The sequence below is a fragment of the Corvus kubaryi genome, unplaced genomic scaffold, assembly GCF_017639235.1.
Source record: "Corvus kubaryi isolate FWS band 111438036 unplaced genomic scaffold, C.kubaryi_AGA036_p1.0 split1-131, whole genome shotgun sequence".
NCBI classification, from domain to species: domain Eukaryota; kingdom Metazoa; phylum Chordata; class Aves; order Passeriformes; family Corvidae; genus Corvus; species Corvus kubaryi.
Genome location: NW_024582073.1, coordinates 27,724,838 through 27,796,926, shown reverse-complemented (window position 1 = coordinate 27,796,926; position 72,089 = coordinate 27,724,838). Strand labels below are relative to the sequence as shown.

General features: G+C 38.0%; 1 long non-coding RNA gene across 1 annotated transcript; it reads right to left on the bottom strand.

The window, feature by feature from the left end:
- Nucleotides 1-14,130: 14,130 nt before the first annotated feature.
- LOC121676844 lies at nt 14,131-53,846 on the bottom strand. The gene is made up of 5 exons (XR_006020627.1): nt 53,724-53,846; nt 49,744-49,873; nt 46,512-46,585; nt 18,426-18,477; nt 14,131-15,966 (listed from the first exon to the last, which is right to left on the bottom strand). It is a non-coding gene; the product is annotated as an uncharacterized LOC121676844 (long non-coding RNA).
- Between the last annotated feature and the right edge of the window lie 18,243 nt (nt 53,847-72,089).

Sequence of the window (72,089 nt, the reverse complement as noted above, 5' to 3'; positions counted from 1 at the left end):
AATTATATAGAATATAATATCAGAGTTAGGCTACTTTTATATCACCTCAAGGACATGTGTGAACTTTATATGTATCACAAAGAATTAATCGGGATCCTGAAGGCTGAAGAAAAGTTATTTCATATCCTTAAGAATCAGGTGTTCTTTTTACATTTTACATCTAACAGAATGTGTGCCAATTTTTCTGGTTAGAAAAATGGAGCAGAGCTCAGCACAGTCCTGTGCAAAATTGACTCTGTGTGTTGTTCATAACCCACCAAAGGAGCAGCAGCCAGTGAAGGGGAGGGACTTGACAGAATTTTGTTACTGGCTACAGAGCAAAGAATTGGTCCTGCTGCAACAGGGAGCCAGAAAAGACAACAAGACAGAAAAATATAAAGAAAATTAAAGGACTGCTATCTATCAACATATGATTTTCCTTTGTTTCTAACTGGAAATACACATCCATGTGGAGCCCAAGCATCTGGTGGCTTTCTTATCAGCCTTTTCCCCATGAACAAATTTTTGTGGGCCACTGTTTTGCTACAGTTTTCTCCCTTCATAGAACTTACTGAACTATTCCACCCAAAGCACTTTGGCCTGTGGAATACTGAAGAGTTTCAACAGAAGAAGGCAGGTTTCATTTTGTGAAATGTCCCTGGCAAATACTATTACAGTGCCACTAATTTTATCTGAAAGATGGAGTAGTCAATTCTTGGTGAAACAACATAATGTCCTAAATTACCTATTTCTGTTAATTAACTAGTTGGCCTAGGATGGATGGCTCAGCAGGATATGTCTGTGACGTAAATGTCAGCACTCAAAATTCTTGAAAATATCTATGCTTGACCCATGACTCATCTGTCTGCCATGTGTCACAAATTAAATCTTCCCTTCTAATTGTGGGGCCAGTATGTACAGTATTTTTCTGAATTAATAATTTTCCAGGAAAATAATAACAATAAATTAAGAAAACCACAATGTATTCCTTTTATTACAAGCAGAACCATGTAATTCTTGAATATGTCAGATATTAACATCTTTAAATATTTGTTAAATAAATTATTTCCTTTTATCATGAAGAAAGAAAGCTCATTTTTCCAAAGTGAAATGTTAATCTCCTACTTATATATTTTGCCATTATTTCTTATAAATATTTAAAGCAATTGCTAAAATATTATTTTCAGTTAGCAAAATGTGTTTTATTTTGAAGATGTTGAAAAAAAGGTTTTCATACTTCTCTTTCTCCTGTTTTTGTTTCATCTGTGAGGATGGATGAGAATTTACAAAATGTTTCCATCAAATTAAAAAAGAACCAATACTAAACAAAATTAAAATAGAGGTAATTTCTTAAAGAGGGCTTGGAAATACCCAGGTCTCTCCACTCCCTGCTCCATGCCAAGATCCCTGAAGAAACCCACATTCCCTGTTCTAACTTAGGCCACCTTTTTATTCTGCAGTTTTGTTCTACCCCAAAGCTTATGAGACTCCAAGTGAGGCACTTAGGGGCCTAAGACACAACTTCTCTTTGATTCAATTAAAGGTTGCATGTGTGTCACTGATGATGACTTTGCACCTGCATCAATGTCTTGATGGAAAGTCAATGTCTTCAGGAAGTCAGTCAAACTTAAACTGCAAGGTCACAGTCCAAGAGGTTGCCAATCCCATGGAATTTAGCGGAAAACCTTTAGCAGAGACCTCTTTGGAAACGCTCATTAAACAGAGGTGTGCATTGCAAAGCTGGATGGATGAACTTAGACATTCCTTAGACACTGTGTTAAAATGTGTAGATGTGGCACTTGGGGATGTGGTTTAGTGTTGGGCTTGGCAGTGCTGGCTCATGGTTGGATCCAACGATCTTGGAGGTCTTTTCCAGCATTAATGATTCTATGGTTCTTTAGCATCAGAAAAAAATGATAGCTTTTAAACATGTAAGCTTCAGATTTAGTGACTAAAATGCAGCTTTCTGTTGCCACGTTTTCCCTTTCTCCTAATTAAAAAGACAACATTTGGTCTAATATATTTTAAGTACATCTGTTTGGTAAGGCATGATTTGCTTTATTTATATGCTTAAAAGCATTGCATTACTGGTAATAATTATAAGTAGATTTCTGACCTCCTAAAAATAACTAGCTGTCTCCTTCCCAAAATAAATCCAGAAATATTAGTAAAAATGAAGATACTCTTAAGAAAATGATGATTCCAAAATTTTCAGCACCTCTTTCTTGCAAACAAACTTTCCTTGACTTCATACATTTAAGAATTGATTTTGATAATTCAAATTCACTTCAATCACATTAATTTCGTTAAAATCTGAGAAATATTTATTCTTTCAGTGGAGTCATTTAGTGGGAAGTAAATAGTGAGTTCTTTGAAACATAAGTGAATTCAGAGCGTTAGTGAGACTACAACAGAAAAGTTGAAATGGAAATACAAGGCAGAAAAATTTCCATGTATTCCTTTCCACTTTTTGTCTTCTCTTAAAATGATTGATAAGCTTCAAGGCACTGAGTTTTATTTTGAAGTTGTTTAGGGATAGCTGATACATTACATACAGCAAAAGCTATCTGTGAAGACTGCATACCAAAAATTCATTGGAAAGAAAAAAATATTTTAAAAAATCCACCTTCACTTCTTCAAATGTATTTATTAAAAGCAGGGGGAAAAGATTGAATGAAAAAAACCCTACAAAGTCATATCAAAATAAAACTGTAAGGAATGGAAAATAGACACGATCAATAATGTGAATTTCAGTGGTTGAGTTTTGGATCAAAAGAGAAAGGGTGGCCTGTAAGTCAGTGAAAATGAAATGTGAGTGTAAAAACCCCTTAGAAATCGATTGGAGGAGGAGACCACTTTTAGCAATCAAAGTCAGGAACATGCCTTAGATCTACATGCTGCTGGGAGGGAACGAACATTGGAGAGTAACTCAGTGTGGGAGCTGGGTGAGAGAAGATTTTTGGTTACCAGTTTGAGAAACAGAACTGATTTAACAATGATCAGAAGAAGTGGAAATCCCTGAAAGTGTTCAAGGCCAGTCTGGACAGGGTTCTGAAAAACCTGTTCTAGTGGAAGTTGTCCCTCCCCATAGCAGGGGTTGGAATGGGAAGATTTTTAAAGTCCCTTTCTAACCCAGATAATTCTGGTTCTATGACTCTGTGGCTGGGAGAAAAAATATGATCAGTTTAAGTACTTGGTTTTATTAAAATGAACAGGAATTTCAAACATGGTGTAAAAGAAGAGATGTCAATGAGAATATGCCCAAGGCCATGGTTCTGTAACACTGTGTGTGTGTGTGTGTGTGTGTGTGTTTGTGTCACACAGTGCAATTTTCAACTGGACCATAAAAAACCTATTATTCCATACAGTAAGATTATATTTTTCTTTCTCTTGCTTCACTCCACACAAATGATAAATACCTATAAGATCCTGTCAGTGTTTAGACTCACTGCTCAGCTGGTGAAAGCCATGTTTCTGATAGACTGATTAGTAACTAATCAGTTAATTGAATGTTTAGACCTGAAGAGAGAATCTGAATCTTGTGTTTATCTCTACTCAGGAGATCTTTACACAGTTGCTAAAATAAGGAATAATAAATAGTTGAAACCCTTTTGATGTTTCTAAGCCTGTTTCCTGCAGTATAAAGCAATACAGGAATCCTGCTTAAGCTGCTGTTTCTAAAGTGAAGCAATGAAGGCAAATCCCAGCCATCCCAGACAACTGAAATAAAAAATTCTGTTGCTGTGGTGAGAACTTGCAGAAGCTTACCCAGAGAAGAATGAAGCACTGTTAAATTAGCTGCTTTATAAACACTGAACATAAACCTAACCCACTTAATTGGCTTTATATCATTAATTTCAAAGAGCCAAATAGTCTCACCTGGCTACCCTTAGAGCTTCTTCCTAACGTGAATAGAGAATTTTGCAGTGAAATGTGTAGCAAAAGCATGGAACCCATCTCTAGTGCAGTGTGATTTTAAGGTGCTAGGAAACATGTGGGCAATTGAGTTCAGTTTCAGGGGACAGGATGCAAATTTGGGGCATATTCTAAATATTTTTTACATTACAGAACAATTTTTAGGAGTCCTGGTTCAGTGCGATGTCCCTCTATCAACTATTTTTTGGTAAATCATCTCTGATCTAGATACCAGATCTGTGAGTCAGAAAATGATCACACCTGTGGTTGGTATTCTTTCTCTTATACCAGGAAAATGGAAAAAAAAAAATTTCTAAAAATAGTCATTAACTAAGATTTCTTCCAGGTTTACCACAGGAGTTGAATCTACCAGAAGCACTGCATGTGCATATGCAGCAACTGAGGAGCACCCAGTCTGCAATCCTGTGCTGTGTCTGCTGAATAACATAAAGATAATATGTTAGTATCATGATTCAAAAAGCACAAAACTACAATTAAGTAAAATTTTTGGTCAATATTTGTTATCATTGGGCATGATATGCATGAGATGATTCTGACACCTACTCATCTGTTACCTTTTGTGGTCGAAACTAGCCCTGCTTTTTGCTTCCCACTCTTACCCAGCACTCCAGGTAGGGTCTCACAAGAGCAGTGTAGGGGCAGGGAAAAGATTAAAGTTCTGTTTATAGTCTCAAAAAATACACTATAAAAAGATTACAAAAATTAGATGTAAAAGAATGAGGTGGGCAAGGAGGGAAGAAACCTCTTCTTAAGACTGAGATTCCCATCTCAGGCTCAGGAGCTGAGGGTTTAGGACACAGGTCAGATGTCTTAAGGTCTGTGATAAAATTGTTAGTTAACACAGTGAAGTGACAAAGAAAAACAAATCGTGTTCAATTTTTTTTTATTTGCTAATTTATTTGTGGTAGAGGAAAATCAAAGCCTTTCTGTAAAGCATCAGACATGATCAAAATGAACCTACTGTTTATGCAGGAATTCCTCTGAACTTTAAGGTTTAGGATTAGCTTGCTTTTAACTGTCTAATTCCTCTGTCAGCTTCTACTTGGTCTCAGTCATAACACTGGCATGAAAAAAGGATGTTAACAGGTATTCTTTCTCTTTTTCTCATCTCACAGCATCTTTACACCTCAAAGCCATACTTCTTGGGGGCTACAAGTTCATCAGATCTCAAGCAAAACCCTGGCTGGTGTAGCTTTGCAGTTTCACGGAAGAAGGAAACTTGTGAGCAAACTCTGTTCTCAGTTAATTATTCAGCAGAGTGCCCTGTGCAGGACTGCTGACCCTGGTGGCACCGAGCAATGCCTCTTGTGTGACAGGCAAAATTGTATTTCTAATCACTTATGGTTACCAAAGGACACATGGCATGTTCTGCAGAAGGGAGATGATTAGCTCCGTTGTCCTGGCTGGCTTCCAGTTGGAAAAGCTTCATCCACTGAATACAAATCTACTGGGTAATTTCAAGTATAGCTCCTTCTCCCCTCAAATGTCGTGCAGCGAGTTACTCTGAGCTGTGAACAGCTGCCATGTTCCTCTGTGGAGATGGCTGCTGAGGAATATATAGAATCATTTTAAAGCTCTGGGGAATAATAAAAAATCAGTGTTAAGCTGCCTATGTACTTAGATGGATGAGGAGAAGGGTAGAGAGGGACAGAAAGATTTCTGATTATGGTAGGAATGAGAGTGGAAAATGCATCAAGTAGTGAATAAGGCCAACTAATGAAATATTCTATAGTATAATGTAAATTGCAGTGATTGGGGACAGCTGATTCCTCAAAATGTTGTTTTTTCTTTTCTTTTTTTTTAGAAATTAGATTAATTTTTAAGTATTCAGAAGTTATCCATAAATGCTCACACTGACTCAGAGTTTATTAATATTTTTAACTCCAATCTTGAAAGAGAAAATGTCCTATTTCTTTTAGAGTGATGACTTTGTGCTTAAGGAAGTCAAAATCTGGATTGCACCAGGCATGTCTTCAAAAGGATGAATAAAACTTGGGAAAGACCCAAAATCCCAGAAAAAGAGCAAAAAAAAGTTGAAGTCTGTGTATGATGGACAGTTGCATATGAAAGGCACTGCTTGAGAACAGATTTTTGTCCAAGATGAGTGGATAGAATTGGCTGCTTTGATTCTGCAAACTCAGAGCCTCTATCAGTGTGTGATGTTGGTTGCAACCATCTCCAAATGAGACATTTCACATCTCTGGGCCACAGACAGCACTGGAGCCATCCTTCCAAACTCGGGTTCCTCTGGGTTGATGCAAGACCTCATCCCAGAGAAAAAAACTGCTGTAAAAATGGTTTGGACTAAATTGTGGACACAGAAAGTTGTGCTACTAGCAGATCTGAGGGATGTGTAGTGGTGAGATACCTTATGCTGAGTAACTGGTTGGTTGCTAAGGACAGTATATTCCTTACATGGGTCAAAGAATCAGGGAAAGGTTTGGATTGGAAGGGATCTTAAAGATCACCTAATTCCAACCTTCTGCCATGGCCGGGGTTGCCACCCACTAGACCAGGTTGCTCGGGGTCCTGTCCAACCTGGCCTTGAACACTTCCAGGGATGGGGCATCCAAAAGTTCTCTGGATCCTCTCTAACCACATGATCACAATCTTACAGGATTAAAAAGCAAGGTACTTCTATACAAGTGGCTAAGAAATGCGTCTGTGCACTCATACATTCTTTTAATTTCACAGATGTTATTGAAACATAAGGAAAATATGGTCTGGCTGAAATATACGGAGTCTCCTTCTCTGGAGATATTCAAAATCTGCCTGGACATGATCCGTTGCAAGCTGAACTAGATGAACCTGCTTCAGCAGAGAATTTGGTCTAGATGGTTTGCAGAGGTCCCTTTCAATCCCAACCATTTTGTGATTCTGTGATACTTATGCTACTGTTTTTACTGTTTTGATTTTCAACATTTTATGTGTTTCTTCTGGAAGTTATTTCCCCTGAGTAAACATTGTTTATTTTGGCTTTGCACAAAACACAAGGGAAAGGAAAAATAATTTCAACTATGTGTTTAGTCCAGCCAGAAGTATCCTACACAGGTGAAAGACTATAATGGCTATGTGCTTTATCACAGGCTTTGAACATTCAGATTTTATATTTAAGATCACCATTTGAGCCAGATAAGGATTTTCAGAATAGGATTTAAAACACAGGATACCAAGAAGTTTGATCACATTTTTCTGTTCAAAGCAAAAACACAACCTTCAGTTAATGCCTAATATTGAGTACAAGGAAAACAAAGCAGACAGAAATGTTTGCTGTTTGCATGGGACAGATTTCCTGATAAAGTCCAGAATTCCTGTTTGTTTCTTGGCATCCTGCTCTGATGAGGAGTGCAGATCTCCTGCAAATACAATGGTTATCTGTGGTTCATCATCTTATGTTTTTTTGCATAAATCAGGCCATGATTATCCGCACATGCAAACTGGAATGTGTTAAGCATTTTTATTAGTAATCCCTAATAAACTGCAGAATCCTTCTGAAATCACTGGGACAAAATAAAGAACAGTGAATGAAATTGTTTCCAAAATTCTCAACAAAGTGGCTTGGTGCAGACACCAGATCACTGGCAATGATGTGAGTTTAGTCAATCAATAAACATCCATTTGATAAAAAGGGTGCAACATGGGAGCTATTTTGCTAGAAGACTAAATAGGGTTTAAAATATTTAAAGAGTTCTTTGAAACAAGTGCATTGTTCCTAAAATGGTTTATTTATTTTCCTTTTTTTCCCCTCATAAAGCATCTACTGTATTAATTCCACAATGTCAGCGTCTGGAGATTGCTTGTATGGATTCCCAATTTCCAATCACAGTCTCCTTGGAGACAACAGTTTTATTTATGTATTTGTATTTCATTCAGAAAGACTTGGATTCTGAGACAAATCTCAGAGGTACAAAATGATGACATGTCTGAGTGAGATGGCTTGGGAGGACTGAGAAATGTTTCATGTCTATCATTTCAGCTAAGTGTCAGTGCACTAAACAGAGTTTTACTGCAGGTATATGCAAAGATAACCTTGTCCTGTAGCATTATATCTTTATGTATATATATGTATGTGTGTACATATGTGTAGATATAAACACCTACATACATAAGATGAGTATACAAGGATCAAGATTGCAGAGTTGGCAATGCCATATTTCTAACTAAGCAGCTCCAAGGATGTAAATCATGTATGGGAGTTGTGTTATTTTTTTCTTTTATGTCAAAATCCAGGGGCTGCACAGAGCGGTATGGTGTGGAAAACCAGTTCAGTGCCTCCACAGGTGCTACTAATTTAAAGGATTTCTAGTTTGTTGTCAGAGGGTGTACTCAAAAATGACATCACAAACCTATCTCCCAAATGCCTAATATGAAATAAGGGGAATGCCTTGACTTTCTAGAACAAAACCCAGTCTGTGGAAATGCAGCTGATAAATGTGGTTTACTATGTCCACTCCAAACAGACAGAGCAGCTGAAGGCTTGCTTGAAGAACAGAGTCACTTAATACAGGGATTAAATCAATAATTTGAGGAAAACTGGGAGAAATATGATAAACCGATAAAAAAGCAATGCTGTAAATTTAATTTCAAAGATATGTGGAATACTCACAGCTTTTTACCAGCTAGCACTCGTAGTTCAATGCCTTAGAAAGCCTCGGGCAGCCTAGAGAGGCAGCACGGGCAATCCAGCATTTCAGTAGCTCTGAAAGCGGCAATAGTAGCTGCAAAGCTAATACCACCAGTAGAAGCAAAGAGGGAGAAATATAGCCTTTGGTTTGCCTAATTCCTGCAATTAGAAGCTTTCAAACAGAGACAGACACACAGATGTTCACAGAAGGAGTGCAAAGCCAAAGAGGGTGGGCCCCCTCTCGGGCCCTTCTTTTATTCGGAGAAGGGGAAAGGGGAGGGCTGGGGGCGGACCCGGGGTGAGCGGCCAATCAGACACTGCTAAAGAGTTTGAGTTACATTTGGTTTTGCCCGCGCTTGGAACAAAAGAGTTCAGAGCACATGGCAGAAGCAAGTCCTGGCTTGTCTTGGGGAGGGGGAATGGAAGCTTGGAGCAGGCAGCAACAAAGATATTCCGCCATATATCTAGTCCAGGACTCAGTAGTTGTCTTGTCTCCCCTGCCAGCTTCTCTTTTTAATATATGTATGAAAATCACTTTCTCTAACAGTTTATTGAAAATAAGTAAAATTGTTCGAAATGCATCTTTGTAGCAACTTTAATATATTTCACGTTTGAGTGACAGATGATAAGCCGCATGCCTGATTTCTACCAACAATTAGCTTGGGCAAATAAAGTAATTGCATATGCCAGTTCTGACAGAACAATTTATTTTTTCCCTTCTGTGCAATCATGATGCAGTTGAAGGGCCAGTTGTGATTTAAGGCAGGGACAGCTTGCTATTCTAGTCTTGTACTCTTCCTAAAACTAGAGAGATGCATTTGGGCTCATCCCTTGCCACTTCCATGATTAACTTGATTAGATGGAATAATTTCATAGCATTTCACTTAACAGAGGAAATCTATTGGTGCTTATGCAATCATAATGTGCAATGCTGGACACCTCCATCCCCTAAAAAACCCCAGCACTGTAGTAAAATCTGCTGGATTTGTATTGTTAAAAGAAATGTATATTATTTAAAATTATACAGAAAACATCTTTAAAAAGTGAGTGCATATGTGGAGGAGAGTGATTGGTTAGATATTCTTCCAAATGTTGGCTTTTCAGAGTTTCTTTTGAAATGGAAAACTAGTGCTATCAGGAGTTTTGTGGCTGGCAGAAAAACTCTTCAATTTGTGGCGTGTTTTGCTTCACAGAATGTGTCTCGCAGCAGCAACACTGCAATCAGTACATTGCCACAGTTATGCTTCCTAAATCCTACTTGCAAATGTGAAAAAGGTCCTCCCTTTTTTAGTGCCTGTCTTTGACCTCTCTTCTGCAAAGGCAACTTCCTAGAACTAGTTTTCAGCTAAGCCAAGAAATTTCCATAAAGATGAACTGTTCCTCCTGTGATACAGAGCAATCAGGGGTGGAACATGTCACTCTGACCCAGGCTGAGCAGAGACATCAAACTGAATTTCCTACATGGCATGCTCATCCACTTATTCCCCACCTGACACATGCCTATTCCCTCCTGATTAAAAATGCTCACATTTTCCACCAGAAGATAACAGTCCCCTATGTGTGAAAATATTAGGAATGCTTGGTGTTTTGCTTGAGGTTGTCTCAAGAGCAAACAGAAATTAGAAAGCTTTTGTGAAAAAGAATTCCTTGCTAAATGAACGCTTCTTGTTGGCTAGTGTCACTTGGGATGGTGTTTGTAATGTGGTCTTTTGGGGCACGTTTTGCCACCATAACTTGTAGGCATCTAAAAGGGAGCTGTCAGCTTATATCAGTTATCCAAGCTTCTTCCACCATCAATAATGAGAATAGGTAACTCTATACAGGGATTTAACCTATCCTGAGAGAGTTGTCTGAAATGGATGGAATAAACTGGTCTCTGGATCCCTTTTCTTTGACTGAAAATGACATCCAGACAATTAGCTGTAATATCTGAAGTTAGGTGGGCTATGATACTAGGATCATATCCTTAACCATTAGAATTGCTTTGTGTTTTTGCAGAGAAGGGTCTGAATAAGCAAACAGGTGACTCAGGTTTTATGTTTTCCTGATCTGCCTCACAGTCTTGGGTAAACTCATGCCAATGTATGTTCCACTATTTCATTCCTCACTTTCTTGTTTGCTTACTTTGTCAACAAATGGTCTGGGGAAAAAGAAAAAAAAAATTCTTAATAAATATAGTCAAGACTTGATCTTTACAGCCACATATTTTAAAGTGGAAAGGACCAACAGGTTAACTGGGATTTATATAATTTTGTTAATTTAAAAGTGTAGCAGCCAGTTATGGTAATCACCCATGACCCTTCTATTATCCATGGAGAGAGAGACATGGAAGTTTGTGAAAGCAATGCATGTCATCTATAGTACATGCATTTAAAGCTACATGAATTTTATCCAACCTTAAAAAATAAAAATCTATCAAATTGTGTGATTTCTGTTTCTAACACATCATTATTTCCACTGCTACAGCTCATTTGAGTTATTATGGCTTTAGTTATTATTTACTCATTCTTCAGTAGATGGAAGTTGCCTTCAGGAATCCAGGAGGTTAAAAATAATTGTGAAATCACAAGAACTTGAAGGTTGAGAGAACAAAACTAAAGCACCTTTTGCCTACAGAGCAGGAACTTGTCTTCATTAAACAGAAGCTCTGAAGATGAATTCATGATAGAGTGTGTCCCTTGGGCCTGGCAAAAGCAGGAAGAACAATTACGATTAATGTGAATAATATGAATATGTCAGCAAGAGCAGGCAACCTGCTGCTGTCTCAGGTGCAAGAGTGCAAAGTTTCCCCATCAATAAAATGCAGCCTCTGCTACAGGAGCAGAAGAAATTTGTGTCCTTTGTCACCTCAGAGACTCCCAAGTCAACACAGCAGAAAAGTTCCTCTGAGCATACTTTTGCTGTGGGTACTTGCTGGCTCACAAAGAGGAAAATGAACATATTCAGAGTACAGACATGTCCCAGTGGGCCAATGTCGTGGTTTGAAGAAGAAAAATATTATTTCCCACTGGAACTGAAAATGAACACAAGCTTCATCACTGTCTGGATCAAATGCAAAAATAATTTTTTCCTCCTTGCATAACGGGAATATTCTAAATACCAGACTGATAAACCCTTAGAAAACCATGCAGAAAGAAGAAGAGCCTTTACATAACTGGAAATAATAAGGAAAAGGCAGAAGACAATGCTAGTGAAGGCAGTAAGCCAGTCTGGCAACACTTAAGGCAAATTAGTTTGGCAGCAGGAAATAAAAATATTTTAACTCTCGAAAAATGGACTTATTGGACAGAGATGCAAGTGTAGCTGTCCCTTACACAGCATAGGGGACATCTACCAGATTTTTTTCTTTGATTGTTGGTGAAGAACAACTGAGGTAAATGCTGTCTGCTTAAATCAACAAGGAGAAACTTCAGTGCTAAGAAAAACTCAGACATCTCTGCTATCACCTTCATATTTGCTGTGCAGCATTTTTTGAGGGGGTGAATTTAGTTAGAAGAATACGGGGTTTTGTACCCATGATGGTCAAGGGCTAAAAATTATCAGAAGAGACTGATTCTTTCAGAAAGCTTTTGGGAATTCAGGAATTTTTGAGGTCTCCCAGAGAAGTTTCTATGCAAAGATGTCTGCATGGTGGCTGTTCTCCCTCTCTTACCTCTTCAACAGTACCAGATGGCACCAGAAATACCACTCCTCACATAGCCTGACACTCACTTTGGGATGAGTGACTCTCATATCCTTTTAGTCATGATCTTGGCCACTGAAGGAAAAGAACTTACAGAATGAAAATCAAATGAGAGGTGTTTTGGCACAGCTGGTTAGCAGAAGTGTCCCTCTCGGGGAAAAATGGCATGGTCTGCATCTATCGCAGTGAAGTGTAGCGTGCTTGGGAAGATTTCCTGGCACTGGAGCATCATCATTTACTCCAGTAATGTTTTCTGGCATGATTTTGGCCCACTCCAACAAGCTCTTTCCCTGAACAATTCCTGGACATGGTTTGGCAGCTGGAGCCCAGGAGCCACTCCAGCAGGCAGTTTGCACACAGACACCCTGTTCTAGAGTCTGAAACAGTTTGTTAGGAAAGATAAGAGATGTCCTGTAACAGTTATCCTCCTTGCTTGAAGATATGTCTGGATACATTTAATTTGCTGCTGTAGATGTAGCCCTAGGGAAAGATGTTCCCACCTGTGGAAAACAGAGTAAACAGTGAGAAACAGGGTAAAAATCTTGTCTTAAAAAGATTTCCTTGGATGAAGAAATGCTCAAGATAATGTTCCATTTGAGATGACTTTATTACACTGTTTATTTTAAAATATCAAAGTCTGATCAAGCATTACACAAAAAAAAAGCACAGTGCACTCAGGTTTTCTCTAAAATGGAAACTGATTTTTGGAGGATGGCATTATTTGGAAGGTATTGCAGTGCACACTGATTTTACTTCCTCAGAGTTGAAGATATTCTTCTGCACAGCTTATTACACCAATAAAACAGAAGTGAAATAAAAATCATACATGCTTACTGAAAGGGATTGAAATATAAATATACTTGCATTTGATGTAGAGAATTTAATGGGGTTCACTGGGGAGAGTAGGGTGAATATAACAGCCTGGAAAAGCAGATAGACAAAGCAGACAAAAAGAACAGACTGTATCCAGCAGTCCTGAGAAAACAGACAAACAGCTTTCCCAGAATAAATAGCCAGTGCTGTATATCATGATCTCATGGGAGTAATTACTGCAGCTGACTTGTTTTCTATTAAAAACTTTTGCATCAAAATCATATCTGTCACTTTGGAGATCGCACCAGGCACATGAAGGACACATTCCCTCCCTGGAACAAACTCTGGGTAGTTAGCTAGAGGTTCCAAAGGAGGCAAACACCTGAGCTGTGGTGAGGTCAGGAACTTCTCTACTCCCAGTCTGAAAACCCACAGAGGAGTGGAGGGATCCAGTGAGCATTGATGCGGATGAGCTTGGAACAGAGACCGTGCCATTAACACATGAATAGCAGGGGGCTTTTCCAAGACTCATTTATCAAGGAACAAAGAAAGGAGCTCCAACAGTCACTTCAATTTGAAAGCTTCTGTTTATATCATATAAAGTTGACTTTACCCCCTGCTATCCTTCAATATTGACCACAGGGTTGTTTTTACGAAGCGAATTAAAATGGTGGGAAAATATAGATTACTGAGGAGTATATCTCAAGGGAAACAAAACTGTCGATAGACATCTTTAAAAATGTTTGCACCACTGAGATAAGACAACATAGTTTAATGTTTGGAAGTATTCTGAGGTGTTTATTAGAGGATAATGATTTTCTGAAGGAAATAGGCATGAAGTATTGTATTCCTGGTCACCATGATATTAAAAAGATATTATATCACTTACAAATGTGTGGTGAAAGCAACAAAACTAATTTGCTGTAAGGACTTTATTACATTTATTTCCATTGGACTCATTTAAGAGGAATTAAAGAGAAAAAGGAGTTAAATATAAGAATCAATTGCTTTCTGGAGCACACACCTGCCATGAAATAGGTAGCAGTCATCATGCCAAAGAACCATCCAGGTACCATTAGACATGGAGAAAGGGACACGGAATGGAACGTCAATGGAAATCAGTGGACCAAGACACAAAACCAATTATGCATATTAGTTTGTATTTTGACCATATCAATGTATGTATTTGTAATTTGTATTAACCTTTTTAATAAATATCCCCAAGAAAACACTCAAGGAAACACCTCATTTTCTAGAATATTCTTTTCTTATAATTTATTAATTACTTTTGGGTGAAGACCAGGAAATGCCAGAACATGTTTTGCAATGTACATTCTGTAGACACAAGAGTTTGAACCAGAGCTTGTGAGAGGCCTAAGTGTTAGGTAAAGATTAATTCAATGCAGCAACTTTAGTTAGTCCACACTAAGTTTATAGATGTTTCTAAGACTCATGAGAAGTCATGAGTGAAGCTACAGGTGCTTTTGGTCTCAGTAAACACCTGAAAAAAATGAGGATTAGATGGACTGGCTGTTGTCCACTGCCCATGTGAATTCCCAATGAGATTATTATTGGCGGGGTGACCTTTGAAAAGAGTTTCTTTAGGAAACGAGAAAACAAACAAAAAGCTGAAGCAGAGCAACAGCTGTGCCAGACCTACCTGTACAGCTGGCAATGCCAAAAGTGTATTCAGAATTATTGCTTGGCTGTCATTTATGTCTTGTGAACTCTCCATGTTGCCTCATAGCTAATGTAAGGGGAAAATGAGTGTTTTAGTAACAATATAGCATAAATTACCACTATTCTGAGCCCGGATGAAGAAAAAGTAGGACAAATCCTGTTATTATTTTATGTTGTTAATCACATTTTGATCAATAGAGCTCTCAACATTACTCTTGGGATAACGTGGTTAAAGACAACAAAATTCTCTCAATTATTATTTATAAATTATTTACAAAAGAGTACAATTTAAAAAAAAATATAAAGGGAATGCAAACAACCTAAAGGCTTTTATGTTTTTCTCATGAAGAGCTTTCAGTTGGGATTAGTCCTTTGAGACACTGTGTTCTGCTTCTTTTTCTTTTGAAAAGCAAATTTAAAGCATAATATTTTATTTATTTATTTTACTTTATCTTTTCAAAGCAGTAGGGTGCATTAAAAATACCACGATATCCTTGACAACTGGGTATGTTACACAAAGAGACAAAGAAATCACTCATGTCTGGAAATCTGTATACTTCTTAGTATATCATCAATATACAAAATTGCTTTTGGAAGGGCAAGCTGTATTCTCCAAGCCAGTGAAAATACGATCACAGCTGAGTGGGTCGGCCCCCAAAATTCTAGAACTTTTCATCAAAGGGCTATTGTTCCTCTTCCAGCTTCCAAAACAATGCATCCAAATGAATGACTCAACCTCACATTCATGAAGCACTGGGGTGGTTTGTATGGAAGGCACTGATGCAGGTCCTGCCCAGATTGCATTTCCAGCAGGTATTGGAAAAGCTCAGATAAAATGAAATAACTATCTAATACAGGAATGAAAGTCAGCTTTTTCATCCTAAATTTTTATATAAAAGAGGACTGTCACATACCTATTTTTGGTTATTTTCACATTATCATAAAGGTTTTGGTTTTTTTATTATTATTTTGGAGATGGCCAAGACAGAGAAAATCAAAGGTCAAGGTGAGGAAAGGACAAGACTGCTGGGAGCAGCGGTTCACCAGCTCCTGGAGAGTTCTGGGTGTGTGTTTGTTAGGAATTCATGCTCAGTCTCCCTTCTGGCTGGACAAAGGGCAGGGAATTGCAGCCTGGCTGTTTTGGGCAGGGAGGTGAGGGTGCTCCTGGTGCAGAAAATCTGCTTCTTTTTGTCTCTGGTGAACTGGGAAAGAAAAATTCCCTGGGTCTTGAAGCCTTTGGGAGCTGTAATCCCTGAAAGCACAGAAGCATAAAGAATTTATTAGAGGAAAGTCCACATGCTGGCCGGTAATCCACTCTAAGAAAGACACACCTCCATCTAGTTCCTTAAAATCCCAATATTTTCTCAGTATTTTCATCCATTATAACATATATCTTTTCCTTGAGTTGAATTGATACTCAGTCCTTAAATATAAGCCTCTTTCATGAAAGATTCAAAACAAATTGATCTCATCTTTCACACTTTCCAATCCCAGTTGCTATATTTTTCTCTTCAACAATATGATTTATGTATATTCATTGGCACAAGTCAAAGTTTCAGTTAAATGTCAAAGCTGCAGCATTTTAAAATGCTGTAACCATTATGCATTGTGTTCTGCCATCTCAGGAAAAAAAAAAAAGACTCGAAACAGGAGTTCTGAGAACTGCATTAAAATGTATGTATAATTCATGTATAAAATTCCTATATAAAGAATATAGCTTAATAGGTCAAGATCTTGTTAAAAAATGCAGTTGGTAATAATCTCTGACAACCTGTGCCTCCTTGACAGCAGAACAAAACTCCACAGAATATATTGCCTCCTTTTATGCAACCATGTGATAACCAGTGAGGTTTAACACTCTGGCTTCATGCCCTGCATATGCCTCCTGCTGATCATTATTGCTCCTCCAAACCTTTTAGTGTCCCAGTGATCTCTGGTGATTTTGCTTTTTGGTAGCTTTGTGCCTTGGCAACCAACCGGAGTAAATCTAAAGTCTTTCATCTTTGCACTCTAAACTTGAATTTAGATGTCTAAATGAGCACTCTTCAGACAAAGACCTATTTAGCCAGTAGGGAGTCAAGTCATGTGTTGTCCTTTGTCCACTGCTGATTTGAGGATTCAATATTTTTCTTCCTTTAAAAATGCATCAGCATGGCATCTTTATTTGATATATTTGCTCTTGAACGTGAGGAGCATTGTTCCTCTCAGTCTACAGGTTATATCAGAGTACTGGATGCTCTGAAATAAATCTGTCTATGTAAATAACAGCAGCATTATCAGTGTCTCAAAGGTAATATCATAAACTTCTAATTCTTTTCCGTAAATTAATTCATCAACATTTTCTAAGCCACTGAAAAGAGAGAACATCCTAAAATATTTTGGTTTGCAAAGGCATCTGGTGACCTGTATGACAGAACCTTGCCCTGAGAATGTTCTCCGTTTTTCCTTTCCTGTTATTTTCTTTTCATTAGAAGTCCTTCTGACAGAAAGTATAGCACTCTATCATGAAAATGTAATATTGATGGATGTACTTAACTCTCATATGTTTCATTATTAATATACGTAAAATGTTTGGGTATAAACCATTGCAGGTATTCATTGTCTTCATCACGCTATAAGTGTCATTATTAGTCTACCTAATCAGATTTGGTTCAGAGTTTAGGTGTTGGGTTTTTTTTTTCAGAATTCATTATCTCTTTTTACAAACTCTAAAACACGTATGTTAGAAGAGACTTATGCACCATTTTTACATTATGATTTAATCTCTGTGAGCTGGGATATATCTGAAAGACCCAAACCGAAATAAATTCTACAATGCTTGCCAGATTGGGCAGAACCAACATTGAGATTTCTCCAGCTGCATCGTCTCCTGGTATCTGCGTCTGTTATACAGTCTTAAAAATCATGTGATTTAAAGACACACTAGAAATCCATTCCGGTGATGAAATTTCTTTCACAATATGATACTCATTTATCTTCTAACTTCATTTACTACCATTCCAAATAAAACAATTATAAAGCAAAGGAAAGAAAGCCAAATTTCAAGAGAAACCACAAAACTTATGCAAAGAAGTAAGCTGAAATGTCATCCAAACATTTAATAGAATAAGACAAGATGGTAACTAGTGCAAAGAAACCTGACAACCTAATTTGCTCTTCTATCAAAACCCCGGTGCCTAAAACTTGATTTACAGCATATGCAAATCATTCAGGCGTCCTCTTAAAGTTCAGTGTTAAAATAGATTTGTAGTTGCTCAGCTTTTTTTCCCTCTTTTTCAGTAGAGGAATACTCAGATCAACAGAGATGTGTAGGTACCTCATTCCCAAAATGCTGCTTCTTTGCCACAGGAAAACAATGGGCAAGAACTCACAAATATGTTTTCTGTGCTGTGTCTAGATACAAATAAGTGTGTCCACCATTCTGCACTTAAATGTCCCTAAAACTGCCTTAGTCCAAAATTCAGATCTCTTAACAGATTTTTCTTCCAAGTTTTGTCTAATCTGCCCATGGAAGAGACCACGGTGGAGCAGATACCACAGCAGATTGTGGAGAACCCCTGAATGGAGCAGATGGGTATTCCTGAAGGAAATTGGCCTGTGAAGAGCTCGTGCTGGAACAGATTTTTGTGAAGGACTGCAGCCCTTGGAGAGTCCCAGGAAAACTCTGGGAGTTAAGATGCATCATCACCAGCTGTAACCTCCTCTCCTCACTTCCCAGGCTGTCCAGTGCCAGAGAGGAGTCAAGTGAGCAAGGGAAGATGAGCTTGGGAAAGAAGGAAGGAAAAGTGTTAATGTTTGTATTTTTGTTTCTTTCTCTTAATAATTAAAAACACCATAATTAAATAATTATTTTTATTGGCAATAAATTAAATTAATTTCCCCTCATTCCAGGCTGTTTTTCCCACAATGGTAATTAGAAAACAATCTCCCAAATTTAGCTCAGCCCACAAGGTTTCTCATCCTATTTTGCCCCGCTGCCCCACTGAGGAGGGGGAGAGAGCAGAGTAAAGGGTAGAGGAGTATGGCCGGAAGCCAAGGCTAGCTCAGTGTGTGTGTTAGGTAAAATTGGTTTTCCTTATTATATCACTTTATATTTATCTGTGTTGAATTTCATTTGACATTTTATTGCTGAGATACCCTGGCGTCTGAGGTCCTCCTCAAATTCTTCACAGCCTGTCCTGTTCCTAAGTGCCTCATATAATGTTAGACCATCATAATTCACATCATATTATCACCATACAGATCATCCCTCTTCTGTAGGTCATTTCTTGACACACTAAACAGAATGAGTTCCAGGACAGGCTCCTGCACAACTGCTGTGATAACCATCCTGCGTTGCAAGAAATGACCTTTTGCAGTTATCCTTGAATTCCTGCTTTTAACCAAAGATTAATGCATGTGAGGGTCTTCCCTCTTATCCCATGATACTCAGTGTTCTGGCAGCCTTTTTTAAAATTTTGTAGGAAATTAAAACAGACTGTATAGCTCCTGCCATTTTATCCCATATGTTTCTTGACCTCTTTAAACAATGCCTTCTACTGAAGCCATGATTACTCTTCTCAAATTAAAAATAATAAAAATATCCAAGGGTCTATTCTATAATTTTTTAGTGCTGTTATTAATTTTCCCAGTGGAGATCTTAGTTTTAAAGGACTGTTAGTCCCTGAGCACATCTGTAAATTTTCTAAGAACTGCTATCTCATCCCCTGTCTTTTTGTCTTCAGATAACATGAGTTTTTAAGTGAGAGGTTATATACATAGTATATTTATTTAATCTGTGTGTTCCTGGTGAACTCTAGAGGCAATATCATCTGATCCTGGTAATTTGTTCACTATGTATATTTCTATTATAATCTCTTGCACTGTTGCTTTCCCAGGTAGCTAATGCTACAGTGATCAGAGCACTTCTATGTAGCCTGGGAATTCCATGCTATGTTCTGGTGCAGAAACATTTTCACTGGCTGTCTGCACACTATAGGAGATGATTCTCAAAACACCAAAATGGATTGGCACAAATAGCATTGTGTTCTTTCTTTAATACAATATATTAATGGTTGTGGGGTATCTGAATTTCATTCCATCCTTTGCTGGTCAGGGTTAAACTTCAAACTTCCAATATTTCAACCCCTCTGCTTTAGGTATTCGAGAAGAGAATCTTTCAAGCCTCCTGCTGAAACTGCTAGACTGTTAGAGAACAACTAAATATTCATTGGGCAAAAGACTCTGTGATCCTGGTGATTAGGGTATTCATGTGGCAGGGGAGACGTGAGTTCCTGACATTCTAATGAATATTTACATAATTTTGTGTGAAGTATTCACTGGAGCAGAAACAGCAAGTTGCCTGATCACTTACCTATAGAATCATAATTTTCTTGCCTTTCAGCTCAATTAATTTTTAATTGTGCCTCACAAAGAGGGACAGCCTCAGGAGGAGGAACTTTCACAGAACGTCCCAGCACTCTGAAAATTCACCTAATGTTAGCTTTCAAACTCCCTCAAAAACTGAAGAGATTTAAACCTGTTGCTTAGACTTTCTCAGGGTGCTGGGCATCGAGATGTCATCACCTCTTCTTTCATCTGGTCATAATTTTTCAAAAAATATGTACTTTGTTAACAGTTTCTTGGAGGAGGTTCAGCATTTGCAATAAAAAATGGGAAATGCTATTACAGCCCCTGAGAAGACTACAGGTTATTCCTTATCTTTTTTATACCTTGGTCCCTGGCTGGATGTGGTGGTTTCCCATCTTGGTGGTTTCCAGCATTTCTGGTACAAATTTTCAATGTTTCTGCAAACTGCTGCTCAGTTTATCTAGAAGGTATATTTTTAGGAATCTAGGGAAATGGGAACACCCCAAGATTTTTAAATGACAGCACTGGTCTACATAGAACTTGGTAAGTAAATGTCTCTCTGTGCTTTGTGGTGTTCCATTTTGGTTCTTTTACTTGCTATTATGAGGCTGCTTCTAAGAACTGGCTGCAAATACAATGGAAAGACTTGCAGAAAAGAAAGAAAATTATAAACAAACAAAAATGGCCTTGGAGTAGGGATATTATCAAATTTGTTTCCCTCAGAGTACTTCAGCATGGTTTTGTTACCCTTCAAAATTAAGCTTCTCAACCAAATTCCCAGAGCAGTTGAAATGTCAAGACTTCAACTTCTCAGCCTCATGTAAGTCAAGACAAAATTTAGAAGAACTACTGTCACCATCAGGGCTCACCTGTGCTCCCAACTACAAGTATTCTATTTACCATGTTCTATGTGCACCAGTGCTGCCATTTAAAAATCTTGAGAAGCTCCCCTTTCCCTAGATTACTAAAAACATACCCTGTGGATAAATTCAGTACAGGTTTGCAGAAACCCAGAGAATTTGCACCACAGGTATTCATGGGGCAGGGAAGGTGCGAGTTCCTGGATTTCCTCAAGATTACATGTCCGATGTACTCATGACAAAGGAATGACAAATGGTAGCTACTGTGTGTGGTTTGAGGTCTGAAATTCTGTAGTTAGCCCTACTGTGTTACCTACACTGCCAAATTTGAATCAAATATTTGACTTAGGCCTATGCCCATTCCTTATCTGGTTGGTTTTTTTTTGGGGGGGGGGTTCTTTTTTTTTGTTGTTTCTTTTTTGGTTTGGTTTTTTTGTTGTTGTTTTTAGTTTTTGGGGTTTTTAGGGTTTTTTTTGTTTGTTGTTGTTGTTTGTTAGTTTGGGGTGGTTTTTTTTTTGTTTTGTTGTTTTTGCTGTTGCTTTCTTTTAACAAGAGATGGAGTAACTCCCTTTCATGGGGCTTTCCTTAGTGGTGGTTCATCAATGATACCAAGTCCAGAGTCCTGCTGTGCTGTAAACATAAACTAGAGATTTTGCTGTGACTTGAGATACTGGAATAAACTGAGTTAATGAAGCAGAGGGAATTCAGAAACCGGCTGACTACAGAGAGAGCATGTTTGTGTGACTGTCAAATATTTATGCTCATGTATTAATTGCCTCAGATGAGCTGCTCACCTGGATGAGCTGTTATCCAGACACCTGTACCCACTTCTTGCAGTGATGTCTAGGCAGTGCCCTCCTCATAGGTGTCAAAATTATGAATCTGTGCTTTTTCATGATTTTCCATTCAGCCTTATGTTTAATCACAGGTAAATTAATGTAGTACACCCTAATATGACTGGTGCTTGTTTCCAACTGCACCCTCTCACTGTCAAAGTCAGGTGTCATCTGGCAAAAAAAGAGAGCAGTGGCACAAATCCAACAACACAGAGAGAAAAGGGAAACAGAAAATCTGTTTACCACTTCAGACAGCGTGTATAGTTTTTTTACCTCTTAGGGTAAAAACTATCAGTACAAGTGGTTATTTTTGAAGAGGAGAGGAGTAGTGAGAAGAGCAGATTTATTGTAGAAAAGATTTGGAGGGTCTTTACTCTTTTACTGTAACAAAAGAGAGAAACGTGGTCCACCTTCTACTCTATTGCCTTCAATAAATTGTTAATTATCTTCAATAATGTTAAGCCCAAGACAAGAGAGAAGCAGAGAAAATTACAACAAAGCACAAGAGATGGCATCTGAGATTGGTTCACTTAGCTGTGTGATTACTTTTTCCCTGTGACACACTGAGCATGACGTCTGACACAAGACTCAAAGGACCTCAACCCAATAAATGAGATTTGGACCGGTCCTTCATCCATAATTTCAGATTTTCAGTCTTGAACATTACTGCTCTATCTCAGTCTCTATTCCAGCACATTTTGAATTGCCCAAGCCTATGCAGAGTTTCCCAAAGAGGATTTCTACTTCCTGAGTAGCCCAAGGAACCCCATGTCACAACCATTGTAAGTGCATGGAAAAAATGTGTTTATTGGTTCCTGTGTGTCCCAGAAAATGTAGTAGTGGCTGCTTTTCCAGGGAAAACTCACTGGCAAAACGGGGATATGGCAGCAGATTAGCAGCCAGTAGAAGTTTGGAAGATCTGAGCTCAGTTCTCCCTGCTTAACAGAACTTAACTCCCCACTCCTTGTGGTTTTGGCAAGTAGGTCAGCCAACAGATTCAAGGCTGCTTGGAGGGAGGGCAGTGTCAGATGAAAAACCTTGCAGTGTGCAGAGAAAGAATTCAGAATTCACTGGACTGGAAAGAAAACATGAAAACAAGGGTAGCTCCAACAGAAAGGCTGGGGATATCCTCTGGAAGGACAGGGAGGCTTCAGCTCCACTTCCAAAGGCTCTTTATGTGATTGTTCCCAGTTGTTTTTTCATGTAAAATGCGCAATCTCCTATCAGCAGGGATCGGGACCTCAGTCTGTTTCTGCCCACAGTCACCACTAAGTGCTGTAAGCATTAGAGTGCTCTGTGAAATGGGAATGAAAACGATCCCAGGCACTCTGGGTCAATCCTCCCTCTTAAAAGTTGTATTAGGTCCACTAATAGCGCCAGGTGTTGAACTAAAGACCGTCAGCACCAGTTACCTCCTCTGCAGCTTTTGTCCCTCACAACAGATGCTCCCTTTAACCAACTCTTGGCAACAATATCGTCTCTATTTATCATCTTCAGACTTTCTTTTTCCAAGTCACTCTAGCAGAATCTACAGAAGGTTCACAGAGAAGACACAGCTGGTATCTCAGCTGCCTGATTCCTAAATGGCCTGAGCCAAAGGCAGAGCAGCCTGCCAACTCTCTGGAGCCAGAGCTGCCTTCCTGTTCACTATCAAATTTATGCAAATATCCTGGCACTGGTCTAAAAATACCTGGATTTAGTCAGGAGAGGCAGAGAAGCATAGAGGGCTCATACCCTGCTCTCCCATCTTCATCTGCCTGCACCATGTGTTGTAGCTGGAGCCACACAGTTAAACCAGGGCTATGTTGTTACCTGGGTACAGTTTATTTCCTGACAAAAAAACCCTCACAAGCCACTCAACAGAAACACAGGTTCTCTGTCAGAGAGGAAGAATTTCACTCTTTGCTTGTTGCTCACAAGTGTACTCTGAGGTTGTGGCTGCAGCCCAGCCAAGAGGGATCAATGCACTGATGCAGGGCAGGAAAGCTGTTGTGCTTGTGTTTCCTGAGGGATAATCAATAGTGCCAGATAGAAACTGAGACGTGCAGAAACTGAACTGCATCTCCTTGGAGATGAATGGCTCACTACAGCTCTGGTCAGCCATAAGTAATTTTAGTAAAATAGACCGATAATTAGATCTGAATTATTGAGAGTCACAGGGAACAGACTGAAATATTCCTGTCTTTCTCTGCTTTTTTTTTTAAGTGTCTGGGGAAAACATGAGAGCTGTTCCATAGGATGATACAATTGGCTTATTGTTGATCTTTATATAAGCTGTAGGTTACATGCTGACTTGGACTATATGCTTTGCATTTGACAATTAATCTGCAAGTTTGTGGTTTTTTGCTGAATTTACAGGAAGGAAATCCTAAGACTTGTGTCAGATAATAAAGCTTGTAATATTAAATCAAATTATAATTGTTTTCCCCAAAGAAATGAAGTTTTGCTTATCTTTATCTCCACAAGTCAGTAAATAGGCTGTAGACCTGGATATTAGGAGAAAACAAGATTGTGGCCCAGTCACCAGCCTCTAGAGAAGATGATTGAGAATAAGGAACAATGCATGTGTCTCTCCCTTGCTGACAGGTTTAGAAGTGGAAGAAGTAATGAGCAACACTACAGGGAGTTGCCAAAATCATTTTACACTCTACCAATATAGCTTAGGAACCTTTTTCCAGGCTACAATCCAAGGGAAAACCTCTGACCAAGTGTTACAATATGTAGACATCAAAAATTTCAGGGGTTAAATTATTTAGTTGTACAAAGGTACATTTGAAGTTTACTATCTGGAGTGCAATGTAGAAAATGTCACTAAAGGAACCAATCTCTTAAGTCATTTAAAACACATAAAATCAATGAATTCTTCATCAAGAACTGTGACCACAGTGATTTTTGGAGGTTGTTAGGGGCATGTCTTTTGCAGAGCCCACAGCTGGTCATTAGATCTGAAATTTAAACTGAAGACTCCCTCATCCAAGCAGAATGTCCTTATTGCTTGCATATAAAAACACTGTTCTGTGAACAGCATGGACATTATTAATTACCCCATGGCAGGCAAGGGAGGAGCTGTGACCAGAACAGTATTTCTAAACTTCAGCATTTCAATGAAATTTAGGAGTTGTCACAGTTCTCCCTTCCCACTGACACTGAAGGCATTTTCCAGCAGGTGCTATTTGGTTTCCTACCGAGAGCAAGGAACCCACCCTGCTGCCCATGGATTGCACCTCTCTAGTTTTTACTGCAATCATGACGTTCCAGAAACTCCTATTTACATGGCAAATGACAGTTGTGCCTTTTCTGAACCTAACCACTCTCTGCAGTGCAGCTTTGAATAAACAAAAAGTTCAACTCTTTCATCTGGGTTCACCCAAAAATACTGAATGCAATTTTCTGTAGTGCCACCAAAGTAACACAATTTTTGCACTGCAGGTAGTGGTCATTCCCCTGGAATGCACCTGTTGAAGCAATCTACATAATCATCTGTGTTTCTTTTCCTAGAAACAAGACAGAAACCAGCATGAATTTCTGTAAGATGTATTGAGGAGTATCCTGCTGTTCTATGAAGTACTTCCATGAAGGCTTATTATTGCCAGAGCACCATATGTGAATAAAAAACCTTGCAAACGCACACACAGACCTAGTGCCTGCTGAGAGAAATTGATAGTGTAGTTCAGCCAAGTGATAAGAAGTCAGGTATGAGAACTCACATTCTATACACCAGGCAGCAAACTCAACACATTTTTTATCCTTTTTTTTTTAAATGTCACATTACAGTTTTGCCCATCTTTTTTTTTTGCCTACTACATTTTTTTCCCCCTTTAAGAAGATGATGAAATCTGATGAGGAAGAGAGCCATGAATTCGCATCATGAAATAAAATCCACCTCCCCTTTCATCCCATATTGCAGATTTCCTGACCTCTCTGGAGAAATTCTTTTTACCTGATTTCCATGCAGCAGAATTTCCAAACCTTTCATTCTGAAAGCCCTGCACATCCCACATCATCTGTTCCCTTCTTTTTGCATACATAAACTCATCAGATATGAGAGGAGATGAATACAATTTAAGTGAGAGGATTGCAGAGCAATCTCCTAAATGCTGAGAGAGAAATGCAAGGCTTCACTTCTGATTAGAAAGGTTTGCTGGTTGATATCTGTAATTGATTGGCTCTGGTCTCAAAGTGTGTTTTAGTTTTAAGAAGAATTGAGTGATCCAGCTAAGTAATACAACTCTGGATATTTAACTTCACAGAAAAATGCAGTGTGCTTTTTTTGATCTTTCAGCAATCAAATTCTCTTACAGTGAAGTAAGTAGTTTGCTCAAGTGGAGTTAACTAAATAACATAGGACATAAATTATGGAGATATTTGGTTCATAGGGTAGAATTAATTTCTCCTTTTCAAGTATGGACCCTAATCTATACTTACTAGTCATTACTTGAGGGAAACTCTAGGAAGCCTTGTTGGGATGTCCTCAGGCCCTTTATTCTTTGAGCCATGTGGGTGTGCATAGCACAAGCCTTCTGCTTTTAAGGATAGAAGGCCATGAGTTCTACACAAACTGTTTTTCAGAGGTGTAATTACAGTTATTTCAATGAAGTAGCTCCTGGCTGGTTTCTGAGGAGGTAATAGAGAGAAGCAGCTTTGCCAAATGACAAGAACACTGAAAATTTTCAAGAAGTGGTTTTTATTATTGCCTGATCAAAGTGACGGATGAGTACCCTCGTACAAGTCTTATTTCATTTTTGCAGATAGGGATATCACACCTTTTTATAATGTTTTTTGAGACATTTTGATGAAAAAGCCCTGTAAGAGGCAAACAGAATTGCTGATATTACAAGTGGACCGCATGCAGAAACAAATTCTATTCTCTTGAATTTAAAATATTGTATTCAATCACTTTGGTTTTGTGTCTCATTGGGCTGTGTGTATTGTATGGTTTGCTTATTACAGCATTAAAGCCATGCTGAGATTGGTTCCTGTGGAAATACTTCCCCATTCAGAATACATTTGAGCTACTTGAGAATATTCAGGTAATTATCTACCTTGCTTTCTCTATAGGAAAACCTTATCACTGTGACCCCTGCAATGTGGCCTTTCTCACTCTGTATTGGTACTTGCATTTGACTTCCTCCTGTCAATGCAGAGGTAAAGACCAAAAATACCTGAAACAGGCTGTGCTTGTCACAGAGCAAACAGAAAATGGACTTAAATGCAAAATAAGCCATTTGGAGGTTAACAGATTAACTTTGCCCTCAGAGATGTGCAGAAAATTTAAATTATTTTTATTTGGAGCTAACCTGGATAAGGCAGAATTCCTTATCAGAGTAGTTGGAGACACTTCTAGAATCTAAAAGGCTTTAAAATCTATTTTAACAGGCTGCACAGTGACAAATGTACACTCACAACATCAGTGGCATCAGCCTTGATTTTGATAGGGCAACTGCAGCTGTAATATCCTTCAAAACCTCCCCTTGATTGACCTAAACATCCTCTACAGAGAGGGGGAAGCATTAATGGATTATTTTGCTTTAGAACCAAAAAACCTGTAATTTATTTTTTCACCTTTTTTTCCATTTCTTAGTTGATGTGTTATAACATTGGAAGTGGAATGGTTTTATTCAGGGGCTAGGTCAATAGCCATGAGTACAAAGAAGAGAAACAAAGGCTTCTCCCTAAATAAACAGAAGGATTTGAAACCATCTGCACATTCAAATACCAGGGAAGTACAACAGTAGCCAATGAAGGTTAATCTAATAAGAACAATATTGGTTCTTGGATATTATTTCTATTATTATTAGATTAAAATTAGTGAAGAACTCCTGTCTCAACGTTTCCCTGAAGTACTAAAAACAATGATCACATTACATTTGAAAATCAGCTAGAGCTGCTCCAGTGAGAGTATAAAAATCCATTTACTTCACACCTTCCTAAATCCTCTTAGTGCCATAACAGATTAGTGTGTAAGGGGAAGCAAGAGTTTTTATTTTAATTGAACTGGATGTTGGCTTTCTCAGGGAGGTTTGATGAAGAGGTGAGTTCTCAGGAGGGAGGGTCCTCAGGGAGAAACCTTCTGGTGGAGGCCTCTTTGAATTGCAGCCCTACTCTTAACGGTTTGACAAGTGCAGGGAAGGGCATTTTAATTTTATGAATGTTGCATTTTTTGACTCTCTGAAATGAAGGGAACTGCATTAGCATTGCCTTTGAATGAAGGGAACTGCATTAATATTGGCTTTGTCATAGTGATTTTTGTGGGGAGGATATTTGCCTCATTAAAGTATAAGTACATATGTCAAAGACTTTGGATTCAACAGAATTAAAGTAGTAGCCTTTTCCCACTGTCTCTTTTTAGAAAACTAAGAACTGACTCATGTCAAACTAAACAATATAAAAATGACCAATATTTAGAAGGTTTCTTTCTGCAGAAATGAATTTCATTCCCAGTTTCAGGTGCAGTAACCAGTGGCCTTTAGTTACAGCTTCCCAGCAGTGTTTTGTGTTTCTTATTGCCTGATTATAATTTCTCAACCATGTTTTCTATTGTTCTCTTATAAAATTATATAAACTTTTAGGTTGGAAAAGCCCTCTAAGATGACCAAGTCAGACCATTCTCCCAACACTGCAAAGGTCACCACTAAACCATGTCCCCAAGTGCCACTCCACACTGCTTTTATATAGCTCTGGGGTTCTATGGAGCCAGGATTCAAGTCTGTTTGCTTACTTGGCTATTGTACATGGCTTTCACATCCACCTTCAGTAATGCAGAAGTTAAGTGTTTAAAAACAATTTATCACAACTTATTTTCTACACTGGGGACAGAGAGAGGTATCATACAATGTAGTGTCATTCAGACAGAAATCGTGATTTTCAAATGGGAATTGCCCCCCTTCCTCACCCTTCAGTAAAGTCGTCTTGTTTCTTCAGATTCCTATCTGGAAGAAATGCAAAACACTGATTAATACTCTCTTCTGAATAATATGAAGTCCATGAAAATGAGCAGAATTATGTCCCCCACATGTATGGGACATTTGGAATCATCTTGTCAAGGAATATGCAAGTATGTCAACTTACCAAGAGGTATCAGAAATGTTTAAATCTATACTGCTATTTAGGATTTCTGGGAATGGAAGATAAAGTGCATCTGCATATAGATAAGGACATTCAAATGTAGCCTTTTTGTTCCTATTGAAAGGTAAAAACCAGGTACAATACAGAGGAAGGGTTAACCCTGATAAAAAAAATAAAAAAAACAACAACAAACTAAAACCAAAAAACACCCAACAAACTGCCAAATCAAAATAAACCAAAAACCCAAAATAAAAAGAAAGGAGCAAAATTAGGAAAGTAAACCCTCCTAACAGTTCAGGGAAGCAACCAAATAGTGTCAGCCCCCATAAACTAATTAATTGAAAATTGGGTGACCTTTAGATTCCCTGCAGACTTGATAGGGTCTGGCTTGCTGCCATGGGAATGAGTCACTCCAGTCTCACTGGTATAATTACTGTTACCACCAGCAAACCATCTCAAACCTTTGACTGATCTCTTGCCTAAAACAATAATCCTCCAGCCACCCTCCAGCAGCAGATTTTGAGACCTGTGTCACCAGCCTCCAGCTCCCATCTAAGCTGGCTCTGTAGTTTGACACGTGACTTCTCCCCATCCCATGACAGGCCATTTAAACCCCAGCAAATAAATGGCTTTTAGCCACATGAAAATTCAGTTTTGTTGTGACTCAGAGAAGAGGAGACTCAGCAGTTCTGTAGGGAGATGTTGGCTATGATTCCTTTTGCTCTAAGGAATTTGCTGTTCCAGTTGGGTTTCCGTTTGGCAAGACTGAAGGACTGGCAAATTCCTTCTCACAGGATCCCTGTGCATGCCCAGCGTTTGCCAACCTTCCCTGCCTACAGGCAGAAGTGCAGGGTATCCCTGGGTCCACTGGTGAACAGCCTGTGTTGGTTTTGGGAATGGTTGCTATTTCTGAAAATGGAAAATAATCTGTCTATACCAGATTTTGTTTTGGAGAAACAAAAAGTACAGTAATTGTCTGGCCTCTCCAGTGGTTATTCATTGGCCTACACTGCCCTTATATCTTCACTTAAATCATGACCTCGCTTGGTATCTTGGGATACAATTAATGAGGAATAAGTGAATAACAATATCTAAAACTTATAGTTAAGCTCTAATGCTCAAGTATTTGTGGTGGACACAAAATTTTCCATTGCCTCTCAAATGTATCTTGTATGAACAAGAAAAGCAGGGGGCATGGGAGGTGTCTTATCCTTTCTGCTTAAATCTCACAGGAAAAATCTGCCTGAAACTGAGAATCTCCAGGCTGCCTTACTTAATGGATGTTTTTAACTGGGGAGTGATTTTAGGAGGAATGAGTGGCTACTTGAATATGCCCCAATTAATACAGTAAATTTTAATCCTAGTTTTAAATTCAACATTTTACCTACTTTATGATGACTTGTTGAAAGTCATATCCACGGGTGAAAGGGGAGCACAGTGGTCAGGACTACTCTGTGCTGCAAGATAAAAATGCATCTGTGCCCTCAGCAGGGCAAAGGGACTGAGTTTGTAGCCCAGAGCATCACCGAGATTTCACTGCTCTCAATTTCAGCAGGCTTTGGCCTCTGGAGACTACCCACTTAGCTGGTTTCTCATCTGAGGCATGCATAATAAGAATTGTAATAAAAAACCTCCTCCCTTTAGGGCTTTGGGTGTAAGAGGTAGAAAAACCTTATTTATTAGAGATTTGGAGATAAATCTTAGTCCCAAACTGTGTATCACTACTCGTGGTTCTGCTGAACAAATCACAAAGCCAGCAAAACCTGACCATTTAGATTAATGAAACTGGTTTCATCTTTAGTTTCAAACAGAAACAAATAAAATCAGGACAAACAAACTTGGGTTTTTTTGTGAGTTTAAAGCCTCTTGAATACAGAAACAGTAAACTCAAAGCTCTCAAGGCTGAAGCATGTGAGATTTTTTCTGCTTCTTCAGACACAAAGGAATCCTTTTCTGCTTTCTGGCTTGAAAACCTCCTCGTCATGAGCATGGGCTCATCTCCTTCTTTGGTCCTGACGTTTTTCTGGTTTTGCCTGAGGAACTAGAGCAGGGTGAAGTAGTTTAGGGCTTGTACTTGTTTCATTTGTTCTCTTTTAAACTGACAGCGACTTCAGGCACTTGAAAAAAGACAGCACTCTTGCCTAGTAGTCACTTCTGATATTCTGGTCCTACCTGTTTATTACTTATTTTTTTTCCTCCAGCAATGCCATCTACTTTATGTTGTACCTCAAATTCACACTTGTTCACATATTTGAAGAATGACTTGAAAGTTCGTTGGTTTTTTCTTTTCTTTTTTTCTTCCTTTCCTTTCCTTTCCTTTCCTTTCCTTTCCTTTCCTTTCCTTTCCTTCCCTTCCCTTCCCTTCCCTTCCCTTCCCTTCCCTTCCCTTTCCTTCCCTTTCCTTCCCTTTCCTTTTCCCTTTCCTTTCCTTTTCCCTTTCCTTTCCTTTTCCCTTTTCCTTTTCTTTTCCCTTTCCTTTCCTTTTCCCTTTCCTTTCCTTTTTCCTCTCCTTTTCCCTTTCCTTTCCTTTTTCCTTTCCTTTCTCATCCTTTCATTTTTATTTTGTGGGTTTCTTGTTGGTTTGTGGTTTTGGCTTTTTTTTTGTTTTTTTGTTTGTTTGTGGGGGTTTCTGGGGGGATGTGTATCACATCTTCTGAAAGGGATTCTCCTGTGTATGTATATACACACACATTCACGTACAACCACATGTATGCATATCCACATTTAATTTAAAATAAGAACTGGAAGTACTAACTGCTTGTCTTAAAATAAGAAGACCACCTAATTACCCATGGCAAGCCTTGTCTGGAAATTGTACAAATAAGAAAGCATGGATCTAAAGTGAAATCTCTTTATATAGCAATTTTTTTCATTTTACTCAGAAGAACCTAAAGAAATAATCCTTTATGATACAGGGAAAAATATCAATAAAATTGTCAAAGACCTTGATTTTGCTCATTCAGTTTTTTCACTGAAAGTAGCCAGGACTAATTTCTTCTCATTGTGTCATGGTCTGGGTGTGTAAACAATATATGACCAAAATCCCAAATGAGAATCTTGTATATACAGCATCTATTTTTTTGTTGGATTTCTGCTGGCAATGTGAACAACACTATTTGCAACCACTGCTGCCTGGGTGGGATATGTTTTTGTGAAGCACAAACCAAATAAACCACGTCAGGTGGGGGAATTCACCTGCTCCACTACCTAGATGTAGCCTAGATGTAGCCTAGAAAAAAAGCTGATGAGGCAGGGATGAGTAAGAACAGAGCACACATAATTGTCCAAGTTTTTTTCCCCAATCAGCTAGCCCTAAAAGGCAAGAAAACTATCAGCCATCTCAAACAGAAATTAAACCAGGGAAGTATGAACACATTTCTGAAAAAAAAAAACCAAAAAAAAAAAAAAGAAGAAAGGAAGAGTCAGTTTGAATAGAAAAATTAAAGGTGGAGCAGCCTGACCTGGCTTGATGGGATGATGCAACATGTAGGCACCCAACTTTAAGGTACAGATGTGATCCCAGGGGATTTTTCTTGCTGTTTAGAGATTTATAGAGATCCAGCAATATTCTGTAAGTGACTAGGTTTGGGTTTTATCTGCTGTATTGCTGATATTTATGCGAGATGCAGAATTTACTTGTTGCCTGTTAATTATGTGCTGTTAAGCAATCAATAAACAACTTTGATCCTGATTTGTTTGAATTTGTACATGGAAGTGTTGCTTTTTTCCTGTGACCCTGATCCACAGATGAAAGAATCATTGCCCCTAGGTTTTAATATTTAACTGAGATGTCAGCTGAGGAAATTGGTCACCTTGGGCTCTCTTCTAGTAGTCAATGGGACATCCTCGTTCTGGGTGGAGATTCGTGTCCCACACCGGCTGCATGACCCCCATGGCTATGGAAAAAGTCTGCAGGCACCAAGCCTTTAGGAAAATGCCTAAAATCAAGTGTCTGTATCAGTGTTGGAGTTTATGTCTTAGGCTGGCCTTTTTCAGGGCTGGAAGTAGCTGTCACCCTCTGATTGGGATCCACAGTCTTTAATTTAGAAAAAACAACTATTTGAAGTCAACTACAGGCAGCCTTCGTTTGCTGAATAGCTCAGTAGTCAGAGGCTTTGATCAGAAGCTGAAAAAGCTTGGATCCCAAATCTACTTATGAGCATTTGGACATAATATTTTATGCAAATAACTTAATTATCAAAACTCTGGAATCCCATATGGCTGGTAGACACTTTATTAACACTTATACAATTGAATTAAACAATGCTTGGGAATATTCCTGACACTGGAACCTGACTGTAGATATGCTTTAATTGCTCATCTCTGGCAAAACCACTGTTTTGGTCCATAGTTTGTGTGGAAATTTGCAGTTTGGGAGGAGGAAGAGGGTTTATTTACATGCCTTATTGTGAGAAAACAATCCCAGGTGCATTTAACATGCCAGCATGCCCATAGCCTGTCTGCTCAACCTGAGCTGGCATCTTATTTGCAAGGAATGATAATTGTTGTTGGAGGGTGCTGAGGGAAAGCTGGATGTTGATCTGCACTATAGAATGCTAGCAAGCTAAAAAAGCTGTGGATAGACCAGTGTTAAAAAACAAGTACTGAGTGTCCCAGTCTCTGCAGGTGCATATTCCATTATACCAAGTGACCTTTGTAGGCTAAAACTTGCTAAAAAATATCGAGATTAGAAAATCACATGTGCACAGAGGCAAGGAAGGGAATCAGGTGTGTTCATTGGTGCCAAAGCCACCTGACAGACAAGACTTCTGTTGAGACTGTGAACAAACCTTAGCTCCTGCACACTGAGAACAACACAAATTGTGACAGCACAGAGGGGTTAAGCAAAGCCTCATTCTTATAGTTAATTCTACTCAGGTGAAACCAATTTGTAGCAATGATTGATGAAGATTTGGGTTGGGTTTTTTTGCTTAAAAGAAATCCTACAATAAGTTTAGCACTTTGCACACTATAGTTAGAGTCATCACTGTCTTGGTGGTTTCACAAGAGGCAGAAACAGCCAGGGACCAGGAGAAGAGATCAGGTCAAGCAGAGGCAAATCAGTGAGACAGCCTGCAAAGAGCATGGCAGCAGTGGGAGCTTTTACTTGAGAATTAAAGCTGAAGATCCACAACTTGAAGATCCCAAAAAAATCAGCAGCATGTTTAGCACTAACTGGCAGCACTGCTGACATTTTACTGACCTGCCCCGTTGGGGCCACAGATGATGGGAACTGAATGTGCACGGTGGCGAAATGATCTTTTTACTTCTGGCAAATCAGTAGGGAACCAAAAAGGGAATTTGCCATTCACTTGCTATTCTCTGTGGTGAAATCCACGGCTTCTCATGCCTCCCACCGTGAACATAAATTCATTTGAAAAACAAACAACATAGAAGAGGGGAAAATAGGCTCTTAATGCAAATTGCCTTGTACTAAGCAAATAAAGAGGCTAACAATAAGTGATAGCAGTGCCTTTGTTAAGAAAAATGAGTCTTATTGGGTACCATTCACAGTTACAAATTAAGACATTACAGGAATTTCTTTCTGGTTTGTGCAATTCTGGATTATTAATCTTCAGTTTTACATCCATTTTCAGGTCAGCAAATTCTCTTATCTTTGAATACCATATAATAAGGTCACCAATTGATTTGGAACCTTTTTGGAAGTGTCATGTTTTCATCTCTCCCTCTTCTCTCCAAGTTCCTTCTCACACTCCCCGCATCTTAGGTCAAAACTTAATAATTTATGGCAAAATTTAGTTCAATTTATTTTAGTTTTATGAAGCAAAAATCCCATTGAAGTTTTTTGGAAGGTTAATTCTTGTAACACAGAACCTGTAACACAGATCATATTGTGTACCCGAGAGGTCCCGTGTTGGTGAACTACCATCCCATTAATCACAAGACACCAAATGCTTCTTTTTCACAAACATAAAAATGAGATAGAAAGTAGAGTTACAGCTACTTAATGAGGTACCACTCAAATTACAGCTATTTAATGAATCACCATTCATCAGCAGAGCTGTGGTGATTGTGTGTACATATATTCTTAAGCCATGACATATGTGAGATAATATACATTATTTCTTGTTTCAGGACACCAGAGCACCGTCACTGCAGGTTGCCATAGCTCAGCTGAGACATGATAACTTATTGAATAGCAGTAATTAATGGTTACTATTAGTCTGGTCTAGACAGCTGAGGTACTGCCAAGACACGCTGTGAAGAACGTGGAATTTGGAAGGAATAGTGGGCAGCCACACACGGGATTTGCAGAAGAAATTCTGTTAGGCAGTGAGAAGAACAGTATGTTAACATATTGAGTCAATATAATTGCTATATTAGTTAAAGTCTATCTGTATATTAATAACATGATTTTCTATTGCTATGAATAACAAATACTGTTGAAAAAAAGTGCAGGTAGAAAAATAATAAATCATTCCATACTTTTCTGTGCAATTCCAGATAAGTTAATGTATGGGACTTCATTTTTCTCAGGTCAGATGATGCATTGCTGAGAAGTCGAGTAAAATTTACATTTTAAATCTCTGTTTTGCAATAGCAGCCATTTCTATATAGAGGCTAAATAACTGGGGGTTTTTGTTTGTCCAGGACTGGGTACATTAAAGTCTCAGTGCCCAGATAACCTGTTGGTCACTCTTCACATGCATGAGGGAAAATTTCTGGCTGATGAAGTAATCCTGGCGTGATTTGTCTATTGCAGTATTTTACTCAAAAAGCCCAAGGGCTATTTCAGACAACAGCATTTTGTCTTTCAAAGGTACCTCAATTCAAATACTTAATCTAAGTGTAAACAGGCCAGAAATAGAGTGATCTATTTCTGTCCAAAGTCTGTTAAAAATTAAAAGCACTGTAGAAAATAGATGAATCCCATCAATAAGGCCAGTGGTGGGAGACATAGCTGAGGTTCTAGGTCAGACAAGTTGCTTTTGAAGTGTGTAGTAGTTTATGCATTTTATCTGGGTCTTGGACAGCCAGACACTTTGTGGAAATCTTATATTCAAAGTACTTAGGAAGTACAAGCAGGAACACTAAAGAAATATTATCTTTGTCCTTCTAGCCCAGAGGACAAAGTATGTGTTTCAACATGGATATTTGGGGATACTAAATGAGTAACCAGTCTTTAAGAAGAATCCTAAGATGTTTTATCGATAACCAGTGCAGGCGCCCCTATGACTATTCACATCTTCAGTTCCTTTCACTGTGTTTCACTGAAACCTTCCATATGAGCAAAGCCTTTCCCTAAGTGTCCCAAGCAGTTATTCTGTATGTAAATCCTGGCTTCTAACAGATGTCAGGCCATTTTATCAGCACTGACAAAGCTGGACATTATGGAGATATCTGAATTAATGTAATTTGCTGGTTATGGGCAATATAACTCACTGTTATATTCCAAATTATTATTTACTGTGCCAGTGTGTAAAAACTGCTGTCACAAGTGCTCATCATCTAAATAATCAATGCAGGTTTCAAGAAAGGAATAACTCAAACAAGCTCAGGACAGGAAATCTAGGTTATACCAGTAAGATAAATGGAGCCTGGATATGGGTTTGTCTACACCCAGAGGCAAGATTTTGGCCCATGACAACAAACATATTTTTGGAAATGCTTGGGATAGAACACAGTTCCTGCATGCAATATGAGCACACCACCCTGAAGGGATTTGGTTTTCTTGTTTTCAGAGAGGGAAAGAGGTTTTAACCAAATGGACATCACCTCAGCAATGCCTCCTGGCACCAGAACCAGGCAACACAGCCAGCTCCTTGCCAAACAGCGAAGAAACGTCTGTCTACAGACTCTAGGAAAAACTGCACAAAATTCTGAGACTGCTGAAAGGTCTTAGCTTTAACTGTTGTTCAGCTTTTATCACTGTTCTGGAGTCTTTGAGATGATTTTTCTTTGCTAGGGTCCATGGTTGGGTATTAGGAAAAGGTTCTTCCCCAGAGGGTGGTTGGCACTGAAACAGGCTCCCCAGGGCAGTGGTCACAGCACCAGCCTGAGAGAGCTCAAGGAGTGTTTGGACAGTGCTGTCATGCACAGGGTGTGACTCTTGGGGATGGTGCTGTGCAGGGCCAGGAGCTGGACTGGATGGTCCTTGTGAGTCCCTTCCAGCTCAGGATATTCTGTGACTATGATTCTGTTTTACCTTAACACTGTGTGATCTGGAAGAAGAGGCCCCAAGAGACCCTCTCTGTTCCCATGATGGAAAGGAAGACAGGGAAACAAGAACTGTTCTAGGTCTTTGCCAAAGTCCTGAATACCCTGATTATTGCAACTAATATGCAGTCTGAAATCAGATTAAATGGAATTAAAGAAATAGAGAAACTGAAAAATTCTGGTAATACAATTATTGGCAATACAATTTTAGAAATAAAGAGTAGTGACCCGGAGGGGAGACTGTTAATATCAGTCATACCTATGGCAAATGGCGAATGATGGATCCCTCAGGAAGAGAGTACCTCCTTGAATGCACCTGGCACATCACCCTCAGCCCAGGGAGCACTCACTGCCTCCACTGACAGTGGCTGACTGCACAAAAAGAAACACTTCTCAGCATTGAAATAAAGAAAAACAGTCGGAGGTAGACTGAGCACAGAGTTGCCTTGCAGTGAAGAGGAGCTATTTCTGAAAGATTATTCTGCCAGGACTTTCTCGTGGTCCTGTTGACTTTGTGTTTCTTTTCATAGATATTCTGATTCCTACATGTACAAATAGGATATATAATTGAGTACTTACACCTTTCACAAACAGGGGTTCAAAAGTATGTTAGAAATCCAATTTATAGGAATTTTGTTTTTTTACTGTGCAATCCATGATTTATAATTTAAATCCCTGTGCCAAGTAGACTCATGTCTCAAAGGAAATAAAAAGTGTTTTGACCATAATGGCCTACTATTTGCAAGATTCACCTCTGAAATTCAAAGCTCTTTCCTTTATTGAAAATACTGATGGTTTATTTGAAGATATCTCCAAATTAAATAGTAAAGAAATTGCTAACAGTCCAATTCGCTTAATAACAAGAGGAAGAAAGTAGTGCTGACGTTAATTTCCAACTTAACTGATTAAATGAAATCTTGAAAATTTTATGAGTTTTAGTCTAAAACAAAACAGGCAGATTTTAATGAAGCATCTCCTTTGGTAATAGCTATGCATTCAAAACATATTAAAGAAGGAAGCAGTTCTGTAGCAAAATTAAATTAATTTCCATTTAAAAAGCTAACGGAAATGAAATGAAGTGAAGGATACCTTTGTCTTTTAGTCTATGAAACTTCAGTAGACTGACATTTCCTGACACAACTGTAGACATCCTGTTGGCATGCAACACTGGGACCATGAATGCTTGATGACGATCTGCAACTTTATTTTTTAATATATAAATATTTAACTTTGGTCATACTAATGTCAGTGGCAGCTCCCAAACATGCCATTCCTGGCCAGTAGCTGTAACAGTCTCCTTTAATGCAGATTTTGCAGTTTACTCATACAACATTTGCTTGTTCTTCAGTAACTGAATCAACAGAAATTTTATCTAAATTTCCAAATTTCCTTTTGATATTTGACCATTATTGCTTGCCCTATCCACTACAGTATGGAGAACACTTTATTTCTTCTTCTTAATTTTTTTTTCCCTGCAGTTGCCTTTTTAAATTTTTACAGTTAGCTTGTTGCTCTTGGGTTTCGTATTCCCTCTTTTCCCAAGATTCAGAAATTACATTTTCTTCAGCATCCAGTGAGTGCTATTTTCTAGATTTCTAGGATCACTTTTGCTTCTCTTCTCTGGTCTCCTCCCAGCTGTTCACAACTATTTTAAAGTATGTTGTGTAACACTGAAGAGAGCATTTCAGCCAAAGCCACTGAGTAGATTAGAAGGATTACTAAGATTGCTACATATGTCTTGCAAGATACAATTTTTGCTTTCATATGACCCAAATTGTTTTGGCTCTCATCCCTTCTTTTTTCATTTTACAGATGGAAAATCTAGATACAGATAGATTATGTGAGTCACCCCATTTCACATAGGAAATCCTGAGATCTTGGAATTGAGTATACATCTGCTAAGTCTGGAGGAAATTTTATATTCCACAAGCCATAACTGGGGTTTCACACAGAGTTGCCTCCCTCTTTGCCTTTCAATAGTTTCACTGCTCTTTCTAACCTGTTCACCCCCTGCCAAACACTTTCTCTATGACTTGATTGTCCCTTTTATCTATACTAAAATTCTCAGAAGGATTCATTTCCTCTCACTGGTTACAAGAGCCTCACCCAAAATGAACTCAAGCATTACCTGTTTGATAACCTTTTTCATCCTTTGCCTATTTTAGTGTTATTCTAAACACAGAGTCATGGAATCATAGAATAGTTTGGGTTGGAAGGGACCTTAAAGATCACCTTATTTCAAATCCCCTGCCATTGGGAAAAATCCCTGTTTTAATTATAATGCATGGATGGCATAATAGAAGAACAAACTCTGATAAACTGAATTTCTGACATACTTTTGAAAACCTCTGCTTGTGAAAGGTGTAAGGACTCACCCATATCCTATTTGTACATGCAGGACAGAAAATGAGGAAATAAGATTCTTCTTTTTGGATATTTGGGAAGTACCTGCCATGTACTGAACGTTCCTGCAAAGAGCAGAAGATGTTTTCCCCATTTGATTGTTACCATCTGCCATTTTACAGGCATTGACTTCAGTGGAGTTATTTTTGCTTTATATGAGTGCAAAAAGATATGGGAAATGTTATTGTTCACAGTCAAAAAGAGAGAGCATCTGCTAAACAAATTACAAGACAAGGTTGGCATGAAAGACAGAGTTAGTGATTGTTATTAATCTAGTTATTTTACCTGCAAAAGCAAAACTGGACTAAATTTGGGATCAATTTTTTTTTTTTTCAGCTTCAGAAATGCTTTCAGCATATTAGTAAGTGATAAAATTTCACAGCAAAGAGATACCTTGGTAAATTGTGAAGGAAGGATACTATGGAAAACATGAAAAATTTGATAATGGGCTTAGGTCATAACAAAAGTTCTTATATTGGTAACATTGGACCTGCTTAGAATGAGAGATTTGGTGTAAGACAAATGTCCCTTATGTGCTACTCCTGTGACACAGACCATGAGACCACAGCACTGTTTACATGAACAGGGAGCTCTCAGCTGTTTAACAACAGGTTAGTGATCAGAAACAGTTGAGTTTAGAGAAAAAAAAAACTCCTTTCCCCTGCTCTGAAGTCTGATCTTCCAACACGCAGGCAACTGCTCCTAATTCAGTGGGTTTTTAAGTTATGGAAATCTTTGAACATATTCTTCTTCCAGGTTATTCTTATCCTAAATATGTAGCATTGGCATTTCCAGAGTGTTTAGCTCCTTGCAAGAGAGTGGTTTCAATGACCAGGTGATTCTGACCTAAATAGGATTTTAGGACAAGATACTGGAGAGACAGCAATGTGAAATATCGCAAGTACTTATGGTTAGGAGATGTTGTGCTTGTTTGTTTCACTTTGTTTTTGTAAATATTCACAAAATGAAATGCAAGCACTTTTAAAAAAATTAGATCTATTTTTCATTTGTAGTCTAATCATGGTAATTGAAGGCTAGCCTTCTTTCCCTCTGTATTTTCCTAGGCTGCAATCCATTTTAGGATTCTGTTATGGCAGATGAAATGGATCATCTGCACCAGAATGGAGGCTGTGGTGATGAAGTGCCTTCCATTTTCCCCCATAATGTTCTCAAAGAAGACTGATGAATAAGATTCTCAGAAACAATTACAAAGAGGGAGATCCATCAATAGTCAACACTGACCTCTTTTTTTTCCCCAGAAGTTTTTTTCTAGGTCAGTTTGACTTCATTTCGAGAGTTTTGAGCATCTTTTCTTAAGGACATCTATTTCCAGAGTCTCCAGGAAAACCAAATTAGTCAAGACAGCCAGTTTTGAAGGCAGTGTTTGACACAGATTAAGGAAGCCAAATTCAAATTGATGATTCCTTACATCCATTTTGTCTTCATTGCTAAAAAGGGTTAATGATTCTTATCTTACTAAAATGGAGTTGCTCTTTTTTCCATGAGACAAAAAGCAAAAATAAAATATAGGCTGATTTATTCCTCTGAGAATCTTCAAACCTTGCTTTTTGAGAGCAACTTGTTCTTCTAGAGGCACCTCAGGCTTTGGCAAATTTCTTTCCCCAGTTTCCCATACAGTTCTGCCAGCCAACTAGGAGTACACATTCTACAAATTTTCTTACAAGCTGTTGTAATTATTTACTTAATTGCATCTATTTTATATCTCTTTTGCCCACAGCACCTAAATAAAGCCAGGATTTTCTTTGCAGTGGAATATGGAACAAGGAAATGCCATACTGTGGTGATCCTCTGCTTGTGCCTTGAAGGAAGACAAATTCCAGTGAAAGCTGCTCCATGTGTTCTAGTGATAGCTGACATCAATGTAATGCACACAAACCACGCTATGATAATCATCAAATCTCTGTGTTTCCTAGATTTTTCAGGAAAAACTCCAATCGTTAAGTTACACCACATAAAAAACTCCTCATGTGGAAGACTCTGGCACACTGGCAGGTGGAAGGTGAACAGCACTAAAAGAAATGCAGTGGCATGATGTAAAGCAGTAAGACCAGAAGGGATTATTTTTCCTTTTCTTCAGCTCTGCAATGAATCTTTTGCTACAATGCAAGCTAAATTTGAATGTCTTGGTTCATGTGTTTGGAAAATCAAAAGTTGATTAATTTCTTAGATTATGTGTTTGCTACATATAAAGTAATTTGCAAGTTTAAGGATTTAGGTGATAGAAAGAGAACATAAAGAAAACATTAGTATAGCCCAAATCTTCCCAAATGTCATTGATAACTGAAGAATAAAGATCTTCAGCAGTTTCATTTTGTCTGGATTGCAGGATGAGAACAGATTGTGTCTTTACTACTGATTTGTTTTTGGCCAAAACAATGATACTCTCTCCAAAATACTTGCCACTAGGAGTCAAGATTAGTATTTTCTCTTGCTGTTTTAATGAGCATTTTCTTGCTGTGTGACATATTGTGATGAATCTCAGTAGACCACTGCTAAGAGCACTTGTGATTTCAGGAGAATGAATCATTATTGACATTGTAAATACAAAAATTCATGTATATACACCAACATATAAACACATTGCCTGTTCTGCACCTGGTTCTCAGCATAATAAGAAAAGGTAGGGTGATCCATGGTAAATAGAGGAAACTGGTCAGATATTGAACAAACCCTATGTTTTCTACGAGGTGAGAAAAATGCGATACCTGGCACCTATCTATTTAATAGATAAAACGTACACATCTGAATTTTAACAGTGCTGAGAATGGGATCAAGTCAGTTAAACAGCAAATTGATAACACAGTCCTTGACTGACTCAATTTTTTATCTTCATGGCTTTCCTGGCTGCACAGCTGCAAGGTGAGAGCAAGACACAGAACCAAAGCTTTTGTTGCCAGCAGTAGAGCTGAGATAAGTGGTGCAGACTTTTACCATGTGTTCAGCGGTGTCAGATTGGGAGAGGTTGTTTCTTTTTCCAGGGGATATTCACTCTTTCTGACACGTCAAGACTATTGGTCATGTTCTAAAAGTCCTCAAAGAAAGCAAAAGTAGGGGATGGCAGTAGGTAATATATCCTCTGGTAGACCTTAACCTTATCTAAAAATTCCTCACTGGATATCTTTCTTTCTGTTTCAGATACTCAGAACGACATCTCAGCTGCTTCTCAAGTTGTTGTTTGCAGCCAGTGAAGAAAAGACAGTGGGAGTTTTGTAACAAGTTTTATTTGTTCATGTTAGAAAGTATTAAAAGCCATTCTTTATTCCATTGTTTAGAAATGCAACCTAAACCAGTATTTCAGAGATAAAGGTCCACATGCCAGATGCCCAAAATTAAATGCAGTGGATACTACTCAGATTTGTAGGTTTTATTATCTCTTGTGTTGTTTTTGTCTGGGGTAGAGTTTATTTTCTTCATAGCTGAGACATTTCTGGAACTATTGTTTGTGTGGCAACATCTCTCACCCAAATCCTTCAAAGGCTATGTCTTTGATTACTGATGTTTTTTGATTACTTTAATTTCATATGTGTGTTTTTATCCTCTCTCTTTTTTTTAAGTGACCAATAATTTAAGTCTTTGTGTGGTGATGCAATTAAAACTCAAACCACAGTTTAGGTCACACTGCAAAGTGAGCAAGCTAATCACTAAATACTCATCTCATTACTCCCTCTGACAGGTCATTTAATAGAACTAGTGGGGAAAAAACCCTTGCACAAGTAAGAAAAAAATTAACGAAGGAATACATCCCAGTATTCCCTGGGAAAACATAGAGTAAGACATTTAGAAGTTTTCTCTGAGGATTTTAAGATCATAATTAACTAAAGTTTTTTCAACCTGTCAGACTAACTGTATCATCAACATTAGCCCCTATCTTATGATTGTGCCTGGACTCACAAAAGCAGACTTTTTTAGTGTCAGTCATATTCTCAGGAGATTACAATTGGATCAAAATGAAGTTGACTCATGCCCTCAATGGGCTTACTTAGCAATTAATTATAAATGCTTTGCAGCCTAGATTAAATACCTGCCTACTCTTGCCCATACATTTCAGTTTAGTACTCTGTGGAAATTCCTCTGATGCTTTCGTGTTGCCATTCCTCAACTTCCAGGCAGGTCTTTCCAAAATCTAATATTTCTTAGCATAGTGTTATCCTAAACATGGATATTGATTGTGGCAGGAATAGAGCATGTGATCTTGCAGGAAGGTGGATGATTCAGTGTCTGAATGCAGAGAAGCCAGTAGAAAAAACTGCAGGAGGAGAATGGACACTGGTGGCATCTTTGCCTCATATTGACAGGACCAAAACTGCTCTTTTGAAAACTGAAAATTAAGGCAAGGTTTTCACACAGGTATCAATCGGTGTCCTGAAGAACTGTATCTCTGCAGTTTCATTAGATGTAAAATACATTCATGGTCAAGTATTTTAGTTAAAAATGGGTTAATGCATTTCACATGTTTTCATCAGGTTCAGAGAGGGAGGTGTTGAATAAAAAGCACCACAGCTCTCAGGAGAACTCTGTACTAATTCCAGAGCTTCACAACCCAACAGTGAGTTTGCAGGGAACCTCCTTTTGCCTCAGAGGGTCTCCATAACTTTTAAGTACTCCAGGACTTTTAAGTACCTCAAAACTCAACACCTATGAAGACAATGCCTCCAGGGCCTTTTCTTTGCAGTAAAGTAGTTTAGCAGAAAGTACTCTCACATATGTGGTGGGAAGTCCTAACCTGCAATTTATAATCTAATTTGGAAACACACAAGCAGAGCAAGTAGGAAATAAACACAGAAACAGGACTCTAACGTAATCATTTCATCAACTAATTCTTTCAGAAAAAGGAGTGTAAGTTAAAAAAAGTGGGGTGGGACCCAATGGGAAAAGTGCAGTGCCACCTCTGTGCCTCATAAACAGTGAGTTTGCCTGGGGGCTACGAGGAGAACGGAGGGATGAGCTCAGCTCATGTAAAATAACTGCTGAACTGAGCACACAGTTATTTGTGGCTGCTCTATAGAGCTTGATTTGGGATAGTGATCTTTCATCCAAGCATGGATGTTATTCAGCCGTGGCTGGTTAGTTCTGTAATTGACAAAATCCTCTGCTAAAAGGAATCTCTTATCTATTCTTGCTGTCCTTTATTTGTTTTGATAGATACATAGACTGATTTTCTTTTGGCTGTGTTCATTTACCTTTTATTTGTATGATGCAGTCCTCTTAAGTTTGCACTGATTCTTTTTAGCATTGCCTTACTTTCATGTACATAATTTCAAATTTCTTACTTTCAAACATTTTAAATCAGCTTTTTAAAAAATTATTATTATTTTTGTAAATTACTAGTACCTGTACTTGCATTTCTCTTATTCTCAGTTCTTAGTTTTCACAGAGCCCTCAAAGTAACAGAAAGAAGACAAATTTATTTATTTTTTAATTTATTTATTTTTTACTGAAATGTGTTACCATATTTTAAACTGCTTTTAATTCCAATGAAATTCATCTTGCCTTAAAGATTTCTACTAACATCTAGATGTTAAGTGTGAAGCCATTCCCCCTTGTCCTGTCACTCCAGGCCCTTGTCAAAGTCCCTCTCCAGCTCTCTTGCAGTCCCTTTAGGCACTGGAAGGAGCTGGAAGGTCTCTCTGGAGCCTTCTCTTATCCAGGCTGAACTCCAACTGTCTCAGCCTTTCTTCATAGCAGAGATGCTCCAGCCCTCAGAGCATCTTCAATTCACTGCTGTTTTTGTTAACTTGAACGCAGGGGTAAAATATTTGTGTGAAAATAGGAATCACAGGTTTAAACTCTCATCTATTAAATACATAACTCATCCTATTTTTTGGAGCAAGACACTGAATCTGCCTATAAGTGGCTGAAGGAGGATGTGATAAAAATATTGTCCACTCTTTGAGAAGCAACTCAGTCATGGGGGAGCCTGCCTAGGAACATGTAGAACAAGACTGTGAATTACAAAAGGATTCAAAGCAACTGGAGTTGCCAAAATAGTGCCTAATTCCTAGAAAGTAGCTGAGCCCTGGAAAGACACCCTGGTTCAGAACAGCAGAGGCTGAGAAAATATGATTTCACTTAAAATCTCCTTCAGAAGTATATTTTTCTGGAATAAGGAAGCCTGGGATTTCCCAGCACTGTTTCTACATTGGTCTTGGAATTTCTTAGCATGTAACCCTATGAATCATGTAGAATTTATATTTAATCCTTCTTCTACTACCACCTCCTACCACTAATGGCAAGTCCTGAAATATGGTTTTAGTAATTTTCTTTCAGAAATACTGCAACAAATACAGATTTGATCTATATTTTTTGGTTGAATGTTGTTATGTAGATCTGGCCAGCTACATGGAAGAGATTTTTAAGATATTTGCATGTCAGAAAAGAGAAGCGGGAAATGGAACAAGGAAGCAACAAAACCAAACCAACCAACCAAAAAAAACCCCCTCCCAGATGTTAGGAATTATATACCTTTAAACCAATATTTGTCTGCATTTAACTGGCAGTGTTTGCTATAAGAACACCATTCTTCCTGTAACTTCTGCCATTAATAATTTCTGCAGTGTATTACTGAAGTGAAAACAGTACAGACTTCATGAAGAGAACAATTGTTCTTTGTAGATGGAAGTTAAACTACCAGTGTAGAATTGCTTCCTACACAATGGGAGAAGTGAAAGATTATAAAATATGCTTCCTGTCAAGTAGACAGCCTTAAAGTTTCTTGGCTCTAAATGAATCCCTTGAATTGACAGTTCAGGAGCATGGCTTGTGCTTCATAGGAATCAGCTCACTTTTAAAATGAGCAGATCCTTCTTGTTTATGCAGAAAATCTGGAGAATACAATTTTTCAAAGCATTTCTGAATAAATGATGTCACACTTGTGATACACTGAAGCTTGGTGTTCACATGGTTGTAAATACTCATCTCAAAAGAGCACCCGTGTTTTGGTTTGTTTACATTTTACAGCAGGTGGAAGGAGGAAAATCAGGAGGAAAAAATTTTCAGAACATCAAACTGCAATTTTTCAAGCCTAAATAGAAAAGTTGAAGGGCTTGCTATCATGTGCAACTATCAGGCTGACTTCTTTTACTTACCAGCATTTTTACTGATGTTACTGGAGTCTTCTAATTTCCACTGATCATACATTGCTGGTAGTTAGAAAATAGAACTGAAACAAATAAAATAAAACTGGTGCATTAGGAAGCTTTAAATTAACTGTTTCTCATAATTTTAAATGAAGCCATTTTTCAAGAAAAAAATATTTTGAAATGGGACTCAGTTGAAGCTAATCTGAAGTAATTATCTGGAGATTGTGGAGTGACTGACCCCGAAGGTGTTTAAGAAAAGATTGGACATATCAGTAGTTGAAATGGAGGTGTTTGGTTATAATTTGGACTCAGTGGTCTCAGAGGTCTTTTCCAACCTAATTGATTCTATGACACTGTAATTTCAGAACATTTTAAAAACTATTTATTTATTGGCAGGCTTCTTTAATATGGGTAAAACTGAATCTACATATCCAGCACTAGAAGATCAAATCCCTCAATTTTTACTTCTTCTGTGTCAGATGTCATTGAAAACTAAGTATAGGGCCTGGACATACACCCTGATCTGAAAAGCAGAGAAGTCCACTGGAAATGCTACTGATTTTGATAATGTGGTTTAGTGGATTCTCAGATCCTCAATTTCTGTCACTTTTTGCTTTGTTGCAAACTTAATAAATAGTACTAGTATTAATAATAATATTACCAGTGCTGATGAGTAGTTCCAGTTTTAACTGGAATCTAAAGACTGAACTTGTCCTGCAGATTTTACTGCAAAGGCAGAAGTAATTAGAAGAGCATGTGATGCATGTGTTATCGAGCTCGTTTTCAGAAGACTGTGGCATCCAATTTATTGATGCATATGTCATGTTTTACTTAAGGTAAGCCAAGAGGAAAAGTTGTAATATTTGAGGGATGGACAAAATAAATGCTTACTAAACTAATCCCCCATCAGTTTATAGAAATTACCATCACTGCTGCACTCCTGAGAGTGGCTGTGTCTCAATAAAGCTGTCTTTGGGTCTGACATGTACTTGCAAGAACTGTGACTCAAAGAGCAGAATGTCACTTCGTTCTCTGTGTGTGTGCTGTGGTAACCACAATGATGCTCAAGCTGCTATGTAGCATTTATAACTCAGAAATAAAAAGAGCAATCAGCAGTGGATACAGCCTCAGGCTTTATGGAAGTGAGGGGTTCACCTTACTAGTCCCAGCTTTAGAGAGAAGCCAAAGTCCTTCTCTCTGCAGCAATTTCTATTCAATAAATCCCAGGATGCCCAATGTAATGGAAATTTCTCAGAGCCTAAGCCACAGTGAAACTGAGTGCAGAAAGCATCCTTCAAATAAAGCTGGTTCATAAAACAGAATAATCAGACAGCTGAGAAAACATCCTGCAATATGAGTTCATAGTGTTCTAGGACTTGCTGCTATAAAAAGATGTGTATCAGTGCATCCCTTCTTCCAGATAATTGGGGTGTTATGATACCGCAATACACTCCAAAATAGAGTTAATATATAGTACTACAGTATCCATTTCTTTGAAATAGCAATTCTAGCTTGCTCACCCCTTCCTCAGTTTGATTTTTTTCCTTTTGAGTTTACCAGTGTGTATTTTGTTGGATTTACATTTGCGTTTCAAAGTTTTGCAGTGGCTCAGCATTTATTACACAGGTTTCTCTTAAAAAAGGCAAACCAAATAAAAACCCCCTTATTGGTCTTCAAAATTGTTGATTAATACATAAAGTAGTACTGGTATTTAGAAGTGCTCATTAATACATGCATAGAAAATATTTTTATTAAATTACTAAACTATGTCCACACACTCCAGTCAAGCCCCTTCTCATCTAACAGAAGGAAACAGTCTCAAAATCAAACCAGACACATATAATAGTCAATGTATAGCACTTATTCATAACAGAATATGAAAACAAATCAAAGCAAGTTCTGACAGAGGATGATGAGAGCAGTGCTGTGCACAGATATTTCCTGCCTTTAGTTATCACAGTGATTCCTTCCTTCTAACCTGGATTGAAAACACACGATTGACAGGCTTGTTCTGAATTTTTTGCTCCTTGAGTCACAGTTGTGAATTCACTTTGGGTAATGAAATATAAAATTTGCTGATAGGGGTATTAGATCAGGGGCATTTGCCAACAGATGAAACAAGGAAAGGGAATTTGCAAGCATGGCCCGTGTGTTGTTGCTGCCTTTGGTGTCCAGGAGACAGCAAATGAATTTCTTTACTTCTGCATCTGCACCATGATCAGAGCAAGGCCACCAGCTCAGGCAGGAGTTCAAACTTCCCAAACACGTGAAGTTGTGAAACTCAGAGGACTCAAGTCTTACAGCCAAGGAGCAAAGTGCTGCGTGATTTGGGGTTTATTTTGTTGTATTTTGTTCTTTGCCTGTGGATCTCCATAGCCTCCCCAGAAAGGCTGTCATGCTGCCTGTTGAAAGGCTGGATATGACCTGAAAGATGCTCATCTTGGGCTCGTGATAGGACAGTGTGGACCCCTCTGTGTGCTGTGGAGAATAAACATGATCACATGCAGCTGCTTTCGGGAGTGTGCTGATCTTTCTGGATTATCCCCATAAAGGAGGCAGAGAGATTGTGTCTGGTTTTTCATCTGTGCTTTCTGTGATGTGCCTTCCACATCTGCTTATTTACACAGAGCCTGGCAGAGGGAAGATTTGATTGCAGCTCTGGGCTTTGTGTTTCTGAGTGATAACTATCTAAGTTTTATGGACGCAGCAGTTGATTGAATCCCTTGTATATCATTTTAGGTAGAGAGTAAGAGATAATTTTGGAAACACCCAGTTGGAAATTATTTATTATTTACAGAGGAATGGAGTTTCTGCAGGAAACATAGGACTTATTCTCTGTCCTTCACCCTCTCCAGGAACTTTAGAACTATTTTGGAGTACCCCTGGTATCATTAAAGAAGGTGTCCACAGCCCGCCCAGTTGAGTGATGAACTGTCCATCACATGTGATTTTTTTTTTTGTCTCTTCAATGGCAATAGAAAAGACAAATGAAGAACAATCAGGTATGAAAGAAATGTTATGAAAATAAATGAATTTTACTTATTCCAGATTCAAAGTGAATGACAAAGATAACTCAGATGAGCTCATGACAATGTGGTGATCAAAAGAGTTCGGGAAAGCTGGTCTTTGCCTTAATACATGAAACTCAACCATAATAACAATTAAGCTTCAGCTACAGTAAGTGAGTTCTGTGGTATCCAGTGGTGACATTATGATCTCCTGAGATGTTTAGACTCACCTGTGGCTCTCTGCAACCATCTACATTTAGTGTTATTCAGGTATTTGATGGAACTTCAGTCCAATGGAAATTCACTCAGTTAATTTGGTGTAAATAAATGGTGCATTCTCACAACTGCTATTTGCAGATCCTGTAAATAAATTCAGAATTTTAATCAATAGTTTGCTGTAGTGATAGTTGAAAACATGACAGCAACAACAACCCAAAATAAGGATCTTTAGGTTTTTTGCCTAGTCCTAAGGCAACATCTCAGTGTTAAGCTTATGGGTTTCTAAGACTGAGGGTAGAGGATTTGCTTCCCGAGGTTTTACTGAAACTGCCAAATGGAAGAAGGATATCTGATAATAACTGGCACTCAGCTTTAAAACACAGTCCAAGGATTTCCAAATCAGTTTCTTCATCTTTCCTTATAACAGAGAGCAGGCAACCACACAGCTCCTTGCAGCCAGCTATTGATTACTCTGACAATAATCAGCCACTCTCTCCTCGTGACCAGCAGTGTTGGGGACTGGTAGGATCCATTTCTAGAGATGCCAGACTGTTGGTATGTTGTGTATGTCAGAAAATCATGCAATAATTTATATATCAAATTGCTGTCTAATCTTCCCTGCACTCCAGTAAAACAGGAGAGTGGTGGAGTGACAAACACACAGGAAAAGGGATGTGCACAGGATCTCCAACACAATCAGTGACAGAGCTACAACTCAATCTAATTGTTGAGGTTTTTTCAAGCCACAAAATCAATTCATAAGGAAATACTGACTGAAAATACTGACTGAACTAACAACCCAAACTCACAAAAGCTTCTCATTTCACACCACTGCTACACGTTTGAAATTAGCTCAGTATTGTTACCTATGGTACAGCAAAATTTGGATAACTCTGTGTTTTGTCACTGAATTTTTAGTAAGTGTACAGAAGAAATGTTTCTCTCCACTTTGTACTCGGTGAAATAAAGGACTCTGAGGATAACTGGGTTGCTAAGGTTAATTATATTTTATATGTTTTTACTGAAGGCAATTTAATTTGGCATCACCTAGAGAAAAGAAGAAAGGACAACAATCAGTCATGGGGCATAGCTAAGAATATTCAGCTTTTTATTCTGCATATTGAAAGCTCAGTTGGTCTGTGAGAAATCACATTTCTCTGTGACCCAAAGGACATAATAAATAAAATAAAATCAGGTTATCTTCTATTGTTGAATAACTCTCACAAGGATAAAGGAGGAGAGAATTCAGTATAGCAGGATTTTTTGCTGTATTACAATTTCTGACATCATTTTTGTCCTAATACATTCAATAAGTATAAATATTGAAATATGATCTATGAGAAGAGGCATAGTTTATTTAAAACAGCTGCAGAAATCTAATTTTCTTTAAATTTAAATAATTGAACAATGTCTTTGGCCAAGAGTGAAAGCAGAGAAAGGATGCACACTCCACTGTACTAAAGAGTTAATGCTGTCAAAGTTAATTTTGTGCTTTTCAGATTGCAGGGATGTAAAGCCAGAGCTGAGAAGGACAGATAATTTTTATGCCAAATTAAGGATGACTCTAAAACCTTGTGACCTTTAAATAGGATGTGGAAATCAAGGATAATTGAGTGGCATGTCTGCTAATTATTTAAAGGAATTAATAATTCAGAAAGAGAGAACTCGCTCTGACCTGGCCTACAACTGGAAGGGCACATATACGATTCTGAGGATCCGTCACCTGCCTTGTGACCTCTCCTTGAGGTATTCTAAATTCAGTCTAAGATATATGGGATAAATTAGAATACTGGAAATTATGGAAGAGGTCAACTTGCAATTGTTGTTCCTATAAGCCAGAGAGCTCAGAGCTGCCCCTGAAGCAGCAGATATCAAGTAATTGGGGATAGGGAAGATACTGCTTCAGGTGTGGACTGGAGGTACCCTGATCACAAAACTCTGGGACAGATGGAAATCTCTGGGATGCGTCCTAGGAGTGCCCATCATTTGCTTGTTAACACTGATCCAGATTTCTCCCTACAGGTAGGTGCAAAATATGAGGAGGAGTTAGGGTTCTGTTGATGGACAGAGATTCATCTGAGCAGATATTTATCTTGATTATATAAATACCTACATCTGAGTTTGATATCCAAGGCTCCTTTTACAAGCAATACTGTTGAGGAGGCATTCTGTGCACAATTAACACAGTCTTGAGGTAGATGTGGAAATAGTTCAGATTAATTAATCAAAAGGAGTGCTAATTTATCTCTATAGGTGCAAAAACACCTCCTTGATTTGAGCAGTGTTTTGGAGATATGGAACTGTGGATGAGATTAGTTTTGCAGAAATCACAGATATAATATAAAGACCTTGATAACATGAACAGGTATCTGTCTGGGACATGCACGAAAAACTCTGCAGAGTACAGAAAAAATTAACTCTTCCTTGACCTTTTCATTTCAAACAGAGGATTTTGCTTGTCTTTTATGTGTTAGTAGGGGGTTGGAATAAAATGTTTTTGGAATGTCAAAGCAATCAAGTCTGTACTTTAACTAACCTTGAATAATGTATAATGCTCGCTTCTCTTTCAGTCTTCTTCATGATCTAGATATCCTTGGGAAAAGTCAGCCAAGATGAGGCACATGCCTAACAATAGCCATGACTTCACAACTTTTTATGCCAATGATACTTTACATGTATTAAAAGCTAGGAGATCATTCTTCTATTGGGATGCCCCTTGAAAAAAAGGAGATTTTTCAGCTCTGGCGTTGCTGCGGTGCCCTCTGGCTAGCACGCTGTCCCAGGCACCGGGCAATCTTCTGCCTGTTCCGAGTGGGGAGGGACCGAAACCGATTGCGGTGTGGGAGGACAGGCGAAGCTTCGGGTTGGGTTCACCTTGCCCACCAGTGGCAAAGGTGAGAGAAGGATGTAGGAAAAAAAAGGAGGGACTCCTTCATGGGGGGAGAGGGTTTATTGCAGAGGAAAAATGCACGGAGAAAGCCGAAGAAGCGTGGCTTGCAGGGGGTCTTGTACCTCCACAATATGGGCGTGGAAAACACGCAGCAACCAATGGAACATCAGCCAGGGAGTGTTACCGAGGCAGGGAGAAGGAATTATAGCAAAGGGGGGAAGGAGTAGGCAGGGAGGAGTAACAAGGACCAATTAACAACCGAAGAAAAGGCAAGCAAATATGAGAAATAAGGGGAGGGGAGGGCTGTGGCCAATGGCAAGGTACGGATTTATATATTTTTCACAGCTTTTTGAATGCTGAAGGATTTTGGGCTGTGGAAGCATCAAACCAATGGACCTTTTGGTCCACTTGATTTGGCTGGTCATGGCTCACCGCAACATAGCATTGAAGATGTCTACCTAGAATGATGAATTATCTGGGCTGAATAGTGGAATTACTATGAGATAGTTAAGTAATTAATGTTGGTATTTCTTCAAAGCTCTGCCCCATGTTATGTATCCATGTCCTTTGCTACTAATTTAGTGGGATTCAACTATAGATGAAAGCTTCTGAATGTTGATGCCTCCTTGTAGGTGCCTGGTTGTGAACTGTGTATCCAAGCACAGGAGAGGCCATCCAGTCAGTGCTGGGGAATTTAGGGAAGCATTTTACACCATGTGGATGATTCCATCTGACCATCTGAGCCCTTCACAGACATAACTGTCTGTACTGAGAAATGGAAATGGGCTGGAATGAGAGTTTAGACACTGAAATCATAAACATTTCAACACCTACTTTTGAACGTCTTAATCTGGACATGGAACTGCATCCATCATGTACACATTTACCCTTCTGGAAACTCAGTCAGCGTAATTTCTTGTCCTTAAAAGCACACATGAAAGGGATGAGAAGGAATGCTTATATTCTCTGTGAGGAGACCTATGTAACAGTAATGTACAAACACACAAAATGTGTTGCAGCAAGCTTTATGAGCGTAAAGCTATCCACAGGTCAGACACATATGAAACAAAATCTGAAGAATAAAGAGCCTGTGTGTCTCACCAGGATCTTTCATGCCTGTTAACATGATGGGTCTTCTTGGGGGACCATCTGAACCAGCCTGTGTCCTCCAGGAAGGTGGTGGGGTGCAGAAAAGTATCGTGGCCTGAAGCAGAGTACAAAAGCCAGTCCTGCACCCAAAGCACACAAAATCAATATGCACACTGTGCAGAAGAGTTACAAGTCTCTTTCATCTTATACTAGCAAACCTTTCTCTGTCTAAAAGCAAAAGAACCACTGCACCAAAGAGCTCTAATGAATAACTGCAGAGTATGGATCTGTCTTTTGTTATCAGCCGCTGTCACAGAGGACTGTAATTTTTTTTTCTCTATTACCAAGGCCTAGGATTCATATTTCTGTTTCAAGTTTCTTTTATCTTAAAGCTTCCAAGTAGATATATTTGATTCATAAATTCATCCAGAAAAGACTTCTGTTGTCTCATGCTTCAGTAGCATTACAGGTTATTTGTTCAGCAGGAGCAAATAGTTCTTGTAGACTGAAATTCAGTAACTCACCTTAAGGACTTTACAGAAAAATATTGAAAGTTAGATTGTGTGACCTGAGGTGGGACTGGACTGTCTCTGCTCATATACAGTATTTTTTTGCATTTAAATCTTTGTTCTAAAGAAGATGTCTCCAAAACTCCCGCACCCTGAATTTTGCTAAATCCCTGGGATATGCAGCTTAAATGTGATTTCAGCCATTACATATCAACCATCAACAATTCATTTTTTTTGAATGACTGTAGCACATATTCTTGGGTTAGGGTGGGGCAGACAAGTTTTATTGCCAATTTTTGGGAAATGCTGCCTGTGAGAGCTTTGCTAACTTCATCGCAGGGTTCTGCTGTGGGAAAAAATCTCTAAACTGGAATCTTACCTTTTGCAAATTTTTTTTTTTTTTATCCACAGTAGAGGAAGAGAACCATTTACCTCTGTCCCCAATTAAAGGCAGTTATCAAAACCAACAGCTGAATTGTACACTTCAGCTTCCCCTCCTCACCCACTCTCAAATTTCCTTTATCTCCCTCCCCACATGCTTCCCACTTTGTTTCTTTTCTTTTTCCTATTTCACTTGGACATTAAATACGTTGATCTTAAAACCATTATTGTGAGATGGATTTAATTCCCTGAAAGTGGTTCCTACTGTTTATTAAAGATCTTTGTTTTCTTCCCCAAAGAAATGCTGAGCATGCTACAAGCGCCTATTTAGGGAGATTATTTTTGCTCAGACAATCAGAAGAAAAATGTTCCCTCATTTCTCCTGGCCTCTCCTGGATAATTTCAAAACACGGAAACATGGAACATGACTGGGAGTCAAAAGTTATGTTGTGAAATTTGGCATTTTTCACCATAGGGAAAACCCCCAAACAATGACATCACTACATATTAATAGGCATAAGATGTTTTTAAAGGCCATAGGTACATGTCTTCCATTTGAATTTCTTCTATCTGGCCCTTCATGTGCACCCAGAGAGACTTACACCATGCAGTGCAACAATGATGTGATTCTTATCAGAAAAATGTTGGTTTATTGCAGTGAATTTCACTGAATGCAAAGCACAGAGTCTCTCTGACTTTAGGTTATGTATATAGGGCTTGAGAAAGCATCTACTGATTAGTTCATTGCAGCAGAGTTACTGAAAGATTATGATTTATTTACTAATTTAAATTTTAGGTATCAGTGAACAGAATTTTTTTTTATTTTAAAGTTATTCTGAACGTAGTTTTATTTGAGCAACTTCAGAAGGACTAACAGCTGAGGAAGACAATCCTTAAAGGACTTCATTTTGCAGGTAGTAAAATTAGTTCTAATATTAAAATTGTCATAATGATAATTAACATGATAAAATATTTTAATGAAGGGGAAAGAAATGAATAGCTGTGCTCCAAAATGCTGCTGCAACAAGATGGATATTGCTGATGTTGTCAAGGCTTTGTTTTTTAATGGTGATCTGTGTCTCTTCTTTCATTAGCATAAAATAGTGGTTTAAAATGACAAATGCTCTCCAATAGATGCTTTTTCATATAAGACAGGATGAAGATAAAAAGAATAAATCTAATTTTGGTCCAAATTTTTGAAGCAGGATGAAAAAGGGGTGACTGGTATCCTTAAACCCCAGGAAAAAGCTCCTAGAGGTCTGTTTCAAAATGTGCCTCTTGCAGAATCTTTCTATGTAATGCTGGTACTGGAATTTCTTCCCTTTCTGTATTGATCTATTATATTAAAAGAATTTTTTTTTTCTGTATTGCTTCTCCATATGGTCTACAAATTTATTGAAGCAGGACCTTCTCTCACCATGTAAGTTCAATATTTAAGATAACAGGATTAATAAGTGCACACACTCAACTTTGTAACAGGAATATTTTTCAAATATGATCTTCCCTGAATGGGGAGAATCACCTTTAAATTATCTGAATATTCAAATTATTCATGGGAAAAATTCCTGCAAAAAAATTAACAGCAGTGGTGGCTTCTTGGGCCAGAACTATGAGATCTTGAAATAAGAATGCAAATTAGACCAAATAAGACCTAAATTAGGCATGGATCTAAATGAGTACAGCTTATGCTCTGCTTAAAGTGAATGAAGGGAAAGAGGGTGTAAATCCTCCTTCCCCAAACCAGAGGTTGATAAGAGCACTCCAGAAATTCCTATATCCCTCTTTTCAAAGGGGACACCCTTGAGGGGCAAGTTCAAATGTAAAGGTGTGTGTTTTATGCCTTTTGGTCAGGTGAGTGCCATTCCAAATGGCAACTGCAGGCCTGGTGTCAACAAAGACAGATTGTTTTGAATTCTGGGGTCATTCTCATCCTTCCCAAGTCACTGGAATAACAGAACAAAATGAAAGGATCCTTTCACTCGCATGGCTTTGGATCAGGCCTTCCTTGGACTCAGCTTGTCTCAAGGCAGCTTTGATCCTTACATTATGAAAACATGATGATAGAGCTTTTAAATAAAAAGCCTGTGAAAAATGCCAGATAAGGGTTGGACAGATAAGCCACCTGCTGAAAGACAAAGACACAATCTTTGCTAGAAGAACACCAAAAATAAACCTCATACTTCAAATTATTCACAAAAAATATGTGGGATAAATTTAGGCAGAAATAGATTTTTGCAATAATAATTAAAAAAAATATATCTTCTGGAGACTTTACCATGTGTACTGAAAAGAGATTTTTCACTCCTTTGTAAAAATTAAAAACATCCCTGAAGTTCAGCAGAAATAATTGAAAGTTTAAATTAAATTGCAAAGTTAGAAACAGTCATAAATGACTGCAATTTAATAGTAAATTCAAATTAAGTTGGGACAAGGCATAAATATGTTTGGATAAAAAAAAAGATTGATAATTTGCTGCTAAAAAAAGACAATATATTAATCACAACAAGAAGTAAAAAGACCTACAGTAGCAGTCTAGGGAACGTGATCTGGAGGGAATAATGAGAAGGATACAATCTAGGTCATAATATTAATCTAGATAATGGAGAATTTTAAAAGTTAAAAGAGGAACCTTGAATGTGAACTGTACTTAATTCAAAACCATTGAAGCAAGTGAAGTGCACGGGTAATGTAGCAGTAATGATGTCTGGAATGTGCAAAGGCACTAATTGCAGTATTCTTTGCTAATTAAAGAACCTATAATTATAGCAAAAGGATTTAGAAAACTATCTTGTTACAGCACTAAGACAATGTCATGTAAATGACTTCACCCATGCACACAAAGGTGGGATTCCAGTTCTGCATGCACCAGTCATGGATGCCCTTTACTAATTAAAGAAACAGAATATGAGCTGGTGATCAAATGCCTTTATAGAGAGAGTGATTTTGTCACTTGTCCATTGCTTTGTGATCAGTACATCACTTGAGCTGAAAGAACAACTCAACTGGCCCCAACTCACAGATACAGGCCTGTAGTTTTTTCCCCCTTCTATGTATGACTCCCGTTTGTATCTGAATTGAAGTAGAGAAAGGGTTAGGAACTTATAACAGACCTTGAAAGTTTTCATATATTTTCTTAATGTTTCTTCCTGAAGCCGCTTTTCTTCAGAGAGGAATCCATGTCTCTATTTTGATTTTCAACTGCTTCCTTCTATGTTGCAACAATTAAATCAGCATAAGGTACTTTTGTTAATCATATCAGCAGTATCATCCAGAAAAGCGAAGTTTGGGAAAAAAGTTTTCATTCTTACTTCCACTAGAGTCTCTGTATTTAGCTCAGTCTATGGAATCAACGTGATTGATGTGGGATATGCTCATAACCCTTTTAATTAGTTGATGAAGGCCAAATGATGTAAAGGTCACTTGTGGGACATAGCATTAATGTCACTCTCTTCCTTGGAGTGAGTGACAAACAATTATCTCCATGCTAGGATTTAATTGGATTGATATCCAGTGTTCCAGCACTGGCAGCTGCCCCCAGGATGAATATTTTTTTATAAATGCAATTACATGCCATCATGAGATTGCTGGCGATTAATGTCAGCCCTTCAGAACTGTCACCCAGAAAAGGAAATAAAGGCAGACGCTACTGCTCAGGCCTGAAAAGATAATGATGGCCCTGGAGCCTTAAGCCTGGGTTTCTGATAAAAGCACGGCTTCTCGAACTACCTCAAGGCAATGGCGTTGTGGATTTAAAGGCAGCCTGTCTTATTAGGTGTCCATTTGTTATATTAATAATCTCAGCAGGAAACACCTCACTCTTTTGGCAAAAGGTGTCAGAGGAGCTAAAGAGAAGTAAATGAGAACTTAATTGAACACATGAGAGTCACTTACAAGCTTAGCAATGAAAGAAAGACAATGGGATCCAGCAAGAGAAATGCCTCTTGTCTCCAGTGTTTGAGCAAGACAGATGAAGGCAATGGTGGGTATCGTTAACTAACGATGTGCAACCACAGTGCAGTGAGCAGTTGATTACCCTGGCTGGGAATGTAATCCCTGCCACAGATAATCAGTGTCAATCCTTTAAAGGAATCACTCTGGAGGTTTAATTTCAAAAAAATCTCTGTGATCACCCTGGATGGGGTATCCTGGGAAACATTTGCCGATGTGATCTTCACAGGTGAGGCTTATTTGGTTAAAACTTCTGTCGGCTTGAAAATTACACTGTTTTTTGCTTGAGTATCTGGCAGTTATTGAGTGCAGGTTCTCACCTTGCTGTGGCTGGAAAGACCTAATACGTCCCCATAAAGTGATGTGTGCACAACTCCCAGATGTCCTGTCCTCCCACATTGTCATCTTTTTCCTCTTCTCTGGGACACAGGTATAACAGCAGATCCCAACCAAGCTTTGTGCAGATTCAGGAAAACTTATTTAGTTGAATGGATTAAATTTACTGCTGGCATTGCTATTTTCTCCTCCTCCAGAGAAAAGGTGGAAGTGATCCATGAATCAGATTTGGGTTTCCAGTTACCAAATAGACACAGAGTCTTAAAGTCTTTTATTATCCTGTTCCACATTTCCACTTCAGTTCTTTGAGACTGTGTTTCTGCAACTCTTCATTCTTTCTTTTCATAATTTAAATGTATGGAACTACCTGTGGTTTTTTGCTGTGTTCTCCAACACTTCCATTTATTCTCAAGGCTCTTCTCTGTGTTATCTCAGTTTTTCAGTATTTTTTTCAGCTGTTGAATGATGATAGGAAACCAGCATTCTAGAAAATTTCTTGTCAGTAGAAGCAGAGTTCATGTCTCTCTTCTCAATTGGCCATTTTTTGTAAAACCAAACCCATTTGATTACTGGGAGTTCATTTTTATCTGGGGGTTTGAAATGATCCTTAATTATTTTAGAATTAATTTTATTAAGATACTTGCCCTGTAACAGTAGCTAACAACCCCGTAAGAGGTTGATACAACACACGGGCAAGAACTGGTGTATTTGGAAACAAATATCAACTCCCTGTGGACAAATATCAACCCCCTTTCACACTTGCCTTATGAAATGTGAGGGGTAATCAATTTTCTAGATTTTTTTAAAAATTTGTATTTATATATATATATATATACATATTACAAAGTCAAATGTTCAATTGCAGTCTATTACACCAGTGCCATTTTCGTCATAAGCCAGATTTTTTTGTCTTGTTAGCCAAGATATTAAGTCAGCTTGGTGACCTTTTCTTCAATGTTGATTAATGTTAATTATTTGACCTTTCTTTACTTTTCATATTAATTGAACCCCTTGTCTTCTGCTCCATTATTTTGTCCAAGATCAGTATCAGAGTACCAAGAAAATAATTACCTGTGTCATTTATCCTTTTTAAAAATGTTGGTAACTTCAATTATTTCTTGTCTACATCTCTATCTCCACTTTAAGAAAAAGATTTACCTTCTAGTAATATTATGGTTTTTTAATTATTTGATATATAATGACAGAAACACAGTGAAGATCATGTAGCTACTTTAAGAGGTAGACAAAATTACATTGAAAAGACAGATTATTTTTAATTAGAACAAACCCTGTACCTTTTACAAAAGTGAAACCAAGCAAACTGTGTATATTCCACACTACCAGTTTGTTACATCAAGTACAACCATTAAAAACCAGCAATTTTTTATAAACACTCAAGAAATTTCAAGATTTCTGTCATGCTAAGATGTCCAGTGAATCATTGTACTAGACAAACAATGAGCAAGTGAAGATTCAGATGATGAAAAGGCCTAACAACCAACCAATATAGACTGGATTGTTGTCCAATTAAAGTTTTGAGTTCTTACAAATTGTAAATGCATTTTAAAAGAGACAAATAACATTCATGCGCCCTATTCAGATGAAAAAAAAAAAAACCCAAACCCCTGAAAAACAAAGCTTTTCAAAGAAAATTATAATAAGCCCAACACAAATCAAACTCACCAGGAGTAAACTCACTCATGTTAGTCAGTAAGAACTCTGAGCTGGGGAAGATGATAAAAATACGCCTCATTGATTTTTCCTAATCTAATTAATCATCATTTTGCAGCACAATCCTGTTTGCATGGGGTGATATAATAGCTGGTGCCATCTGTCTTGAGATTCTTGGAGGTACCAGTCTCCAGGACAAGCTTTGTCACAATTTAGGATGGGAAATGAGGAACTATTGGTATGACCTAAGTCTCTGAAATACATGAAGTACCTCAGGCTGATGATGGTATTAACAGTTTAACCTGATATGCTGTAGAGAGAAAATTACTTTCAGTGCCATATAACTTACTTTTATTTCTTTGTGTATTAGTAGTCAAGGACAATCCCATTTTCAATGTGATTAAAAACTTTACACCATAACTCCCAGGAATTAGCATACCTAAATCATGTAACAGATGTCCTGGAAATATTCCAGATGTCATTTAATCATCAACACATCTATTTAGCATTCTGTGTCCACAGTATTAGAGCAAGAGATCTAATATGCTATGATAAAAATAAGCAAAACTTACAAAACAAACAATTTTACTGCCATCTGAAACCACAGTGTTACTCAGATTCTTATTTCTAAAGAAAAGACAGCAGTTTAAATTTAAAAATAGTTACCATTTGTTGCTGTTGTGGTTGCTTTTTATTTGCTTTATTTGCTTTTTTAGAATGAGACACAGCAAATACAGGAAAGATAATCCACAGTTAAAAATCTCATTATTTATTAATTATACTTGGAAAGATGTTCAGTATAATATATACAGAGTGGCCAAGAAATTTGGCTGCACAATTATTTATTTATGGAGTCAGCATAGCTGGCCCATAAGTGTGTAGCATTTTGGTTTCCACTCTTAATACCATGTTACTGGGGAAATACATTGCTATGTAAACAGCACTCTTTGTAATTAGTTTGACTGAAATCCACCGATTTCTTACGTCAAGATATATGTAGCCACTGCCAAGAATATCAATGGGAACTCTAGATTTGTATTTGGAGACAAGACAAAAGCCGTGTGTTTTACTTGTGGCTGAAGAAATTTCAAGGTTTCAGAGATTGTTTCTGCATACATGTGCATCTTAGCCCCCAAAAGTTATTTGCAATAAGGTCTGGTTTGTATGAGTAAGACAAGAAGTGAGAGAATCCCATTACTTCCCAGAAAATACAGATATTCAAACAGATCTCTCTAGCTTGTACCATCAAAGAACCTCCTAGCAAAGATATCTGTGTGTATCAGGTACCTGGCTTTCCTTGTATATTTATAGTGAGACAAGATGTTCCCATCCAGTTTTAGATATTTGAAAAAAATCCATCCCTCAAGGGGAAAAGAAAGAATTATGAGCTCAGGTTGTGTAATTACACATAATTGCTTTGACTCCAAGTAAGGTACATTCATCCACACTGGCTCAAGACCTATCCACTAATATTTATGTTAACTTGTCTTATGCAGAGCCTGAAGATATTTTTGTAACATTTGTCATTATTTAAAGGTGTTGGCATGAATTTTAATGCTTATTAAAATCACGTATCAATAATAACAGAGCAAGCAGTAGCAGAGCAGTCAAGAAAGTTTCTTGTCCAGGTGGGAAAAATAGAACACAGTGATTATGTCACTCAAATTAGCTCTTCTTAGCCAATGTTTTGCATATTCTTGGCAATATAATGACATTTGTCTTGACAATGCACATCTAAGGCTTTCTGTCATCTTTGTCTTGCACATCTTCCACTCACTGCTCACTTATTTCTCATCATTTGCTTTCAAAGTGCAAGAGAGAAGTATGAACTTCTCAAAGCCCTAAGACACACATATCTTTAGCAATCAGCATAAAATATGAGGCAAAAAACCCCTCTATATACCTGCAGATTAACTTTAAACCTAAGAAACAGGTTTTCACGTATTTCATGTATTCTTCATATGCCTGTTAGCTATTCCTTTCTTTCTGCTTCAATTGTTCTCATGTTGGTTCCACATTTTCCTCTCCTGAGCCCTTGGAAAGGAACAGCAGGAACTTTTCCTCCCCAAAAGAACACATGATGAAAAACTAATGCTAGATGATTTATTTATACAAAATAGATAGTAGTTCATATTAGAATATGGGGGAGTTTTCTCCCAGGAAAAAGTTTTAAAATCTCTTAGATATCTGTGGCACAGACAAATAACACAAATTATGACACAAAGGTCAAGAAATGAGAAACTGTTTTCCTAATTAACAATGTCTGAAGAAGGGGGGTGAGGCTGGGTGGGTGCATGGCAGCTGACCAAAGCTAATCATCTAGGCAGAGGATGAAAAGCTGTTACATTCTTCTGGGAATATCAGTTAGCTAAATTTTGTAGCTAAATTTTGCTAAATGTGAACAGTGGTCCAAGTAGGACCCGTAAATTAAAATGTCTGTGTAAAACAGGCTTGACTTAGAAGAAACTATTTAGATTAATGGGCTATACCAAAAAAGCTTGTTAGTGTTTCTAATTTTGTGATAAATATTAATCAGAGGTGACTGTTTTCTGAACTACCACAAGCACAACTCCATGCAAATTAGTTCAATTAAAAATTAATTAGTCAGCTAGTTGTTCCTTTTTTTTTTTCTTTTGTTTCCCCCCCTTTTTTTTTTTCCGAGTCAAAGTTAGACATAAACCTCCTTGCTTGGGGTCAAAATGCATCAGTGGTGCTACCACAAATTCTCTGATACAAAAATGAGAGTAGGAATCTGGGTGTCTTCGACCTCTGTGATACTCTGAGTAACAAACAGAAATAATAACAGTAGAGAATGACAAAGCAAACTGGCTATAAATTGTATTGACCATTAAAAAAAAAAATAGGTACAGTTTAATCCTAAATAAACATTTACTGAGACTATTTAAGGACGATAAGATAGCTACCTGCAAGTATTATCTCCAGAACAGATTCCTAATCCTCACAGATAATTTGGTCAGGCTATTTTCAAAATACATGTATTACAAATATAGTCACTAAATATACCTATACTGGTAAATAAAGCGTGGCTCAGGGAACGACAGATGATTGTCCAGACTGTTCAGTTCTCAGTTTACATCCGATTTATGGCCAGTAGAAACTAGCAGACAACATTTGTGAAGGGTGTGAGTGGCAGCAAATACTAAAAACTTGTTATAACAGGCAATTTGGATATGGTCATCTAGTTTTGGGAGGGGGGAGGGCAGACTGAAGCATGTAGATGTGAATTGTTTCATGCTTTTTTTGGTTCGTGGGTTAAAAACGAAGTCCTGATTGGTTTTACTTGCACCACAGCTGCAGACAGTTCTGGAATTTTCGTTTATTTTCTTGCTTTTTTTTTTTTTTTTTCTTGTGTGTGTGTGTGTGTGTGTGTGTGTGTTTTCTGCCAAATTTTTGCACTTCCTGCTTCAATAGCCCAAGGTAATTTTATAGAAGTTTTCTGAAAGCACAGCTGTGCCTAAAAGACATTTTCCTGGCCCGATAGTCAGCTGGTGGTGTGACTTTGTCATGCTATGAGATGGCAAAGCTTTGCTAGCAGGACTTTTCGAATATAGATGTGGCAATTGGAGTTCTGATTAGGTTCTGGCAGTTATTGAAAAACAGAGTACAGTGAGCACTTCTAAAGAGTTTGTTGAGTAGATAAAGGGTGATTATGCTGTTGTTCCATAAAGCAATTACACTGCAAAATACTGACACAGTTCTTCTCTAGACAGACAAGGGTAAATTGTCGTGGTTTATTTTGTGCTCATTCAAAGTGAACAACTGCAGGGCCATAATTAAATTTGGCGACCTGGAAATTCTGGAAGATCAAAGATGTCTGGGAAAAGGAGGATGGCTTATACTCCATAGAATTTTATTGCAGGACAATCTCTTGTGCTTTATAATATGAATATCATTATTGTGTAGCTGTTCTCTGCTTTTTACCAGTACAGGAAATATCCAGAACAAAATGTGAGAATTTCAGAGGCAATGGTGTCTCTGTCAGAGGCAAACACCTTAAAAAAAAAAAAGCAAATTAAAACTCCACAGTTCCATAGCTGAACATATTAAATATATAAGTGATGGAATAATCACCTCTGTGAAGAATTTTAGTGTTGGTGAAATTCAGCAAAGGTAGCATGAAAACTACCGGATGTGACTTCAATCAAAGAAGGGAATTGAAGCTAAATTCAGTTAGGATAGACCTGGTCTAACATGACTTCTGAACTTTCAGACAGAGAATTAATCTTGTACTCTTATTCCTGGTCACGGCCATTTATCTAATAATATAGTTATCCCATTTATACAATGCCCTATACCAGATCAAGCTATTTGAACTATTTTATGTTATATAATGTTTTATAAAATATTAAAGTCATAGTCCTAATTTCTGACTTTCTAATACACTAAGTACAAAAGAGAGACCTGCACTTTGCTCCAAGAGGTCTACAAGCGAGAGGAACTGATTTATGTTTTCCATACCCATACCCACTACAGGTTCTTTCTGCATGGAGATTTCCAAAGAAATTACACAACTGAAGTACAACTTCCCTTTGTAAGACACAAATTTCCGCTGTATTTCCAGACTTCTTTGCAAGTACTTTATCAGTGTAGAGGAGGAAATTAATTCCAGTATTTCCTAAATCAAATACGACAAGTGCTAATAAGCTTGTCTGTTCGCAGCGTTTTAGATTGCTTAGAAGTAGATTTTGTTTGGAGAATGTACCAAACCGACACTTTGCTGGGAAAATGATTTGTACTAACAGATGGTGGGATGGCTTTTGTTGCTTTCTCCCCTCCTTTCAGGCTCTGTTTTGAGCGTGACAGACATTTCAAGGCCAAAACCCTAAAGGTTTCACATGCTTATATGAAAATACTAGCATGAAATAGAACTAAGTAGGACCCAAATCTGTTCTGACTGTCCTAACTCCTCTTGCCCTAAAGCTCCTAAAGCCCTGTTCTGGAAGGTGGCCAGTGAAACAGCAGCAGTAGAAAGAAATTCCTGTATCAAGTAAAGTTGTTTTTCTGTGTGCATCTTGTGGAGTTTTCAGAGCAGATTTGAGCAGGTGTTGCTTCCCCATTAACTTCTGGGCTGAATTCCACAGCAAAATAACTGCAGGAGTGATTTCCTCCCTGCCCACACGGCCACTGCATTTGGCTTAATACCTTCCATGGGAGATGCACCTGCCTTGTCCAGATTTCAACCTGGCTTTGGCCTTGCAGTGAGTTTTGTACCATCTCCATCTGCATGGACAACTTTTAGCATCAGTGGGGCTGTACCAGGGCTCCTGCATCCACAAGGCTTTTGAAAATTACTACCTGAGCCCTAGGGAACACCGCTGAGGATAAAAGGTTATATCAGGGATAGATTTGCTTTCCTCCTCTCCCCACCACCACCCCCACAGAACAGTGATGTCAGAAAAAGGCTGGTTTTCATCTGCCTGTTGCATATTTGTGCTTCCTGTACCTCTTAATATAGCATTTCCTTTCCATATCTACAGATGTAATCTATTCCATTGTCTAAATCTCTCCTTCTGTAGAATGTGTAACAATAAATAAACTTTGTGGTTTTGCCTCATCTGAATTGGATCTGTCACATCTGGAGAACTGGTTTACTGCATTTTTGAATAGCTTATTTTTGTCTTTGGAGAAGCACAAAATAATAGAAAAATGTGTGTGAATGGTGAATGGCAAAATGCCTGGTCTGATTAAAACAGAGCCACTGCCTAGAAATTGCCCTGGCAAAACACAGTCAAAAGGTCCAAAACGCAGTGAAGCTGGGGAATATGAAAGCTCTTAGCACTCTATAACGCAGTGGAAAGCAATCAGTCTTTGTCAATACACAAACACTCACTTAAGTAACTGGAATATTCAAAGGAAGGAGTTTCTTTGTGCCTTTTTTTTTTTTTTTTATTAAAAGAAGAAACAAGTAAATAGGAATTCATATTAATCATCATCTTCTTGCCAAACAGTGTGCCTTAACTGCTAATATATAGAAATAGATAGAAGATGATAGAATATAGAAGAGCAGTGAGGGGACTTATACAAGTGAATATAAGTCTCCTCTGTCCAGTGTTAACTTATATTTTCTATCTTGCCTTCCCAGAAACTGAATTTTTAAAGGTCAGATTACTATAGACTAAAATTTTGTACTTTACAACTAATTGTTCTTGAATTTTTTATAATTCTGCCTGGTGAACTTCTTTCTGTCATTTCCCTTGCCACTGGGTTTGGTTTCTTTGCTAGCTCTGGTTTTATTTTTTGCTTTTCAGGATTAAAATTTCTCACTGGTTGGTGTCTGCTCTTATCTCAGTAGTCTGCAGATTCCCCATGCTGTGGCCAGGAAGGTGTGAAAGGATGGGTGGATAACATTATTGTACCAGAAATATTTCAAAAGAGAGTTATGTTGACTCTCTGAGAGCCTAATCCCACTGCTTTTGGTAAGAATTTCTCTACAGGTCTCAATCAGCTTTAGATTACAGCCCACATCCATGCAATGATTTCCAAAATCACGAGGATAAATAGATGTAATCTATTTATGACAGTTTAACACGTCATTTCACATATGCAGAATAAAAGTAGGGAACAAATTAAGACCAAACCAAACCCTGCTATGTAATAGTAAAAGCATTCCGTTCTTTTGGTCATCAAAATGCTGTGTGCATATTGGCTTACCCTCTTAAAAATGCCCACATGAAATAGCAAAATTGTGCTCATGCTCTTTAGAGGTGTGAGTGGCTGAGAGGGGAAATGGCTTGTGGTGAGTCAGTGTCAGAGCAAAGATAAAGAGTGTGAAATCCCTAATCCTGATCTTGCTGGTTACTTTCAACCCTAGTGCTTCAGCAAGGTATTTTTAGCATTCAATTCGAATTACAAAGGAAGCACTTTAGGCACAAATCAATAATTTAACCGGGTAAAGTGTTTGCTGCATTCAAGAGAGACTGCACACAACACAAAACAGACAATGAGGAAGTCATGTTAATTTACCAATTAATGCTAATGATTTCACTCTCTGTAAAAGAGAAATACCAAGACCTAATGGGAGAAAAAAACTCAATAAATTAGTGTGAAGAGACGTTTGTGAAGAAGCTTACTTAGCTCTATCCATCAATTCCATAGTGCAATTTATAACCTGATCCTCTGTGAAGCCTTGCTGTCTTTCAAGGCCTGAATATGCCCACTGCCTGTACAAACCTTTCAAAAATACTGTCTGCAATTAGGTGGTGTTATCAACAAAACCCCACTATTAATTTGAGTCCCTTGCTTTTCTGATCAGATTTATAACTGCTCATTTATATGTGACACATTGCTTTCTAGGTTGCTTTAGAAAGACAAATACTTGCTAATCAAGGAGAAAAAAACCTGTCAAGCACCAAGTGGAAGAATTACTCAAAAGTGTAGGGGAAACTGCTCTTATTAGATCTGCCAAAAATTAAAACCGTGTGGCAAAAGATGTAAAGTTCTTTCAGTCTTTTGATATCTTTGGGAGCTCTTGAAAGAAGGACAAAATTGCACTCTGGGATGGGTTTCAAAACCAAGTTTGCAGATCTGAGTACATGAAGGCCGTTCAAACCCTGTTTCCTGCATTTCTGTCCTTTGACTCTCTGACACTGCAATAAACTTATGACAGTAGAGTCAGGCAGCAGACTGAAAAGAGTGTCAATACAAGGAAATGGGATATTGTCAAAGAATCTCAGCTGTGGGCCTGGACTTGGAAACATAAATACTAATGTGTATATAGGACCATCTATTTATGGAGTCCCAGCATTTGACTTGGACATAGTCAATGCTGTTCCACAGAAAGAACTAGAAAACCATCTAGACTTAGGCAAGGTATGGTTTTTATTAAATCTGTAAAACATCCTTGACCAGACAAATTAATTTATGGTCAAATAAAAAACTGATCTGTTTAAAACTAACCCCATGCCTGACATCCCAGTTTTCAGGACCTCCAGCTTTTCCTCAAGCTGTACAGGTTTTCCTAATGGCACAAAAATAAGGTGGAGTGGTGTGAAAGCAGGAATATAGAAAGAAATACAGGAGGGACAGTATCTCTTCAACACCTCCTGGTACTTAGGAAAGTCACTGTGGAATCACAGCTTTAGCATCCCCACATACCATTTAAACATTTCTTTGTGTTACTGGGAGCAATGTCAAGCAGGATTATCATATTTATTGGTGTCTGTTCAGCACCACAGAAGGTAGGCATGACTTCTACCTCCAAAAGATTGCAGTGCTTGCAAGTTTGGGGAACACCTTCAGTAAGGAGCAGAGGAATGTAAATTTTATTAAGTAAACTGTGTTGGGTTTTTTGGGGGGTTTTTTTCATTACATTTAAAAGGGAAAATTACTTCAGAAAGGAAAAGAACTAAAAAAGTTCTTTCACTAAGTTGTAGGTTTGGGTTATCCTTTTACCAAACAGCAAACTTTCAGCAGATGAAAACTGCCTAATGATTTCATGTGCTGAGTTGGACTGCATTTTGATAACAGGTTTAATAAAGTTACCTTTAAAAGCAGAAGTAAAACTAAATATCTGTGGAAAGAAAAGAGTTTGTGTGAAAGATTTTGTTGTAAAAAAAGGTAAATTATTGCTTATAGAATCTAACCAACCAATCAATAAATGTAAACAGTAAAATACCATGTGATAACAAATTTAGCTGGAGTTAGTGACCATTAATAAAAAATATTTTATCAAGAAATTAGAAGAAAACTCTTCAGTTGTATTTCTGAAGAACTGAGAAGTAGAGGTGGTATTGAATTCTGTCTGCCAACCTTTCCCTTGATGACCCCTTACAGGTTATGTTTTCAGAACTCCTGCAGCTGAACTTCTGACTAAAATGTTATTGTATTTTGGGTTGCCAAAACAGCAGTTCATGTTGAGCAGCCTTGCTCAGGAAAATACTGAGACAGGAGAAATATTAAACCCTAATTTCAAACGTACTGAGCTTTGGAACAGAAGAAACAAAACCAACAGATCAGCTGAAGCAGGTAACTACTGAGACTGGTGTCCCTCTAATCCATTGGTTTCCATCGGTGGTGAACCCTGTACTCTTCTGAAAGATGTGTAAAGAAGATGGAATAACAAACTCACTGGGAAAATTTAATGTTAAGTACTCTCAGTAGTTGCCTCTTGTTTTGAAACCAAATGTGTAATTGCATTCAGAGAGTTTGTTTGTTTTAAACTTAGTGTAGCAACATCTGCTGTGACTTTGCTGAATCTCATAGAATTTCAGAAGTTCTCAGGTCTCCCAAGGTGGAATTTGGTTGCTGAAAATGTGATCATTTCCAGAGAAACATAATGAAGTTCTGGCATAAATAATAAAATAACTGCAGAACTGTCAGCTTTGTGTCTCTCCTGGTCAGCTTGAATAACTATTTTAATAATCTCTCTGCAGCTCTTTAACTATAATATAAAAGAAATATAACTATATAATAACTATATAATATAAAATATAAATATAAAATATAAAATAAATATATCAAATAAAAATATAAAATAAAAATAACTATAATGTAAAAGCAGCATTAGTGGTGTTAGCCTTTTTTTTAAATCTCAAGAAAGAAGCCCAGGGAAAGATTATGGCAAGGATTATGTTAAAATTTTTTATATCAATTAGAAATTAAAGATCTTATCTGTGTTTTTGTCTTAGTAATATTATGCAGTATTTCAAGGGTTATAAATTGTGAAGCTTTTAACTTCTGAAAATCTATGTAACAGGTTGATATTGAGAAGGCTGCTACAACTTTTGAGAATAAGGGAGATTGTAAAAAAATCACCAGAAGAAAAAAGTGGCAGAGGAAGAGGAGTAAAGGATTGGAAAAGCATCTCAGGACAGAATTATGCAATAAATCCCTGAATTTCTGTTTCCTGGAGGCCTCCGCTGTTCACCAAGTACCTTGGAGAAATACTGGTGTGATTTGTTGCTAATCTGCCTTCTTTTACTGTTAGTGCTGAGATCTCCCTTAAGAAACACTGGAGGAAAGAGAGGTATGGCTCATATTAGAGTCTAAGAACATGAAACTACATTTCCATTATCAGACCCACAACACCTCACCCAGTTGTGTGCTTCCCATAAGAAGTACCTTTGCCTCATTGCCTGGCTGAAATATGGATTTTATATCCAAATAAATTACAGCAATAGCAATTCATAAAAAATGAAGCACATTTTCATTATTGATCTGTTTCTTGGAGGGATGGCAAAACTGGTGCTGCATGTTGTTTGTTTCTGCTGTTTGCTACATGAGGCACAATGTTATTTCTGTTTCTTTGTTTCCTTTGTTTTAAACTTGCAGAGCTTTAAATCACAAACTTTAAATAATATTTCATTTTAATGTAACCTATAGAGGTCTGCAAAACCAAAGAAGTCTCACATTGTTTTTTTTCTCTAACAAGACAAGTAAGTTTTATCATGTTTTATGTAATAATCATAATTTTGAAGAGAAAGGATAGACTAGGGAAGCACTCCTACAAAATATTCAGCAGTTCCCCATAATTATGGTGCTGATTTCTCAAACAGTGCAGCGAGGCCATGGTGAAATATGGTCTCTGAAAGACATCTGTTGAGTAAAAGTTTCTGGTTGTAGGGAACTCAAAAGATATATTAGAAGGGTCTACATCTTTTTCAGAAAGGCTTTGATGTCTTGAAATTCTGGCAATTCAGAACCCTCATCCCAAAAATGCTTTAACAGTTAAATCAGCTTCAGGTTATTAATGAATGCCTATGGATCTAATCATTTCTTTTGTTAAACAGATGAATTATACAGGTTTTAGGGAAGACCAATCAGATAAGACCTCAGAAAACATACGCATAATTGGTTTTGTTTAATACAGCAGCAGGGGATATTGAATATTTTGGATAGGGTAGGACAGGGATTCCTTCTCTGTTTGTGCACGAACACTGAAAGTTTCTTTTTCCAAGTGATTATTCTCACTAATCTAGAACATTCATCATACTTTCTGTACCTCTGTTTTACAGAGAAATCTGTTTACAGAATCAAGAACTCAGTCCATCCTGCTCTTATTGGCAATTGTTATTTTCTCAGTGGCAAACTATAGCACTGGATACTCAGATGAACCTTTTCTGTGCTTGGAACCTCTGATTGCTGATCCAGTTTTGCTGTTACAATATACTCACACTCTAAAAGAGCTTAAAGTGTGATGCAGTTTAATTGGAGATACAAATTCAATGCGCACTGAAATTAATGAGAGTTAGCACTGCTTGCATTGGATCAGGTGCGATGAGTTTGGAACAAAATTTACTTGTCATCACGTGGACCTATTATTGGTTTGACAGATCTCCAGGGAAGGCAGCACTGTGGGCAGATGACCCAGCTTCGTATGGAACCTGGATCACAGAAAACCCCTCTGCTCTCCCTTGTTATGGAATTTGCAGTTCCACCATGTGTGTTTATTTGTGTCTGTGTAGCAAATCAACTGTTGATAAAATAACTACAAAAGCTAGAGAAATGAGAATAAAACAAGCTCCTCACACAAGAGATGCTTCAGATGTTTAGACAACACTGTGGGCTAAGAATA